Here is a 72089-nt window from a genome sequence, read left to right on the forward strand (position 1 = left end):
GAAAGGAGAGGCAAGTGGCTTTGGTTTTAATTGTGATTATAGAAGGCGAGGCTGGGCTGGAGAGTCCCACCTACAGGTCAGGTTGTGTGGGGTTTTTTGTTTTGTTTTAATTTTAATTAAACTTTTTACTAGGTAACACATTCACATATTTAAAATTCAAAAACATCAAAAGTTTATTCAGTAAAAGTCCCCCTACTCAGTTTTCTTTCTTTCTATTGTAGTATAGTCAGTTGTAATGTATCAGTTTCTGGTGTACAGCATAATGTTTCAGTCATACATATATACTCATGTATCTGTTTTCATATTCTTTTTCATCATAGGTTACTACAAGATATTGAATATAGTTCCCTGTGCTACACACAAGAATTTTGTTTTTTTATTTATTTTATATATAGTAGTTAATATTTGCAAATCTTCAACTCCCAATTTGTCCCTTTCCAGCCTTTTCCCCTCTAGTAAACATAAGTTTATTTACTATGTCTGTGAATCTGTTCTGTTTTGTAGATGAGTTCATTAATGTCTTTTTTTTTCTTTTCTTTCCTTTTTTTTTTTAAGATTCCATATATGAGTGATATCATATGGTATTTTTTCTTTCTCTTTCTGGCTTACTTCACTTAGAATGATGATCTGATCTCCAAATTCATCTGTGTTGCTGCAAATGGCATTATTTTATTCCTTTTTGTGGCTGAGTGGTATTCCTATGTATAAATATACCACAACTTCTCTATCCAGTCATCTGTCGATGGACATTTAGGCTGTTTCCATGTCTTGGCTATTGTAAGTAGTGCTGCTATGAACACTGGGGTGCATGTATCTTTTCGAATTAGCATTCTCTCTGTATATATGCCCAGGAGTGGGATTGCTGGATCACACTGTAAGTCTATTTTCAGTTTTTTGAGGAAAACTGTTTTCTGTTAATAGCTGCACCAAACAGGCTTGTGTGGTCTGAACTTCCTCACCAAAGGAGACAGTGATCAGGTTTTGTTATCAGCTGACCCAGATGTGGGGCCAAAGAGAGAAAAGAGGAAGAGTGGGACTCAAAAACTGTCAGTGGTCTAACATAAAAAATGGAGTCAGACACTTTATTCCATCACCAAAGTGTTTAAAGAAGGGAGGTGACTTGGTCTGGAAGATCAATTTGGCTGCAAGGATTTATTTCCCCGTAACAATATTACTCATCTTTCATACTTTCTTCAAAAAATGAAGGACGTTTTTACTTTCAGGACGACAAAAGGGATTCTGTTGACTTGTCAAAATGTTTTGTCAACTGGATTGTGGCTGTGTCCACACTCATTTAGTTCTTGCTCATATGAATTGATCAACAAGAGTTATGTGACCAATATACACCCCATTAAGGATACAGTTTGAAATAGAATTTTCCAACGTGCCAACTGTTGACTGAGATTACTGTGGATGCTTTTTTTAGTCTTTGATAATTTTTACATTTGTGTTTAATATCATTTCAAAATGACTGAAAATAATAGGTGCTGCTGAACAAGCAGTGCTGTAATTTTTACATCTTTAGTTAAAATGCATAGACCTTCTTTTTATCTCTTCTTCCTATCACTGCTCGTTTGTCCTTTATTAGCTTAAAACAGGCAAAGCTCATTGAATTCAGCAGAAGCAAGGACGCAAGATGGGAGTTTCCTATTTCTCTTTCGTTCAGCTATTACATGATCACTCGGTGTCTTTTTTCTATGCCAGGTTAGATTTTGCTCGTCTTAAAACAAAGCAAGCTGATACTTTCCCCACTGTATTTCTGCTTAAGCATTGAATTAACTCACTCCAAGCAATGCATCTATGCTCTGACTCAGCCCAAATGTTTGACTACAATCCTGTGGAGCATCTGCCCTGATTGCATTAATATTCATCTTAACTTTTACATTTATGTAGGGAACCCAGCTCAGTAGCTCACCTTGCCCTACCTCACCTTTCCTCCCGACTTCCTCTGTAAACGTTAATGTCACTTACCAAACTCTCAGTCAATCAGACGTGGAAAATCAGTCAACCTCTCACTCTTCTTTTTCTGTTGAAACCATTGCCAAATCTCATCAGTTAGATTTTGGGTTCTAATTTAATTTACATTTTTAATCAAAGTAATGCATGCACATGGTTAAAAATCAAATGACTTCAGCAGAATTTGTGACAAAAAGCAATAGCCCCTTGTTCCATCCACATCTTGCCCACCGTTTCTTTTTCATCTTTTTCCGTGTTAACATTCGTAGTGCCAACAATAACCTGACACCGTTGTTTTTTGATTTATCAACTTTAGATGTCGTCTGTTGAATTCCTTGATGGTAAGTGAGAGCTGATATCACTCAAACTCCCCTTCTTCCCTGTCTTTCCCCAATCCTGTTACAATACTAGCTTTAATTCCTTTGCTGGTTGATTCTAGAACCTCAGTCACCCTGCTGCGACCTCCACCTTTCCTTTCATCAGACGTGGACAGTATTTCTAACTGAGATACGGACATTAGTGCTCACAGTTTTCCATCAACTTTCCCCTCCTTGTACTTCTTCATCTCCACTGATACTGTGGAAGTCCATAATGTTGACGTTCTCTTCTCTTAAAACAGATAATTTTCTGTAATTCAACAACCAATTATAGATGAAAACAAATAAGCACCATTTGCATCATTATGACTTTCTAGATACTGTACACGTGCAGAGCAAAATTCTGCCTGTTCTCTAGCATCATTTCATGTCTTATTCCTGCAACTCTGGCCTAGTTTGCAGCACCTCTCGCCCATACTAGTGTCATGATCTGTAACTGGTCATGACCTCCAGTCTTTCTCTGTTCCAATTGAACTCATGGTGATTCAAGATTAATCTTCGTAAAACCTAGCGCCATTTACATCATAGTTATTTTCAAAATCCTTCAATGGCTTGGCTAAAGCATCTTGTCAAAATCGTTAGCTTAGCTTTCAGAATTTCTTTTATCAACTTTGTCTTTATGTTTATACTCCCACTTCTGCCTCCGTCCATTTTGTGCTCTACCTTTTTCCTGTAAAAGTCCTACCCCATCCCATCCTTGTACTTTTGCTTAGATTGTGTCTTTGTAGACTTTTTTTGTTTGTTTGTTTGTTTCCCTTTAATATCCATCATACTGGGCACTAATCATACTCAACTTAATTTAAAAAATGTGTTCAGTGTACTTTAATTCACTATACTTTGCAATTTTTTCCTGTCCTGATAGGAACATTACATTGCTAAGACTTTTTGTTTATCCTTTGTGTGTTTGATAGTTTTGGAACACAGGGAAAATTAGGAAGCATTTTTTGTGATTTGTAAATAACTTGGACTCCCACAGGAAAGAGGCACTATCAATACAGCTAAAAGGTAATAAGGATGATGGAAAATTTTGATCATTAAAATGTGATTAATTTAAGTATACCTTTCTCCTGCTGTAGAATTCTAGAAGGATATGTGGTAATTCAGAATGCATGTACTACAGTTTCCTCTTCCCTATTCTATGTCTTTATACATACATGGCTAGTAAATGGCTTCAAAAGCCAATGTTTGGGTATTTTCTTTTCCTTTCAACTTCTTGACATTTCAAATGAAGCCTGTCTGGGATTGCATTTTGTTCTTAGACATAAGCATAATGATTCTCTCTGCCCTCAGTAATATGCGCTCTACCTACGACAGTTTGTCTGTGACTAGATGTCACCCACATGAACCAGTTGGATCTCCATGACCCCAGCCCTTTTTATGTAGAAAAATGGGGTTCCGAACCATTTCTACCACGAACTTTCCTCTCTTTCTCTTGTATCAAGGCAGGCAACTTTGCAAACCGTTATGGATTCTTGGAAATTTATTTTCAGAAACAATTTTTTTTCCAGAGGATTTTATTCTTTTCCAAACACACACTCATCTTTAATTTCACCTTCTCAAGAACCTACTAGTATAAAATAATTGGGAATTATTTGTATCCACTGTATAGACGCAAAAACTGATCTCAAGAGACAATGACTAACTTACTAGTCTTTTCTAAGCTAAATAAGGGAACTAGAACCCAGAAGTCCTGGCCACTAGTGGTGCTTATCCCACAATGCTGGGGAGCTTCACTTTTTGTAGGTGCTCAGATTCACATCTGGCTCCCAAGTTTAATCTGATGATATAAGCCCTAGCATGCTAAAGAGAAAGGCATTCGGTTTAATATTTGTGTGTATTGTCTATTTGTCGTGGAGGAGACATGCTCCCTTCACCCTCCTCTACTTGGTTTCCGCCCCTTGCCACTCATGTGCCCAATAATGATCCCTGTGTTTGAGCTTTGCCTCTTGGGCCTCCCCAGTTCCTTGTTCTCTGGTCATAAACTGAGTTTTCTGGAAAGGAGTCAAGGCTGGGAATGGCCCCTGTTAGTCTGTGGTAGAGGGTGGGAGACAAAGCAGAGCATGGGGGTGAGCAGGGAGATGTGAGTGGTGGCTGGGGTGCTGCCATGTTATTCTTCTCATGAGTTTTTACATATTAATGATGCCTCTTCCTGGAGAAGAAGTGCTAACCTGTTAAAATCTCTGTTTTTAAATTCATAATCAAGAAAATTTATCCATCCCAGAGAGGGAGTTTTGAGTATACCAGTATAGACTGAAACTAAGGTTAGGACTTCTAAGAACTTAAAAAAACTCTAAGCGGTCCAATGCCTGGTTAGCTTGTTTGATTTTAATGAAGAAAAACAAAACAAAACAAAAACTGCTACAATAAAAGGAAGATATTCAGTTTCATTTTTGCCCCTTAAGGTCACTTGTGAATCATAAAATGGACTTTTTTTTTTAAACCGAGTCCCTCTTAGTCTGCACCTCAGAACTAATCCACTGATGTCCTCTCTCTAAAGGGCCACTGCATGGAGTTGAGAGTGAGATGTCCTTTTCAGTCATTCACACATGTCACTCGGGAGTGTATGTAGCCAGTGTTTAGTGCTAGCAGGTAAGTGACTAGTCTAGACCTGACAGTTAGCAAGGAAAAGTTATTGTTATTTTCTGTCATCCTTTCTGAACTTATACCTTTATACGAAAACAAATAGAGGAGCCAGCTATAAGCTCTAAAGTTCTTTAAAATGTTCATGGTAATTATTATTTTTTTGGGGGGGAGCATATTTTAGAGAACTTTCTATGTCTTCGTGTGTTTGAGACCTTATAGCCTCATCTGCAAACACCAGTACGTCCCTAAGTAAGAACGCTGTCTTGGAAAGAGAAAGTTGCCTGGTTTTATGGGGTAGCAGCCTACCTTCACTTTTTGACCAGCTTCCAGATATTTTCACAGTCCACATGTTTAAACCTTCCTTCTCTGTAAATAATCCTTGTCAATAGAGTGTATTTTTATAGGTAACTGAATCACTGCTGCTAACCTTGTGGTGTCAGTGAAGAAGTCAGCGCAGTCCCTCTAGGGCTGTAAGGAAGAGCTCAGAGTGTCTGGCAAGAGCCTGGCCACTTGGCTGAAGAAATCATTGAACACAGTTTATTGGATCGAGGCCCATTATCCAGGTCGAGTCCTGACACTTGTCAGGCGCCCTTCTTTACTCTGTGTGAACACAGGGAAGTCATGAGGTTGAATTCTGCAAGTGGCTGTTAGACATGAAGTTCACTATTGTTTAGTTCCGCCGAGGCTGTCTGACTAGTGGCTCAAAGGAGGCCAGTGGAATATTCTCCAAATTACCGGAGACAAATGTGTTGCTTATGTAATTAATTTAATTTGTATCAAAGTCCTAAAAGTCAAAAATGACTGAAATCGTGTATATGATGCTAAGCTATTTTGTCTTATTTTGCTGCTTAAACTGCTGTTTCATTACAGGCGAGTACTGATCATTTACAGCCTTGGACTCTGCCTAGCTAAGTGTGAGAAGGCTTCTTATACTTAGGTGACCGCGTGAAATATTTAGTTCTGACATGCATCCTTTTAAGACAAGGGAGCCTTGTAAGTTTATCTAAGATGATACAAACACCAGAGAGCAGAAGCAAGGCCCCTCCTCCCACTCCTGAGCCAAATAAGCACTGGGGCCAAGCAATTAGCGCAACACAAAGGCAACCATTACAGTATCAGAGCCAGGCTCCATTGTCTCATTGCACCCTGCGGGCTTGACAAGTTTTCTCATGGGCTGCGGCAACTGTGATTTGGAAAGTAAACAATTTATATGTCACATGACTCCATCAGTCCTTTAGACATCCACAAGCCAGCTACCATCTCTGGACCCCAACTTCAGCCACCAGGCTGGTGAAAACCCCTGAGCCTGATCACATCTGCAGAATGGAAATGAGAGAGAATGGGAATACATGTCTGTGTGTTTTTCAAAGTCCTCTGCTATCAAAGGGCTGAGACCTAAGGGACACGGGAGGGAGTGGAAGTGATGCCTGCTGTTGGAGGTGCCAGTGGGAGGAAAGTTTCCAGCCACAGGCTTTAGATTTAAATGAATCTGGGAGAGTTTGATCTGGGTCTTCTCAGCTTGGAGACAGCAGAAGGAAACTGAGAACAACCTCCTTGTGTTTTGGGGTCTCTCATCTCCTGGATAAGATGGTGAGGTGTAATTCTCCACCCTGGAGAAGTCCCAGAAAGCCACCCCACAGCAGTCCTGATGCCCTGTGAGTGGGTCACAGGCACTTCCCTGCGCCTCGAGGTACTTTTTCCTTAGGCTGCACGTCTGGGGCCCAGACATTTTTATTTTTCCTCTTATATCATGTACATGAATACATACAGAATGAAACAGACAGTGAAGTCAGATTTCTCTTCTTACTATGACTAAGGAAAATTCCTTTAAGTGAATGGATTCCTTAGGCAGAAGGACACATCCAAGTAATCAAAATAAAATTAGGGATCTCCTTTGTAGGATATCTTGCTCAACCACAGATTTACCACAATTATTTACATTGGAACAAACATGCCAGCTTAACTGTCTAATGTTTCTGGTTATCCAGTTTTATGTTTGGCTAAGGAAGATTAGAAGCAAAAAACCTTTGGAGCACGCTTTCTGGAGAAATCAGTTTCCCTCTGGAATGCTGACATCAGGAATGTATGGGAGCTATGGCGTCATCTGATCCATGGCAGAAGACTCATTTATAGTGACCGATATAATGATGGACAGTCATTCCCTAGAATGATGCTGGCCATTGAATAAGGTGCCGGGCAGTATTTTAGGCCACTGCACAGTGCAAGAGGAGATGGGACTATTGGTGATATTTCCCGCATCTGCCTAAGCACAGAAGTAAGAGATTTTAGAGGTTTGGTGTTGAAGCTGGGTCATCTGTGGCGGGGTCATGTTGTATTGTGGCAACGTTATCAATTTCATTTGACATCATATCCAAAATAATAATCCCAATAATTTAGAAACTGATTGCATTTTAAGTGACTTCCTACAATATCCATTCATTAATTAATATTCATATCCAACTTTTCAGCCACTGTATATTTCATATTTCTCCATCTTTTCTTCCTTCCATGACAAACTTAGAACAAAAGGCTACAATTGATTTAAAAGAAAAGATGCTTCAAAATTGCTTTATCCTTATTAATTAAAATCAATACATACACTAACTTATTCCATCCAGTGGGATTTATTCTGGTTAATTCCTTACAGGAGGAATTAGGTGATGACAAGGCTTTTTTGCAAGTGCCTCGTTTGTGCTGTATCTCAGTTGAGTGAGACATAAGGCACTGACCCAGGCTGTAGAGCAAAACAGTTAATTCCACAGACTCTGGAGTCAGAAAGACCTCTGTCAAATGTTGATTCCACTCTTCACTGGCTTGGGGACTTCTGTGATCATCTCTAAGCCTTAAATTTCTCATCTATAAAATGGGGATATTATTTCTTAGAGTTGCTGTTGTGAGGATTAAGAGAAATGTGAAGTCCTTAGCAGAGTACCCAGCCCACTGTAAGTTCTCAGAAACAGCCACCATTTGTAGTCCTAGCGTCATCCTTGTCTAGCTTCTGTCCGAGGATTGCAAACATTTTCCTCAGTGGCCACAGATAGAACCACCTTTTGCCCAGAGCCCTTCACTTTTCCCTGCTAGGGTCTGCAGGATGGTGGCATCTGTGGCATGACTGGCCCACTTCATCACCAGTCCTTAAAAGGTTCTTCGAACTCTCTTAGCCAGAGAGATGAGGAAACTGGTTAAGCTGGGTTGTTTCCTCCCAGCAAGTTGGCTGATCTCCTTCAAGACCACAGGTGAAGCAAAGAGGGACAGAGGCTGGAGGACAATCCAGAGACCCCATTTCTAGCACCTTTCCTGCTTCTTCTTTTCTGGACATTGTGCTCTTCCTCTCAAATCCTGGTTTCCAGAGGGCCTTGGCACAGCCCTCAACAGACAGTAACATCTGCTGGGTCACAGCATGCCCAGGCCAGGTTACATTGCAATTGCAGCCTCCAACCTCCCATTGGAGTTCTCTGACCAGCTGACAACCTCCCTGGGGACAGAGAACCAAGCAGCCGTGGTCACACCCTGTTCTGTGGAAAGGGGGTTCAGGGGCTCAGCAGGTGTGGGAAAGCTGTGTACGCTGTCACTCTCTGGAACATTCAGAATGTGCTTTAGCATTTCAAAGACCTGTCCTAAAGAGACATGGTTAAGTTTTGTTTAGTCAGGTACTTCATCAAACGTATTTGACCAAGGAGCCACCAACTCTTTCCCAGAACATGTGAACAGAACATCTTACTGTTGGGGAGACTCTGAAATAGTGGATTGGTCTGCTCTTGTGAGAAGCACTGTTCACCAGTCTCCTTTCCGGCCTGGAAGAGATGCCTTGGTGAGCCAAAAAAATGGACACTTTAAATGAAATAAACTATTAGTCAGATTTTCTCTTCTAAATTAGATGGATTCTTTTTGGGAGAAGCATGTGCACATCTATCACCGATGGAACACCACCTTCAAGCTGGGCTCATTTTGTCGCTCTAGCCTCCATTTCTGCCAAGATTCATCTTACTGCTGGGATCAGGAAAAGACCCCACACAGCCATGAGCAGTTTCCACACATGCTGATGAATGTTTACATTTGTTCCAGGCAGTCAGGAACACCGTAATTAAACATAAATAGAAATAATTCTGATCACAGTTCTAAGTACAATTTGCATTTAAAAATTAGAAAGTAAAGGGTAATGATATAGCTTAAACCAAAACAAAACCAAAACCCGAACCAAAAAACAAAAACAAACAATAAAAACAGCCCTGTCTCCCAAATAGATAGGCTGGGTGTTTCTTTTTGAAAGAAATCTGATCAGATGAAAATGACCATCTCTCCAATGGTGCTCCTTGGCACATTGGACTCAGTGAACTGTCGTGAAACGATATTACTGAAGAAACAGAGAGAATTAAGTTGCTTCATGGATATTTAGTTTCAGTCTTCTGAGGCTTTACAAATAAGATGATTACCTGTAATGCTGCAATTTTAGCTTCATAAATGTTATAATTGAACAACTGTAATCTATTTTCTTTCCTTATGTACCATCTTTGCATCAGATCTCTCTTCTACATTAGAAAATCTTCTGAAAATTTTCAAAATTTTTTTTTTTAGTTTTATTGAGTATTTCTGAAAATCAGGATCAGATGCTTTAGTACAATGAAATGTTTATCTTTTTGTGTCAAAACATTTTTATTTTTATTTTTATGGCAATGATGTTAATCGATTGGTTTACAAGATTCAGGATAAATTTTGTCAAATTATTTTTTAAAACTCATGCAAGTGTTAAAGAACTAACTGATTAGTTTATTAGCAGCCAGGGAGTAGGACCATAACTTCAGAACTCATTTATAAGGTATTTCAAAGTCAAGCAGTGTGAACCAGTGCTGAGCGGAACTCAGGTACAATTCTTAGGTAAGATGCCATTTCACTGGCCCTCACTAAGCCGCTTGGGATCTTGGCGTCGGTTCCTTGATCTGTAAATCAGAAGCTCACGATTCCTTTGAGCACACTTGCTTTATGGTAATGGGGAAGCGATTAGTCAAGGAGTTAAATGAAGTTTGGATTTAGAGAAGAAAATGCCAGGTTATTGGATTAAGCAATAGTTTTTTCTTCCTTTCTGGGAGGTGAACAATGAGGAATATTGTTAGAATTTAATCTTAAAGAGTAAAAATTGGTGATCATGATAATGAAACTGGACCTGGGTTTGGGAAATTTTTTGGAGAACAATAGGAATGGAGAATTTTTAAAGCTCTGATTGATGTAAATCCAGAACATTCATAGTGGTTGTCAGTTCTCCTGTGGATTTGGCCTTAGCAGGTGCTGGGATCACCTCAGCCCTGACCAGTGGTCAGAGCATTGTGTCCAAGAGAACTCCTGGCATTGTTTGTCAACACTCGTGGTTCTTCTAACATCCGTGTTGTATGGACACTAAAATCACTGCTCTAAATTGCTTCACTCATGAAAAGGAGCCTTGGATAATGTCCTCCCTCCCACATAATGAGAAAACAGCCACAAGTATAATAAATGCTTAATTTAATAGTATTTACAGATGTGGCTATTATGGGAAGGATGTGTTATGTACTTAGAAAGCAATCATAAGAGTAATAATGGAAATAATAACCCCTCAGATCTTTGGGCTGAAGGATCAATGATAACAAAATGTGGATTTCGGAAAATAGTTTTGGGAAATAAAAACAAACAAAGAGTAAAATGATTCTGTGAAAGAACACTGTTTGAAATAATATGCTCATTTCATGTCTATAGTTCTATTTGAAAAATATGAGGCTTTCTGAAGCAGAGTGACAGCAGATAATACAGTAGAATGATTTGGCTGAGCTACATATTTGGGTGTGAAAGTGAATTTCTTTGAAGTCCTAAATACGCTCTGGATTTTTAGTAAAAGTTGAGATTTCCTAGAAGTTCTGCCACAACTAGACTTTTAAAGCCATCCAAAACAAAATCTGTAATTTATTTTCCTATTACCTTTTTATGAGGTCTTACAGCCACCGGAACTTCTTTTGTGCTTTGAGATTTACAGGATAGGTCCTGTAAAAGGGCACTTGTATGACCCTCCAGGCCAGCGCTGTATATCTTGCCCTTCCATTTCTGGGCCACCAAAATTAATGAGGGCATCTTTAGGTGACAGCCTCCTTATATTGTTCTAATGACCAGAGTCCAAGAGGTTAAATAATTTTACCCCCACTGTTCTCAAATTTAGACACCATAATCAAATGAACTGACAGAGAAGATAGTGTTGACAAAGCACACAGTCCCCTGTGCCAGATTTCAAATGGAAACTGAAATATTGATAGAATTCCAGTTGGGATATTATCAAGAGGGTGGTACCTTGGCTTTGAATTTTATTCGTGTTTGCAATATTATTCAAAAATCGAAGGCCCCGCATCACTGCTGTCACTCAGAGTGCCCTTGTTGTTTGACTGAGGGGGAGTTCAGCTTCAGGGCACTCTGCTATTCAGCAGAACGTGGTGCCAGGAAGGGCAGTGCTACGCCTGCCTGGGAGAAATATCCCCTTTTATAAATAGCCTGATGTCACCAGTGCCTTTTAGACTCCTTAAAGCATTTTTAGCTAAAAATACACAGCCATTCACAACAGAAATTTTGCTCTCTCCCCATCTTTTATTTTTTTACCTCCTAATTTGCTACATAATGGAAACAGCATTTCATGCCCAGCATTCTTTTCTTTTAATATCCTACATCATAGAGCTTCTTTTTGTCCCCCTTAAGGACTCCTTTAAACTACAGTAACAATATTTAGACTTCAACATAAAATATTACCCTTTTATTCCAGGATAATAATGATTCTACCATAAAAAAAAATAATAAGTAAATAAGAAAAGAGAAAAGAAAAGAAAAAACCCCCAAACAAGCCACACCATCCAGTTTTGGCCAAGCTGCCAAATCCTATTACAGATTCAATCCTATTAAAACGTTCCCAGGTTTAAGCCTGCTTTGGAGTTTTTCATAGGAGTGCATGACCCCTACCCAAACCCCTACATGTGTGGTCAGGGACCTCAGGATAATCGTAAACTGCCTGGACTCCCATTAATCTCGCACAGTCAGATATTAGTGCTTGTAAATCAGCACCTAAACAAGGACAATAGTTAAAGCCATCAATAGTCTTTTAATGAGGCAGATCAAAAACAAATGAAAGCAGCAGGACACTCGGATTTGCCAAGGAGGGGAAGGGGAAGGCCCTAAGCTTTGTCTGATTTCTTACAGAAAAAAAGTAGATGGATTTAGTCCAGGTCGTGTCTTCTAACCATTGCATCTACTGTGTGAAAAAAAAAAAAAAAAAAGAAACAAGATTATTTCCAGGAATTTCCTTGATTTTCTTTGTTTGGGACATAGCAGCTGTCACTTTCTTCCTTTTCTCTCCCTTTCCCTTTAAAGTTCCACACAAACGTATATCGACATATGTGCATTAATGGACACATATTTAAAAGAGGAGGCCATTGCAAATAATAACTGTATGTAGAGCCATTAGGCAATGATCAGTTACACTTTGTCAAGGATTGTAATTACTTATCTGCATCCTTGCAGGCATTTTATGTGCTTTTGAAATTCCCACAGATGGTTTTTTGTCCATTAGAAAAGAAGGAAAATATCTTGTTTTGTAATTCCTTGTTTTAAAGAAGGAGAAAAATAAAGCAAGATAGGATTTATTATCTAGCACGCATGTGCAGCAGCATTAGAATGGTTGCCAAGCAACCTAAAGGAACCATATCATAGTAAAGAGGGGGGCAAATGAATGAACAGATGCATGGGATTAGATATAGGAAGGAGAGAGAAGAGGCTGCCCTGAAAAGAGCTCACCTTGCCACATGACTTTTTGATGAGATTTGCTCTTATTCAGATAGATTTACCTTAAATATCTCCTTTGATTTGGGGCGGGATTTTTATTTTTGCTACGTGTTGTGTTTAGTTTAACATTTGCCTGAAAGGCTCAAAAAGAAGATGTGTAAAATGCTTATAAAATTTTTGTTCTTTCTTTGGTGCCAGTAGCATTCTTTCAAGACCACATTTTGAGAAACAGAAAGGTATAGAAACAAGCCTTCTCACATATTTCCTCTCACATCACCCAAGACAAACACACACATTCAAAGAAGGAATTTCTTTGGTGGTGTTATCAAAACATATGTTCACTTCACATTGACAGCTTACTTACTAAGCCACGTTCATTGCCATCTTTTAAAAACCTCACTGTATGTGTACATATAGATATACAATTATATATATATGTCTTATATGCACACACACATACAAACACATGCATAATACAGGGAGTTTATAGATCAAAAATAAAACACCATCTCTTCTTGCCGCCAGATTACATATGTCTAGATGAATACCATACCTATTTTTTTCTGAGGGTGTACCTAAAACAGTTTAAATAGTTGGCTTAAAGACACATACTCTTACAGAACATTAAATTTAAGTTGAAAAATTTATAATTCCATGCATTTAAGAGCATGTATCCCCAGATAATCAAATCATGTAGGAGAGGCAGACCCCAAATTCAAGAATGCAGCTTGCCCTCAGTACATCCTGGCAGCTCAGTCCAGTATCACCCAAGAAATGGGAAAACTATTTTAAGCTCCATGGAATTCTTTAAGAAATGAGACAGATCATAAATTAGCAAATGTTTCAAAAGTGACGACCAAGTAGAGAATATTCGAGTAGGAAACGCCCACCATGACAGTTTCCAAAAATGCAAGATATGAATGACTGGATGCTCAGAACCAGCCATGGAAGGAGGACAGAGGGTTTAAGGGGCTCAGCAGACGTGTGGCGGCAGACTCCCCTCCACCTGAGAGGACATCTGTCACTTCCTACCTCACAGCAGCTATTCTGTGAGGAGTGCTGGCTTTGTGGCACAATGTCGACTAGGCTAGATGGACTCTGAGGGGGTGGGTCATTTTTCCCTTTGAACTATGTGCTGAAATTGTAGCTCTGTAGTTTTCCCCAGAAGTGGCATGTGTAGTTGCATTTTAATTGTAGATTGACATGAGGCTATTGGAGAATTATATTGTGTCTGCTAATATATATTCTACCTCTCTTGCCCTAATGAGATCACCTTACACTCGCTGGCACTGATGCAAATGTTTAGAGCTGAGTACTCAAAAGAGGCTGGAGGACAAATGGTACATAATTCATTACCCGGGGAAACACGATTTCAATGCAACATAATGCAAGGTGCTCTCAAGTATTTCTGAGGCAGGAAGAGTGAACCACAGTCATGGTGAAGTGACTGTTTACATCAACCTGATTCCACTTGTTCTTTACTAGAGCTAACAAGCCCTCTGCTGTATTATTGCATCCACTTCTATTGACTGGACTCCACAGCAAAGTCCTTGCTGCCAGAGGAACAAACCCTTTGTTGCATAATCTACAAAGTAATGGAAACCAGAAACCGGTGTGAGTGAAAAAGAAAGAACCCAGAAATTCTAAAGGACATTTCTCTGAGCTATTTTATAAGGAGAATTTGCATTTAAAATAAACTCTATTCTCCACTCCTACTTCTCCAACCCCATTCACTCTTGTCCATAACCAAAAGATGGCAGCCTTTTGCCCATCATTCATTAATGACACCTGTAAGGGAGCTGTTCTGCATTCTCACTTTCGTGTCTATTTTGAGTTCCTCTTGGCGCTAAATATGGTTGATAGCACTGTGGCATTTATTAACAACAGCAACAACAAAGACGCAATTTCAAAAAAAGCTCAGCAGATTAGTTATACAAATGATGGCGGGAAGCATCAGAATTTCTCTTTTCAGAGGAAATGCAGACCAGTCTAACTGCAGTGACATTGCAGAGCAACCAAGCTCAGCAAGTAGTATCAGAACTCAAACACCTTGTCCCTCCAGCCATTAGGTTTTCCCAGCTATGGGCCAGAGAAAGGAGTGGGGAATCTGGGGCCTGCAGACTGAATGTAAGGCAGGGGAAATGAAAAAGGGCACTAACGAACGTATCTGACAAGGGTTTCACCAGCCCAGCGATGCTCCCCAGCTCTTCTTCAAAGCTCACCCTAGAAAAGAGGGCAAGGTTGGCTATGTACCTGAGAAGGGTTGTCAATCCCCTTTACTCCTGATATTTGATACAGAGTAGATTTTTATCCATGAGGGTTTAAGGACACTCCTTCCCAAGAAGCCTTTCAAAGCCCACTCCAGACAATTGTCTCGATCATTTGATTCCCAACAAGACCAATTTGAAAGTCTCCATGGGGCAGGAGGATATAGCTCAGTGGTGGAGTGCGTGCTCAGCATGCAAAAGGTCCTGGGCTCAATCCCCAGTACCTCTATCCAAAAAAATAATGATAAATGAATTGCCTCCCCCCTCCAAAAAATAAACATCTCCTTATTTTGAAAAATGAGAATGCACAGCTTTGCCACAGTTGCTTGCAAAGGGAATTTGGTCCTGTTTTTCTGACTGTTCTTTATAAATAGGATCGACATTTGAAAGCAGTAAGCCTCATCAGGTCCCTGCTCACTCTCTGTAGTATGCTCAGCGAGGTGATTATTTTCCTCTCCTATTGTTGATTAGCAATATGAGATACAGTAATAGGCCTCATTCCCTCCTAAGTACCAAGATTCCCAATTTTCTTGAAACAAAGGCAAAAATCCCTTTATTCTAAAACAGAGGTCCATTTTCAAATCTGATTAAAATGACCCAGGAAAATGTAGGCAAAAACAATGTTAAGAAGCTTCTAGTGTTTGTTTAAAAGAAATCAATTATTTGGGGGTTACTTTTGCTTTTGGACACAGAATTTGCACATGTGAGAGAATGGTTTTCAGTGCCTTGGTGTCACAAACAGAAGTTACTCTCCACCCATCTTTTTCTAGAACTTTGGAAATTGGTGTGTGATGGGAGAAATGTGAATCCATTCTAATATAGTGGATGCCACAAAAGATGATGTAGTTCATCGCAGGCAATGGGTACTATGTGAGAAACAGTTTGACACTCAGAAAATTTGGAGAACTTTTAAAGATAAGAGTGAGCACTAATTCAGATAAGCTGTAGTTTGTATAAGAGAATAATGCAGGATAAGGATGGTAGGGAGGTGGGAAACAGGTTAGATCTGACCTCAAAAGCCATATAAGGAATAAGAAGTCTAGGTATGAGTTAGGCAGAGGAGAGCCACCAATAGTTATTGAGGACAGAGTCAGTGGATTCACAGTTCTCATTTAGAAAGGTTAAATGGCAGCTTAATGGAGCATAAACGGGGGAGAGGATGGACAACCGGGCTAGTTAGAGGATAGTATAACAGTCTGGAGCCAAGTAACCAAGAAAAAACCAGGGTGGATGTAGTGAGGATGTAAAAAGAAATACAAAGTCAAGAAAAATTGGAAAGAGAAAAAAAGAATTGCTAGAATTTGGTATGGACTGTTCAGAGTGAAACTCACTTTGGGGTCCCAACAGTAGGTGACAGAATGGAGGATCTGCATCAAGAAAAATGGAGAAGCCAGAAGGAAGCTCAGGTTTGTTGTAAGAGGGAGGAGGTCCATTCTGATTTTCAGAAGTGGATTTTTTTAATTTATGACAAAAATTCCTAGAAATTTTGTCTACTAGGCAACTAGAAATGTGGCAGGGGAGCTCAGAAGGTTTCATTAGGAAATGCAGATTTGGGAATTATCCAAACAGAGGTGCTGTTTGAAGGAGATGGATTACTTAGGGCATCTTGATGCAAAGATAGAAAAGACCTTGTGAACTGCTGATAATCAGTTTCTTTTAAATGATGAAATCATCTTGACTTTTCTCTTTCTTTCATCCCCTATGTCTAATCAGTCACTGAATTATCACCTTCCTTTTCAATGTGGTTGACACTTTCATTCCCTTTTCTCAGAACATCGAAATAGTTTTTTAAGTGAGCCTCACTTCCCATCTTTTCTGATCAAATTCCGGTTGTATAAAGTTATCAGATTTCATTCCTGATTCCTCTCCACAAAGTCTCTAGATGCACGCCATATCCTACAAGATAAAGTGCAACTCTTTAAATAATTCCCTTCACAGTGGGTAAAAGGTGAAGGACATGACTACTGGACATGCCAGACTGGGAGATTTTGGGCATTTGAAGCAGTTTGGTAACTTGAGACACATGAGAGATGAAGGGGGAAGGTTCAGAAAGTTCTATGGAGTTAATGTGTGTGATAAAGAGTATATATAGGCAAAGGCAGCTTTAGGACACCCCAACTGGGTTACAGACATTTGATTCTAGGTAGTAAGTAATTGTTGAGTAAAAGTTAGCAAGAGGCAAAGAAAAGATTTTGTATTTGAAATTTCCCCTGATTAAAAAAAGTGAAGATTACAAAAAAGGCACGACATAAGAGAACCCTCAAAATAAGGATAAATTCCAAGAGTCATGTAATTAAGGGTTGTGCACAGTCCAAAACTCTAGCTAAGGTATTTAGCTATGAGCTCCAAGCTATAAGCTTCCTGAGGGTTGAGGCATAAAAGAAAAAAAGGATGAAAAGTAAAACATCTTTTCCTTAAAAATTATAAGAATGAGTTTTTATTTAAAAATGAATTACAGTTATCCCTCAGTATCAACAGCAGATTGGTTCCAGGACCCCTGCAGATATCCAAATCCATGGATGTACAAGCCTCATAAAATGGTGTAGAATTTGCATATAAACTACGTGCATCATCTTGTATACTTTAAATCTTCTCTAGATTACTTATAATGCCTGTGACAAAGTGAATGCTACGTAAATAATTGTAACTACAACGTAAATGCTAGGTAAATAGGCTCTGGTGCATGGCAAATTCAAGTTTTGCTTTTTGGAAATTTCTGAAATTAAAAAAAAAAATATTTTCAATCCCCAGTTAGTTGAATCTGCAGATGCAGAACCCACAGATGCAGAAGGCTGACTGTGCAGCCCAGATGCCAAAAGAAATTGATCACAGATATGTACTGTACGTGATGTCTTTCACATATAGGTGCACAGTAAATTTTTGTTGAACTTACGATGGATTGACACTTAGCGTTTGGGCCATCTGGTCTTGCGTCTTGTATTTTTAGCTCTGTCATTATTTTATAAGTAACAATATCTGCTTATAAGTTACTCTGAGTTCTTCTCCTCATCCTCTTCCTCTTCCTTCTAAAAAAAATATAGTTGACACAACTACACAAATAAATGAATATTTCCACCTTGGCTGATATATTTTGGTCAGTATTCACTTATTTATTCCACTAAATTTAACATTTAGCATTATGTACTGGTGTTAACAAATATTGAAAAAATGGTGATTTTTAAGTTTGTTTTTATGCCAATCCCTATTGATTTACATGTAGCATTTACTATAACAGTTGTGTGTGCCAGGGGAAGCAATGCAGAAGGTATGGGTGAGACATTTTTATTTTATCAAGATGTGAAAAATAGTACCTCATTGTTAAAATTATAAATATAATGGACTGCTTCAACTATGTATTTAATGAGCTAAGATTTGTCAAAAGCTGTTTCTATATATGGCAATTTTATAATTCTTATTCTCAAAAATAATAAAATATGCACACATGGGAGTTTATAGGCATGGTTACATTAAGTGTGCACATTTCTTCCTAATCTAGTTTATGTTTTCTGTCTGTAAAAGAATTTTTGACTATTTGTTTTTGATCCTATTATATTTTTGACCAATCTCATAGTCAACTAGTTTCTAGGGGGTTGGCACAGGAAAAGAAAATTACAGACCAATATCCTTTATGAACATAGATACAAAAGTCTCAAAAATAATAACAACTTGAATACAACAACATTAAAAAGATTATACATCATGATCAAGTGGCATTTATTCCATGGATACAAGGATGGTTCAGCATTTGCAAATTAATCAACACAATGTGTCACATTAACAAAATGAAGAATAAAAATCATTATCATCCTAATAAAGACAGAAAAAGCATTTGACAAAGTTCAACATCCACTTATGATAAAAACTCTCAACAAAGTGGGTATAGAGGGAATGTACTTCAACTAATAAATGCTATATGGAATGAACCCATAGCTAACATCATACTCAACCATGACAAGCTGAAAGCTTTTCTTCCAAGACAAGGATGCCCACTCTCACCACTTTTATTCAACAGAGTACTGGGAATCCTAGTCACAGCAATTGAACAAGAAAAAGAATAAAAGTCATCCAAGTCAGAAAGGAAGAAGTAAGACTTACTATTTGCAGACAACATAGTACTATATATTAAAAGACCCAAGGGATGCCACCAAAAAAACTGCTAGAACTAATTTAAAAATTTGGTAAAATTGTAGGATACAAAATCAACATACAGGAATGTGTTGCATTTCTATACACTAATAAGAAACTATCAGAAAGAGAAATTTAAAAAAAAAATCTATTTGCATCAAAAAAAAAAAAAGTACCTAGAACTAAATTCAACCAATGTGGTGAAAAACCTGTACATGGAAACTAAGACCCTGTTGAAAGAAATTGAAGGAGACATGAATAAAAGATAGTCTGTGTTCATGAACTGAAAGAATTAATATTGTTAAAATATCCATGCTACACAAAGCAATCCACAGACTGAATGCAGTCCCCATGAGAATTCCAATGGCGTATTTCACAGAACTAGAACAAATAATTCTAAAATTTGTACAGAACAATAACAGATCCCAAATAAACACAACAATCTTGAGAAAGAAGAACAAAGCTGGAGGTATCACATTCCCTATCTTAAGCTATACTATAAAGCTATAGTAATCAAGACAATATGGTACTGGCACAAGAACAGACACCCAGCTCAATGGAACAGAATGGAGAGGCCAGAAATAAAACTACACACATACAGACAATTAATTTATGATGAAGGAGCAAAGAACATACAGTAGAGAAAAGATAGTCTCTAAATGGTATTGGGAAAACTGTGCAGCCTCATGCAAAAGAATAAAACTTAACCACTATCTTATACGATACACACAAATTAACTCAAAATAAATTTAGACTTTTAAATGCAAAATCTGAAGAATCCTAGAAGAAAACATAGGTGGCAATTTCGTTGACAGTGGTCTTAGGGATGATTTTGTGGACCGACTCCAAAAGCAAGGGAAACAAAAACAAAAATAAACAAATGAAACTGCATCAAACCAAAAAGCTTCTGCACAGCAAAGGAAACTATCACCAAAACAAAAAGGCAACATACTGAGTAGGAGAAGATATTTGCAAATCATGTATGTGATCAGGGGTTAATATCCAAAATATATAAAAATTTCATATAACTCAACAAAAAACAAAGAAATCCAAACAACTTGATTTAAAAAGTGGGCAGAGGATCTGAATAGACATTTTTCCAAAAAAGGAATACAGATGGGCAACAGATGTATGCAAAGATTTTCAACATCACTAATTACTACAGAAAGGCAAATCAAAACCACAATGAGATATGACCTCACACCTGTCAGAATGGTTATTATTAAAAAGATAAGAAATAAATGTTGGAGAGGATGTAAAGGAAAGGGGACATTTGTACAATCTTGGTGAGAGTATAAATTGGTGCAGCCACTATAGAAAACAGTATGTAGATTCCTTAAAAAATTAAAACTAGAATGCCCCAGCTATTCCACTTCTGAGTCTTTATCCAAAGAACATGAAAACACTAATTAGAAAAAATATTCATTGCAGCATTATTTACAATAGTCAACATATGGAAAACCTAAATGTCCATCAATGGTTGAATGAATAAAGAAGATGTGGTATATATACATACAATGGAATTCTGCAGTGTCAAATAATAATAATATAACAATGAAACCTGTCATTTTTGTCAACATGGATGGACTTTGAAGATATTATACTAAGTGAAATAAGTCAGACAGAGAAAGACAAATACCATATGATTTTATTCATATGTGGAACATGTAAAAACAAAACAAATAACAAACAAAATAAAACAAAAACAAACTCATAGGTACAGAGAACAGATAGTGGTTACCAGAGGGGAAGGGAATGGGGTGGTGGGCAAAGGGTGAAAAGGGTCAACTGTATGGTGATGGATGGTAACTACATTTGTGGTGGTGCTCACTCTAGTGTATACAGATGACTAGTTATAATGCTGTACACCTGAAACTTACATAAACATTTGAAAAAGAGTAAACTCGATAAAATCCCAAGTAGTATATTTACAGGAAGCTGAACTATATTTTTACCTGGAATGTGAACCAAAAAGCTTTTATAATTTCAAAATTGCATTGAAATTGTTAACAGTATAGGATAGAGCTTTTTTTTTTTTTTTTTTAACTGTGAAGGAATAGAGAATGTGGTTTTTAGTCCCATTTTTATTTTTCAGGAAAAAAGGTCATATTGCCATCTTCTAGGACACTGTGAACCTCAATGACCTGCTTCTTCTATTGTATTGATAACTAGGGAATATAATTTTAAAATTTATCTTTTGTGTATATTCTTATCCAGTAATTCTCAGGGTTTTCAATCTATGTGAAAATTATTAGTAATTGACATATTTGTCTCCATGGGTGACATTCTTGTGCGGAACATTCTTACAGAACTGGTCTTCGAATCATTTCTAATTAACCAAAAGATGAATAAAATCTTATTTTACACCCTTTTGGACAATCTACAGTAAAATTAGGGCAAATGTTATTTGGAGGAGTCTGCTTACTGGTCACATAACCAACATTTTAGTTAAATTTCTGTCGACTGAACTGTAAAAAATTAAAGATCTAAGATAAAATGTGCTCCCATGCTTCAAATCTGACCAATTCCATTATGTGCACTATTGAAGTATGAAACCTTTCTCCTTGATCAGAACTCTGGTAAGGATCTATACTTTTTTTCCTTCTTTTTTACACGAGTACTCTCGCTATGAATAAAAAGAGTAGGAAGGCCAAATAAAAGACTGAAACAAGCAGCCATAAAGTCACTTTTTACATTTTTTAAGTAGGTCACAGTAAGGTGTATTATTCTTACTGCAAAAGTCAGGTTAAGCCTCTCAATTAGGAAAAGATGCATTTATAGAGTTCCTCCACTTTTATTGATTTTTGATGTCATTTAAAAAATGATGAATAACTATATTGTAGGAAACTGGACCCAAGGAGCATTTCTTTCTTAGCTTTAGTTACTGCCAAAGAGCATCGTTCTGGCTTTCACAGGTCTCAGGAATATTACCTTCTAGAGCAGCTGGGATGATAGACCCGTGAGATAGGGTCGTCGTCTTTGACATTTATGAATATCTGAGTGTCCTTGTCCTGGGGCTCTGTCGTGCACCTGAACATCGCCCATGCTTCAGACAAAAGCAAGGTCTCTCATTTGGAACGAGGATAATCTGCTTAAAAATCTAAATCTCTTATAAATGGCTGACGTGTGCAAGAATATCATCGTACATAGCTCTTTGTAAGGTAATTTTAAAAGAAAATGATACACATTTTGCTCAGCCAAGCAATCTGAAAGTTCAAAAGGTAAGAAGCACTTCTCAGCATGAAACTGTCAAACACATTTGAAAAGAAAGTTAATTACAATTGGCATTTCCAGGCCTTCTGCTGGCCATGGCTATCTTACTGAAAGGTGACATTAGTGACATCCATTGTATAGGGACTGAGAAATGAAGAGTATTTAAAAACAAAAACAAAAACGAAAATACCCAAAGCTCTGCATAAGCCAAACATAGGGTGAACAACCCCAGCCTAGAGCATTTGATATTTTTTGTAGACATTTTACGGATTTGTGCGGCAGAAGTGACTGAGATTAAGCACCAAGTAGACACAGAGAAAATAATGGTGTTCGAGCAGAGAGATTGTCTGGATCCTTTCCATGGAAAAGAGATTGGAGAGGGCTGATGGTCAGGCAAAGACAGATTTTCCCATTTTGTTCAACTTTGAGATTCCCTTAGTGGGCTTAGACTTCTCTTTGATGACATCCTAGTAACTTTTAGCTATTTCTTTCCTCAAAAAAAAAGGAAGAAAAGAAAAGAAGAGAAAATGAGAGAGCGGGATTAAGAAAGAAAGGAAGGAAGGAGACAGATCTAATCATTCAGGTGAGCTGGATTTCGTCTGACTCCCAAAGAGCTCAGAAAAGAAAACTTTGCTGAACTTCCATGTATTTCCAAGCTGGGACATGACGTGCCAGGTGGGTTCTCAGAGACAGCACCACGAGACCCTTGGCGAAACCAACAGACCTCAGTTGTTATTTATCACTGTGTTGCCCACTAAATATTCATCTCAAACTGGAGCTGTGTCTATGCCGGTGATTGGTTAGGGTGTTGGAAAGTGCTAGGAAGTGCTAATGGAAAAAGATGGACCTTCTCCCAGGAACATCAATTTTATTTACAGTCTTGGGAGAAAATATTTAATATTAAGATAAGTATACATGTTATGGGGGATAGAATTTAGGCATTCACATATGTTTCAGATAAAATGGAGTATTTCAAAGAATTGTTTTGATTGTGCTCTGCTTTGACTAGTTCCCACATCCTGGGAGTACACATCTGGTTCCCTCAGCTACTGGGATAGCTTTGTGAAAACTGTGAGAGTCACTGAACCCTAAGATAGCAGTTATTAGTTAGAAATCACTGTTAAAAAATTGTTGCAATGTAAAATTTAACAATGGGTCTGGTTTATCCCTTAACAAAACCCACATTATAGTTTTCATGCACACATTTAACCCTTGGTAACTTTGAGAAGCAAAGGGTTACACACTGGGAGACTTCCATCCATCCGAAAGTTCTAAGCAGATCAACTCTAAAGACAGAAGAGGTCACTCTGAGCCAGCTAGATGGCCAAAAAAACAGTGCAACAATCTGGAGAGCCAGAGGGGTATGAGTAAGACACACAACTATTAGTGCATTTATGATAAGTAACATTTTTAGTAAGTTGTTCACCAATTGATACAAAACAGTATTTTTCTCAGTATTCCAATAGGACCTAAATTGATATGATCTTCTTCATCTGGGTAAAAACCAAATGATATGATGACCTTTCATGTCAACACGTGGAATATTTCATGTTATAGCATTATAGTGTGTTTTCTTTTTTAGCTAACCCAAGACAAATGCATGTGAGATACCGAATTACCACAGGATTCTAACCATGCAAAGGTCATAAACTACCAATACCCTTTGATGAAACAGCCAGCATAAGGAAGATGATCGGAAGTGACAAATGAAATATTCCTTAATTTTCAATTGTAATTTGTAGTCTGGTTAGCATTATTTATCAGGTACTCATATTTGAATTTCCGTACGCAATTGCAAAAAAAGCTTGTGTGATAACTCCAAAGATGTCATGTTCACATATTTTCAAACAGCTTTTGCGAGTTTGCCATGTATGTATACCCAATTTTTATGCACAGTCTTAAGATTTCTGCTGTGACTAACTACATAACTGTGGGGTTTTCTAATGATAGACTGTTTTGCTCAAATATAAATTCTCCAGAATAACAATGATAAAATCTGTGAGCCAAGTGATTTTTGAAAAGTATTTTCAGAGTTTAAATAGTCACATAAATACATTCTGGAAAATGACCAAAAACATTACACACTGACAAAAATCAAATGACAAAAGTCATAGATATTTTACAAATAATCACATAAAAGCATTATTATAATTACCAACCTTAAAGAGAATTCATTTATTCAAATTTACTATTTTGGATCCTACACATTTTTCTACAGAATAGGTTAAAAACTCACCATTGGTCTGAGGGAAGGGTATTGACTGTAGTGGGAATAGAAACTTTAAAACTGAACTATATTTGTTGTCATGCCAAACCAGATACTAACAAATATTCTGAGGCAGAATATCAACAAAGCTGATTTGGGTTGTTTCAATGGGGCAGCAATGTGACAGTTAAAGAAGAAAGTAGCAAATGAGGTGTTGAAAAATTTAGCATTAGAACCCACTGGATTTGGGAACTGACTTACAGAGGTTTAGTGGTTTTATTTGTGCTTCAGGAAGTAATAAACATATTAATTCAGTCAATAAGTGTTTATTGAACACCAACTATGGGCCAGTCAGTGTTCTAGGCCCTGGGGACATGGCAAAGTTACGGCAGGGGATGGGCAGAAACAGACAAAATCCCTTGCTCACACGGAGTATACATTATAGTGGGGACACAGTCAATAACAACAGAACAGAACAAAACAAAATAGAACATCCATTCAGTGCTAGATGCGTTGGTGTGGAGCAGTTATTTTGGTCTTCAGGAGAGTTATAAACCAGAAAGCTCCATCAACAGCCAACAGGAACTTAAATTCCAGTTCCTGATAACAGGAAGTAACATCCCACTACCAACTAGAAACATATTTTAATCTTATTTTAAACATTACCTCTTCTCAAATAGGAAAAAGGAGAAAACGTCACATTCCAGTAACAATTAGAAACAGACTGAACTAACACCCTCTCTAATTAATGTCTAAAGCATTTGCGATGTTTAATAGAAATTACAACTTCCATTCTATGCATCAGGTATTAGGCAAAACTTTGATATACCTCTAATTCTTATATCTGATATTTAATACATTCAGTTGGATTTTTCTTTCAGTTTGGAGGCTTTTATGAAATGCCTTAAAAAATGAAAATAAAACTTTCCTCCCTGTGAAGGCTGGGAAACATCATTATTATCATTCTTGGTAGCATGTAAAGCTGTAGTGATTCTTATTGCAGTCGAGTAGCAGTTACTGGTGAGGGTACAGTTGATCGGTTTTAGACTCGTGAGCTGCTGCATTCAGCCAACAACTCGCTCATCATGCCTCTAACAGATTTTTCTGCTATTCGGACCACTGGGAACCTTATGAACCAGTTAGTTCTGCCCTCCTTCTTATGACAAAGTGCCAATACTGTCAACATCCACAAAACCAAGCACCAGAATAGAATCATTTGCTACTGCAGTAAGCTTACTTCTAGAGTATAATATAGGGAAAATAAAATTTCCCTAAAAAAAATGATTTTTCATTGTCCTCAGGCTTTAAAAGCTCTGAGATGTTCTGGAAAAAATTTCCAGCCAAAAGGTAAGGATATTCTTGATCTTCATATACTAATTAATTCTTTTTCTCTCTCCCTTTTCCTCCTGTCTCATTGAGAGGTAAGAGCAGAAGATTATTTCTCCCTTATATAGACAATCTCACAATTTTATAACTGGAAAAGGCCAACTCTTTACAAGTAAGGAAAATGGGATCCATTTGGTTAAAAATCTCCAAACTAGGGAATAGTTGAATTGATCTTTAGTTCCAAGTTCCCAACTTGTAATCCAGTGATTTTATTAATGCACCCCCATTGCCCCTGCCAGTATTATTTTATCCTTTTACTCATATGTTTAGAAATCATAATTTGACCTTATTGGTTAAATAAACACAGTATCACTTCCATTAAACATAGAATTTTTTTCCATTTTGTTCATGATTCTATCCCCAGTACCTAAAACAGTGCCTGGCATATAGTAAGTGCTTCAGAAATATGTGTAGAAGGGTTTAATGATGGTCAAATGGTGCACTGATGAGTGATGTTACAGTTAAGCTAGTCCCTGCTTTGCCAAAGCTAAGCCAGAGAGAAGTGTAAGTTCTACCGGGAAAAAAGCTAACTTGCTACAAATAAATTCAAGAGATAATAAGTAGTGTAGTTAATATTGGTTATTCAGAATTCAAGCAAGCTCGATAAAATGTTCAAAAGGCACTGTGAAAAATGATCAAAACAAGAAAACAGTGATTAAAACGAGACTAAGATTCATAGCCACAGCCAAGAGGTATTCTACATGTTTATTCTTAGAAAGGTTGTAACACATATATACTCTTCCCTTGCCCACGCAGTATTTTTATAAGGTAAGTACTGAAGATACATTTTTATTTTGAGAACAGTGTAATCTAGGGAAGTCAAACCACTTGCTTGAAATTAAAGAAGTCAGAAGAATGACTGGCAGAAAAGGAAAGGCGTGGTCTCACTCTAAGGCCAATCCTGCTTGCATTTAGACCATGCTGCTTCTGGCTTGGTTTAATCAAAATAATAAAATCAGTCAATAGGCCACTAGCTGGGCTTTAAACACAATTTTAGGCAGAATAAAGAAAGTATATAATCATCTCTGGTTTGGACAGTCTTCACAAATGAGAAAAAAAATGCCACGCTTTCGTTTCGTTGATGCTTGAAACATGACTGTTTAAGGTCATACCTTTGTCGCTGAGTCATAGAAGGAATGTCATTGGAGACAACGACCGACTGTGCAAAACCCACAGAAAAGGCCCGTGGTGCACCGGAGTCGGAGCTGGAGACACGGCCATGAGCTCCGCCCGGGGGTGGCAGAGTGGCACAAAGCCGACGGCTAGCTTTTGCCATTAGATTCCCATACACGGTCTCTAGAAAACAACCTGAGCTTCGATGGCACTTCTGAAACCCAGCATTACTTTTTTTTCCCACGGGATTTATTTATTCTCCTCGTCGTGAATCACGAAAACACACTTTTGCTTGAACACAGGCATGAAATATAATTCACTTTCTTTGTTGATGTCCAGAAATGTCCTTCAAAGCACTTTGGACACAATTGTCAAACAAGCATGATTTACTCCATTTGTGATGTTTTTGCTCAAAAGTTGGCATTTTCTTTGTGTTTTCCTTAGAAAGGACTACTAGATTTCTTTACCCCTCTTCTGCAACCCTCGCGCCCTCCTCACTCCCACACCCCCACACAAAGACACTCCTTAATTGTATTACTGTTAGGCTGACCTCCCACCCCAACTAAAATGAGGACAAGGCTAGTTTTGTGTTTCGTGAGATAACAATTTATGAGCAATTAAAAATGAAGGGACACAAAGCATTCATCACGGTCTCAGCTAGACAGGCAGCTGAGGTCAAAGGCTCCAGCAATGAAGTGTGCACAATATATTTTTATTTCTGTTTTCACTAAGAAGGAAACGGGTTAGCTAAAAATTATGGCATGCAGCCTCCAGTTCAAAATAGGTGCACTTAATCTTTGAAGACAGTCCATGCTTGGCCAGATAGGTTATGACGGCACATGCAGAGACATACACAAACACACACACACACACAACATGAGTACCAAACAATATGACGAGGGAAAATGAAACATTTTCTAATCCAATTCACATACAGTTTCTAAAAGAAACGTGTGAAATAAATATTCATTATGATTTTATGGCCAAATACACAATATTTTCTCCTCTTTCCTCTATTATGGAAAACAAAATAGAAGATTTTAAGGTATAATTCCTCTTGGCACATTTCTTAATCTGTTCGGAAGAACATGAGAGTCTTATAATTTTATTTTCCGGGAGCATCAGTGGTGTATTACATGAAAGTTGAGATTAATGTCTTGCATGCTGATCTTCAGTCAGAGTTACATATCAAAGCACTGCAGAAAACGCCTTTCGATGTAATGCCTTTGGTTTTTTAAAAGTTGTTTGTTCCTGAGACGCTACAGTATCCAAATCTGACACTCATCTTCTGATTCAAGGTCTTGGCTTGGCGTGAATGAAAGTCCCTGTAGATTGACAGCTAGAGATGCTGTGAATTGATGTCACTGTTGTTTTATATTGTGCCCAATTTTGAGTAGTTAAAAAAGGCTAATATCAAGCCCATCATCAGTTTTTATTCTGTGAGTAGATTTGCTCCCGTAACCAATGTGTTGCAACATCAGAATAAGCAAGAACCAAATGGTAATGGTTGTTATTATTAGGTGCTACCAAGGTGATGCCAGGTACACGTGTAAAATTCTTCTGATGAGATGAGGAGAAAGTTTACTATCACAAACTGAGAGGGACTTTCACTTTCCTCAGTCATTTTCAACTAGAAAAGCAGAGTAAATTTGGAAACGGAATTCAATTTGCACCTAAACAACGTCACTTTGCTAGAAGATAAAGATTAAAAGCTGTCAGTAGATAACTCAAATTAGCACAAACTTTCTCTCATTAGAAAATTTCAAGGTCCTTCATCAGTTCTGAAATCACTAGTCTATGTGTCTGTCTCGATTAGCTGTAGCCTCTTTGAAGGCATATTCATATACCTTACTCATCACACACATACACACGCTGCTATATAATTTTGAAATATAACACATAATCCTTGCAGCTTGGAAAAATTCAGGAAACCACAGGTAAAAAAAAAACACTTCTTACAATCATATCATCCTTGATTATTACTGATAAAATTTTGCTGTAAGACCTTCTAATATTTTCTTCTGTTTATCTTATTTTTAAGTAACCCTATTGCACTATTTTTTTTTCTCTTTTATTCTGTCACTATTGTGAATCACTTTGATTTTCCTATGTTAAAACAACCTTAAATTCTTGGGATAAACTGTACTTTGTCATGAGACACTATTCTTTACATGAGACACTATTCTTTGCATCATTGCTGGATTTTACCTACCCATATTTTGTTAAGGATTTTTGTGTCTATGTCCATTAGAAATATTGATCTGTAATTTAATTTTTCTTTTAATATCTTTGTAGTATTTTGGGATCAGGTTTTGCTGGCCACATAAAATGAGTGTGAAAATATCCCCTCTTCCTATAGTTTTTGGAGTAATTTATATTGGAATTTTTTTTTTTTTAAATGTAGGATAGAATTTACCATTGAAACCATCTGGCCTTGTAGCTTTCTCAGTGAAGGATTCTGATTATGAATTCAAGTTCTTTAATTGCTTTAGCACTGTTCAGATTTTCTATTTTCTGTTGTGCCAGCTTTGGTAAGTTATGTTTTTCAGGAATTTATTCACTTCATCTAAGTTTTTGAATCTATTGACATAGTTATTCATAATATCTCCTTATTATCGTTTTCATGTCTATAAAATTTGTTATAATGTCTCTGCTTTCATTTGTCACATAGGTAACTTGTGTCTCTCCTTTTCTTGATGAATACTACTACAGGTTTATAAATTTTACCAATCATTTAAAAAAAACTTTGACATTATTGCTTTTATCTATTATTTGTCCAATTTTAAATTTTATTATTTCCTTCTTGTTTATTATTTGCTTACTGTAAGTTACTGTAACTTACTTTGTGTAAGTTAACAAGAATCTTCTTAGATTCTTAAAGTGGAATCTTAGATAATTAAGTTTACATTTTCTTTCTTCAAGAAACAGTTCAGCTGTATCTCACAAGTTTTGATATATTTTTTCAAAACATATTCATTTAAAAATATTTTCAATTTTCCTTGTGATCTCTTCTTTTACTCATGAGTTATTTAAAAGTGTGTTGCTGCATTTCCAAGTATTTGGAGAGCATGTTATGTATGATTTTGATCCTTTTTTATTAATGAGACTTATTTTATGGCCCAGAATTTGATGTATTCTGGTGAAAGTCCATGTAGATTTTAGAAGAATGTATATCCTGTTGTTGTGGGGAGAGTGTTCCAAGATGTCATTTGGGCCAAGTTGGTTGATAATTGCTTGAATCTTTTATATTCTTTCTGATTTTTTTCTTTACTTTCCCTGTCAGTTGCTGAGAAAGGGCTATTAATATATTTAGCTATAATTGTGAAATTGATTTCTCCTTTAATTTTGTCAATTTTGTTTCGTATACTCAAACTCTCAGGTATTAGATACATAAGCATTTAGGATTATTATGTCTTTCTGAGGAACAGACTCTTTTTTCATTACAGATCACCCCTCTTAACTCCAAAACTCTTTGTTCAAAGTCTACTTTGCTTGACATTAGTACAGCCACACTAGCTTTCTTGTACATAAATATTGGCATGTCTTTTTTCACCTTTTTACTCTCAACTAGTCAGTTTCTTTACATTTAACATGCATATAAACCACTACAAGTCTTATAATCAGCATCCAGTTGTGCTCAGCTTTTTAATCCAGTCCAACAATCCTTGCCTGGTCATTGAAGTGTTTAGCTCACTTACATTTGCTGTGATTATTGGCATAGTTGGATTTAAGTGCAGCATATTAGCATTTGTTTCCTATTTGTAGTATCAGGTCCTGTTTCCCTCCTTTCTTGTCTTCTTTTTCTTGAATCAAATATTTTTTACTCTTCCATTTTATCAATTTTTTCATGTATTTATTTGTAATTTTTTACTGGTTCCTCTAGAGATTATAACATACATCTTTATATTACCATAATCTACCCAAATATTATACAACTTTAGAAAAATATGAAACTTTACAACATTGTAATTCCATTTACTCCCACTCTGAACTTTTGCTGTCATCATTTTATTTTACTTTATTATTTTTGCTATAAAACATCAAAAGTCTATCAACAAACACACACATAAACCAGGATAACTATTTTTGTATCCGTTTCCCAGCTGAATGTAGATTATTTCAAATTTTTGACTGTTATGAATAAAGTTGCTATAACAATATGTACATGTTTTTATTGTGGACATATGTTTTCAATTATTTAAAATAAATACCTAGGTGTGGAACTGTTGCATCATATAAGTGTTCATGTAACTTTTTAAAAACCTACCAAGGAGTTTTCCAAAGCACTTGTACCATTCTGAGTTCTTACCATCAATGTATAAAAGTTCCAGTTGCTCTAAATCTTTGCCAAGGCTTATTGTTTTAAATATTTTTAATGTTACCTGTTTGAATGAAGTGGAATCACATTGTGATTTTAAATTATATATACTTTTGGTAAAGTATGTGTTCAACTCTTTTGACTATATTTTATTAGGTGGTATTATTAAGTGATAAATATTCTTTGTATATTTCAGATGCAAGTTAGAATATCTGTGTTTTGTTTTCAATCTAGGGGAACAATTTAGTTTTTCACAATTAGCTATTATGTTAGCTAATACATTTTTTAAATGTCTTAGTAACTTAAAGATGGTCTCTTCTTTTCCTTGTCTGTTAAGCTTCTTTTTTTTAATGCATGGATATTGCATTGCGTCAATTTTTTTCCTACACCTATTGAGATAGATATACAGTTTTCCTTTTTTACTCTGTTGATATAGTCAATTACTACATCATTTGATTTCAAATCTGCATTTCTGAGTTAAACTCCTATTAATATGCTGTATTATATTTTGATAATCACTAGATTCCATTTGATTTGTCTATATCCATTTTTTTATCTATGTCCATGTGGATTATTAATCTTCAGTGTTCTTTTTATGCAGTGTCTTTGGTTTTGATATTTGGGTAAAACTGGCCTCATTAAGTGAATTTGGAAGTGTTGCTGCTTCTTCAATTGACTAAAAAAGTTTACGTAGAATTGATGTTATTTCTTCCTTAAGTGTTTGATAAGTGTTTGGTAAATGTTGATAAGTAAAGTCTTCTAGGCCTCGGATTTCCTTTGTGGGAAAGATTTGTTATCTTTGGTTGAATTTTCTTAACGGATATTGAATGATTCAGATTATTTCTGTCCCCAGAATCAGATGACTTTCTTTTGGTGTCAGAGAAGGGTCACATCCCCAGCAGTAGATGGCTTTTGTCTTGTATAAAAGGAAGGCCTCTGGCTCATATGTGCCCAGTGGCAGCCAATCCCTACCTTATGTCATGAAGGGCCCAGGGTGTGGATGGGTTACTCCAGAGATTTCTGCTCCATTCTCAAACCTAGGCAGGCCCTGTATAATTGCAACACTGAGGGGACCTCTCCTGTTTTTCTCGTGGGTGTCCTAAGGAAGTCTGTGGAAAAGAGCTGCCCCCATGGGTGTGAATGTCCCTTCTATCTGGGGCTCCCAGGTATCCTAAACTGTCACTTAGTATACACTTGGTCGTTAAGATTTCACTAAAATTTCATCTATTCTTTCTAACTTTTAAGGAGACTTTCTCTTCCTCCCACATTCTGTTAAAATTGGGACAGATTTTGTGTCCCTTCCCTTCTTGGGTGAACTTGTCAACCTTTGGAATTCAGTTCACCTATTTGCACTGTGACCTCAGTTCTTTGATGGGCTAAAACAATGGATTTTGAAGGTTATTCATCTTTGCGTCCTATTTATGATGGAAGCAACATTTTCTCATGGCTTTTTCCCTCCTTAGCAGAAGAAAACTTCAGTCCTTTTGTGGGATGCTTTATTCACTTAGCTATATGCCATGAATACTTTCTCAGGTCAGTAAATATTTCTCTAAAACATGATTCTTAATACTGAGTGGTAGTCTTATAGTTGTGTTTTATCTCTTCTGTGTCCCCAGCTTTTAATTCAAATTCTTGGGTATATAGCACACACTTAATACATCTTTGTAGAACTGAACTAGATTTTTAAGTACAGCTGATAATTACATCTAATTAAAAAAAAAAACTCAGCCAAACACATATAATAGACAAGGCTGACAAAGACAGTTCTGTTTTGTTGCTAAATATGTAGATAGATGAATCACATGCTCTTGTGCCTTAGCTTGGGTTCCCCCAAGAGCAGGACTTAAGGCAGCTGGCTTTTGTGGTCCTATTTCATTATGGAGCACAATCCCATGGGGGAAATAATGCAGAGAAGGAGGAAGACCAGTGGTATGAAGCACTGTAAACTAACTAAACTTAGAGGGTTCATGTTATTCTCAAATTTGTAAAGCAATGTATGTGTGTTTCTTTCCTGTAAAATATTTATTGATATGAACAGAAAGAAACTTTCTAGCCTGAAAATCTCCTAGAACTAGAAGGGATTTTTTTAACTCATCCTCCTTCCTCACACCACTGCCAATTTTCTGGATGAGCAGATTGAAAGCTGGAAGGTTAAAGGCCTCGCTCAAAGTCATACAGCTAATTTAAAAGGAGGATGAGTCTGTGTGGGACATAACGTACAAGCAATGAGGGTCCTTTATTTGTCTACTCATTCATACTCTCTACAAACATGAATTGATCACCAGTTTTATGCCAGACACTGTGTCCAGTGCTGTACTGTGCCCTGTAACATTTCTGATACTGAAGGCATACTTGCATCCTCAGTAATACTGGCTTGCTCTATTGCTGCTCCAGGTTCAGACATGAGAAAAGCCAGACCTATAAGCATAACTTTTAGGTGCTCACATCACTCTGTTCCTATGTTCTGACACCATCCAACAGGTAGGTTACCATGATGAGTACAACATAACTATCTAATGGTACTCTGGATGCAAGGCCAACTGAATAATATCCAAGGTAGAAAGACATATTGAAAATACTTAGAAGCATCTGTTCTACTTTAATTAAGAGAAACTTGCTCTTTAATGGTCTTAGCTTTTTAAATTATAATCAAATTTGTTATTTAGAGAAGAGATTTCTTCAGGTAAAACCTCCACCAAAACCCACACCAATATAGTAGGTTGGAATATTATATAAGAACAGTGCCTACAGGATGTGGGAAAGAACAATGATGAGCAGCCCAGTTTACTGGTCACATCAGACTTGGCATTTGTTAGTTCCCAACCTGGGCTGCACGTTAGAACATTCTAGAAGCTTTTAAAAAATAAAGGTGCCAGGGTTCCTCACCCAGAGATTCTGATTTAATTGGTTTGGAGTGAAGTTTGAGCATCAGAATTTTTTAAAAGTAAGTAGAATGTGTAGTCATATTAGTACGTATAGGTTGAAGGTAACATTAGAATAGAAAGAAGAAGATGAAATCTGTTTATGCTCTGGTAGAAAGACTTGACTTTGACCAAAGGGGAGTACCATATAGATTTAGGCTTTAATTAAGATTAAGCTGATGATGGGGCACAGAGTGGAAGGTGGGGTGCATGTGGGCGTGTGTGTAGGTATAGACTAAAGGCAGAAAACCACTTACCAGGCTGACACAATAGGGCAACTGAAGTGATAAAGGTCCAAAATGAGGTTAAAATTGGGAAACAAATGCAAAAGAAAATATTTCCTTTTTGATAGGAATAGAAAGAAAATAAAAAGAGTATGTTCCTACTCTCTTCTACAAACTTCTGATCTTCCTCTAAACTCAACTGAATGTTGTCTTTCAAGTTGTTTTATATATTTTTTCAATGCAAAACGGGTACTTTAATTATTCATAAGAAGTGACTATTACTCTCCCCAAAATAACCTCTATAAGAATAAATTTTGCACATATTCTAATGAATAGTTGAAATTTTTCAAAATATATGCTAACATATCTAAATCTTAATGAAATCAACACATATATTCGCATATCAAAGCTTCTTTTGGAATAGATTACAGAATCCATACCTGCATAATTAAAGATCCCTGAAGGGACTTCATATCAGGATAAGATCCTGAAAAAAAATTAAATAAATGAAAATGTGCATTTCTGGTGTGTAGTTTCTACATACCAGGCTTAGGCAGCCCAGAGACAAAAGATTATCTCCCCAAATTAGAAAGTTTACTACAGCTTGTGAAACTTAGGTCCAATTTCTCATCTTAAAATAAATAAAAAGAAACCAAACTAGTCCCTGACTCTCGCCTACTGGCTGTATTTCATCTCCTCCAGTGTGTCGTGTCCCTCCCTCTCTTCTTCCACAGAGTACTGACCTGAGCAGATGCAGGGATGGCATCTCTTGGGAGCCTCCCCTGACCACGTAACCCACCCCCTGAGCTTTTGCTACTGGGTGCATCTTTCCATGGTGTCACTACCACTGTCTGCAATCCCACTACTATTGTGCAGCCTATTGATCAGTGCCTGTCTCTCAGACTAGACGTAAGCTCTGTGATGGTGGCAATGAGTCTGCTTTGCTTACTTCTGTATTTTTAGCACCCAGAGAAGTGATGGACACAGAGCAGATGCACTAGGCTCTGACATTTAAGAAAATAGAAGCCGTCCCAGTTTCTGTTTTACAACAAAGATAATTTAACATGGAAGGACATCATGGCACACAACAGAGTGTAGCTGAGAGTCAGTAGCCAGTAACTAGCACCCATATAGAAGTGTCTAATACGTAGGAATTATTGAATATATATTTGTAGAATAAATGAATGAGTTAGGCTAAGCCAAATTAAAGAATAAACTCAAAGGAAGAAGGTAATAAAAAATAGAATGTACTTGGTGCGTCTCATGAGATAACATAAAAATTGAGATGGGGGATCTGAAATCTGAGTTCTAACTCTAGGGCTATACCCATTCCTCTGTGTGTTCTTGAGGAAGTTACTTAACATCTGTGTCTTAGATGCCTCATTTATACAATGTGGTAAAACAAGGTATTTTCCAATGTTCTTCCAGCTTTGAAGCCGCATTCCCTTTGAGTTGACTCCCTGTGCTCCCTGCAGGGATATGCTGGGATGTGGCAAGTATCTGCAACACCTGGAAGAAAAAGGTGCAATATTAGGAAATGTGGATGAGAGTGATACAAACCTGAAAACACCACTTTACCCTGACCTCAGAGAACATGTTAATGTTTTCTCTTCTGTATTTGCCCTGACAATTTATACATTCCCATATTATTACACAACTTACCACTTTGTATTGGAAAGATCTATTTAATTACCTTTTTGTTTCCTTTTTGTTAGCTCTTGAAGTCTTCAAGATTTTTTAATCTCAAATTCCTGGTAGCATCTGGTACATGATAGGTGCTTAATGGAAGACTTGAGTTTAATGAAGAGCATTAGCTAGGGAGGGGATTCACTGCAGGATTAGGTCAATTTTCAGGCTTCTCAGTGAATCTTCTTAGGTTATGTTTTCTATATGTTCCTGCCAGTAATAATAGTTTTGGCCTTTACAACAAACCATTAACAGTCTCTTCTTTGAAATCGAGGAGCACCATACATGGAAGAAGAGAGAATACAGGAGGAGAAAATCATGAATGAATTACTCAATCCATTCATCAAAGGGTCTTTATATCTCAGACCACGCCCAAAACAGAATTTATGAAATAGGCAAGAGAAACTGCAAGACATGATACCTAAGAGACTTACAGTCTAGTTGGGAAGGTCACTCTGAACAGCACAGAACAAAAATCTAAGAAAGGCAGTAAGTCAAAAAACTTCATTTTCTCTATCTTCAAAATGTGTTTGGACTCTAACGACCAGTCACCACCTCCACCGGCTGGTTGAAGCTGCCATCATCTCTCAGCTTCCTCACTGGCCTGCCTGCAATTACCCTTGGCTCATTTCAGTCTGTTCTCAGCTCAGCGGCAGAGTGACCCTGTTGAAGTCCATATCAGATCAGGACACTTCTCTGCTCAGATCCACCAAAGCCTCCCATCTGTAAGAGCAAAAGCAACCATCTTTACAACCGACTTTCAGCCACTTCCGAAGGCCTGTTCCTCCGACCTCCTGGGCTATTGCCCTTTCTCCCCCTTACTATTGAGAGCCAAGAGTCTTGCTCAGAGAAATACAACTTCTCTTCCAAAAGTTGGAAATTTTGGAGGTGGTAGACAAATAATCTAAGATTCAGAAATGGAATTTGAGATGTGTGTGTATGTCTGTGTGTGTGTGCATGCGTGTGTATTTCTGCCTCTGAATATCTAAGGGCAACTGTGTGAGTGGCATCAGAGTCAGACGTATATAAGTGGCAGTCCTACTTTACTACCTGCTAGATGTGTGACTCGTTCTCCAATATCTCTGAGCCTCGGTTTCTCTTTCTAGATAATGGGTATGATCACACCTCCTCTTGGGTCTTTCTGCATCTTAAATGATATCATGACAATTACAAGGATTTAGCTCAGCATTTGCCCTAGAGCAGATGCCCAATTACCAGCTCCTTTCAGTTCTGTTTGTGTCGGGATTGGGCATTTAAGGTACAAAGGAGGGGGACAGGGGTAAGAGCTCAGTGTAGGCTCATTAAAATGGTAGTGCTGATCCAAAGGAGGGCCAGGCCTGAGAGAGGTGGGCTGGATAGGAATGGGTTAAAGGAGTGCACAGGCTGCCCAGCTGGACCAGTCTCAATCAAGGGCCTGCATAAAAAGCCGTCAGGAACAGAAGTGGGGGCTGGCCATGCAGAGAGTGCCTTCGGAGGCCAGCAGCTGAGAAGTTGCTCATCTCTTGGTTCAGCCTGTTGTCAAACCCTGGAGTGAGGGGCCGGGGGTGGGGGAGGCTGGATGGTCTTTGTTAAAACCCTGAGAGTGAGCGAGCAGTGTTTTATATCGAGCCTGACAAATAAAAGGCCAACCTGAACCATCTGGTTCTGCAACATATGGGAAACACAGATTTCTATTGTAAATGACCGAAATATTAGTCTATTGAATCTTAAGGCATTTGACTATCAGGAAGAATTTGAATAATGGAATAAGAGGCTCTTAGAATGGTCACTCTGATGAGGGGAGGGCTAGAAAAAAAGGTTTAGCTGTTGCCAACAAAGTGATTATTGATTTTGGTACAGTGCATCTCATTGCAGGGCTCCCAATTGTTTAGAAATATTAACTCACTGATCCTCAGAGTAGCGCTGGGTGGGAGGGAGTACTGCTCCAGCGGAAGGAAAAATGAACGTGCGTGCGTCAGCCGAGAAGTCAGAAGACGGCTATACTCCAGTAGGATGGATCAGAAGTGAGTGTGGGACTCAGTGCCGTCTCTTCTTCCTATTTTTACAGTATGTCTTTGACTCATTGTGAAACAAAGATTAAACACAATAACCAGAGCCTATTTTTAATTGCACCCAAACAAGAGAGAGCCCTTGAAAGGCCTGCTGGTACGTAGGCAATTAGTTTAAAAATATATCAAATCATTTAACAATCATTCAAGGATTTTTTTGTTTAAATTTCTTCCCCCCGTGGCTTGTGAGGTCAAGTTCTTCAACCCTTGGTAACAGAATGGGACAACATGAATGCAAAATTCCACTATAATAGCAGTCTGAGAGGAAAATAGCATAGGTTGATCATTTCCATTTTAAACATGAAGCTTTGTACAAAAGTTTGTAGTTGAAGAGCAGAACGCAAGAGTAACTGATGACAAGCCCCGTGGATATACTATGCCTTGACTTTAGCAAAACATTTGGAAATTCTTAAAACGTATCCTTCAGTCCAGCCCAAATTGACTTGGATGGGCTTGCAAGTGGCATGACGCTTTATCAAGTTGATTTTTAAGTGTTGGGGGCAAATTCTAACATACCCAAAAGCGAGGTGGCACACAAAAGGCCAAAACGGGTATTCAGCGTCGCTTAATTGTGTTGCTAATTTGTAAAGAGTGCTAAGTGACATCTGCAAAGACAGAAGGGTGACAAGTGCCAATACTAACCAAGTGTTTAAATAAAGCGGCCTGGAGTAATCAGAAATATTAGCAAGAAGTTAATGGGCAACAGCTTGAAAAAGTACAAGTACATTTGTGAGGGGACGCTGACGCCGCAGACGCCCAACCTGGGGAGAATCTGTGGTGACGGGGGGCAGTAGAGGAGATAATAATAATGTCTAGTATTCGTACAGCATCTGTCTTTGGGGATTTCAAAGCGCTTTGGGCGTGTATTCTCTCATTCAGCACTGCTCCCTTTTGTCTGGAATAGCCCAAATAGTGGCCATGGGGGATGTGGCCGGCATGCCGGCTGGAGACTTTATCTTGTGTTTAATGACATTGAGGCAAAATGTCTGGGGCAAAGGGCATTTCAGGGAACTGAGAGGCACTGCAGTTCCATCCTGGGAAATTTCAGAACCTGGACTGTGACCGTTCTCAGCTTAGTTCTTTGCACGTAATTTTGTTGGGGCATGAAGAGGTGAGGGGAGTCTAGGAACAAGTATTATTTTTATGAAACTGAGGCTCACAGAGATGGAAAGGCCTTCAAAGTCGACCCTGCGTATTGGTAAAGAGGAGTTAATCTCCCTCTAGAGTCAATTCTGGGCTTTCTGTTTGGATGTTCACATAATGATGTCCTTTAACACTGAGGTGGCGATCAAAGAGGGTTGTGGAATGCAGGCAATGGAACAGAGGAGGCAGTGTATGCCGTCAGCTCTGGCAGACCATCCTGGAAAGTGGCCATGTAATTTGAATTCCTCATTACCAGGGAGAAGGAGGTAAGTTGGAGTCAGAGAAGGGCCAAAGGGATGGACTTGTGACTAAGTGAGCTGGAAGGTGGGGGGGGGGGGGGCATGCTAGTCTAGAGGTGGAGGAGGGACTGCTAAGAATGATGCATGCACAAATTTGAGAGTAATGGGTGGAATGAAGAACTCTTTCCGACAAAAGAAATCTTTTGGATGGTAGAGCTACTCTAAGTCCACATCATATTTTCTATTAAAAATAGCAGGTTAAGTAAGTTCTATCCTTGCTTTTTGAATGATGAAACACATCTTGCAGTCTATGATCATGATGCCACCAACCGTCACCTTGCAAAGTTTTGCATGTGTTAGTCCTTACTGCACAGCATCTAACAATAAGATTACACTCTACACAATCCTCGTGGGGAAATACAGTTCCTAGGTTTATAGCCGATGCTCTTCATAGAAAGGCTGAGAACAACTTCACAAAAGCCCATAAACATTCTCTGGCCAGCACAGAGTCCAACCTTAGCCACCTAGTTTTGTATTTTCCCCAAAGCCCCCAGGTGAAGGGTAACTGCCATGGAAAAAAGTCGAAACTATGGTGATGCTGTAAAAAGTTGAGCAGTTTTGCTCTAAAAGCAAACGAAGCTCTTGAGACATGCATTCAAGCGGAACTGGTGAAAAAAATTTCAGAAACAAACACCATCATGATTCCTTCAGGAAATGGTAGCTGCAGCCGGTGTAAGGCACTTCCTATATGATTCTGCAGGGGTCTCGCACACATCCACCCTCTTTGTACTCATAGTAAAAACACTGTTTGGAGTAGGGGAAACAGTCAAACAGCCACATCTTACAGAGAACACACAGAGACAATTAATGAAACGTGATCAGTCGTGACACTTTTCATATTGCAGGTGGAAATGTGCACAGGATCTCATTACTAATAACCTCTTGAGCACACTGACAAATTCTGAACACAGTGCTAACTGTTCGAGTGCACACATATTTCTTTCTTTTCCAGATTTTTGTTTTAAACACATACAAAAATGCCCCCGAACAATAAGCAGAGCTACTCACATGACAAATCCCACTAATAATGTATTATAATGGTTCTCTTATGATGCAGTGTTTCATCACTGACCTTGCAGATTTTATCCAAAGTATGCCTGACCTCGCAGGGTCATGCCAGGAAGCCTCTGCTCAATTTTGAAACATCAACAGGACCGCTCAGACATGAAATCACTGTGTCCAAAGGAGGAAAGCCAATTTCTAGCTGCTTTAAAAGAAGCCCCTTCTGTGGAGTGATTTTTCTTTCTTTTTTTTTTTTCTTTTGGTATTAGAGTCATGATTTGATCAAAAGACGAAATTAAATAAATGAGCAAGTAATGATATGTAACTATTTCTTTCCATTTCTTCAACTCTCCTACTCAATCCTGTACAAATGAGTTGGCCGTCTTTCTAGCCTATAAATTAGTTTATAGGCTTCCAAACTAATTAGGGAGTAGCACATTATAGGACTTGCAGAATTTGGCAGCTATTGCTGAAAAAAAAAAAAAGAGTTCAAAAGTATCTGTTATGAAAACGACTGGAAGTTTTCAAGGAACTGCAGTCATAACCCGTCAGCTCGGCCCTGAGCAACCCCACCTCCCTTCGTGTACCTTTCTTCCTTCCCACGCCAGTTGATAGAGGAAGCCGCACAGCTTTCTCTGTCAAAACAATGCTCCCTGCACTTGGTCTAATTTACAGAATCAGTGCATCAATGCCTTTATTATTTCCACTAGAGAGCATCTTTAATATTTTTGAAAGTTCTGAGGTTAAAACATTATTATTGTTGTCTCTCAATATTCCATTGTAATCCTGGAATTTTTTCCCTAAAGAACTGCTGCTGCCTTAATATAAGTTCGGAAAGAAAAGCTTTCCCCTGAATAAAATCTTCCCAGGAACAGTTCCTAGACTGAGGAGAGCCCACACTTACTGGTTTACAATTTTGAAGTGAGCTTTAATCAGAAATTGATAAATATAGCCAAACAGAAATAAATAGTAGATAAAGTGTTGTGATTATCATATGAAGAAAGTAAGGTCTCAGAATGTTGAGTGATTTCCTCCAAGTTTCCGTAACATGTTTACATGCAATCAAAGCGGTAGGGAAGATAGCTTTTTCCTTCTACCTTGTTGTCCACGCACAAATAAGGACATCGAAGCCTTTTACTGTGCAAGGCAGGGACCCTGGACCTGGCTGTAAATGTGCGAATGATCATGAACAAATTCGTTTTAGTTCTTGTAGCACAGGATTATTGATTATTGAATAACCAAAAATGCCATAGTGGGATGTGTCATGCAGTCTTGACATACGGCCCCAGGATGGAGCTGAGTTGAGGCCACAATGCATGTACACTCATGCAGATGCATAGAACACTATTTTCTCTAGTACATCTTTTCACCCTCCTGGGTACCTACCAAAATTATAAAAATGAACACAACAATGGGTGTAGGAAACAAGTCAATCATGATACATTCGGTATTTAGTCCCGTAGCAAAAATATTCCATAGCTAACACAAAAAAAACAAAACAAGACAAAACATCTAGGCATCAAATTTAGCACATAAACATGCTTGACAAAAATTTGCTGATGGGTAGAGCTTTAGTCAAGTTGAAGGGTGTTCTCATATATATTTGGGAAACATTGCTATACATTCTTTCTTCCTCCTCTGATTGTAGCAGCCCATAATTGAATCATTTGACTGTCATAATTGGGGGTGAACTTTGCAGGCCCTGGAACAGATCTTCACTGATCTCCCAGCCTAGGTGGGAGTTAAGTCTTGTTTTCATTCCAACAACATGTCTATATTTAGACAAAGGTGATATTGTATCAGCAGCAGAGTACAATTCTCTTTCTGCTCTTTTGACCCCCTCATGTCATCCTAGCTTCCCTTTCTTTCACATTTTGATGTCTTAAAATAGCTATGCACACTTTTACCTCTACTGACTTTTGCATCTTTATTTTTTTCAAAACCCTACAATTTTGCTTTCACTCCTACCACCCCCCAACATAGCCAAGTCCTCAGCCTGTAGGTCTCTCCTAAATTCCATCACATCACACCCTGTCTAAGTGTCCTTCACATCCCCTTGTTGCTTCTCTTCCTTTAGAATCCCCTCCCTCCCCAAAGCCAGTATTTCCACTCAAACTTTCTTCCTTTCTCACTACTCCCTGGGTGCTGAGGACCAGCCTTTTTGTTGGTTGAGATCTTCGTTCAGAATTCCGGATCCATATGCTTAACAGGTTGCTGAGCATCACCACTGAGTTATCCAACTCACCCTGTTCCCTTCTCTCCCCTTCCGCTCTATAACCGCTCTCTCCACCTTGCCTTTTATTCTCCTTCTGATTAATAATTCTGTCATCCAGTTGGTTATCAAGGAAAGAAGTGCATGAATTCTCTTGTTTCCTCTCTCTCCCTCACTTTTCCTATTCCAAATGGTTAAGTTATGGCAATACACCTTGTAAACTTCGCTCAAATCTCTCTCTCCCCCTTGTTGGTGACACACTACACATCTGCATTATCTCTTTATAAACTATTGCCATGGTTTCCCTTCTGGGCTCCCTTCTGCCAGAACTGCCCCCTTCTAATCAGACTTTACTCTGTTGCCAGTTTTTAAAATACAAAGTTGATCATGTTAATTTCCCCTTTAGAATTTGGCCGTGGCTTTCCATTGCCTATAGGGTAAATTCTTATATTATTTATATAGCTTAGGAGATCCCCCATGATCCAGCCACTAGCTAGCTCTCTAGTTTCGCCTACTCATATGCTTTTGTACACATTTTGGGCTCCAATCATTGTAAAACATCTGCAATTGATTCCCTTTATTTCTTTTCTTTTCTCTCCTTAGGTGGTGTCACTCAGCCTTATCCCTTTAAATACTCTCTACATTGATAATTCTCAAAGTTACCTCTCCTGTCTGGACCTTGTTCTTGACTTCTGGACTCATCTATTCATTTATTAGATGTCTAATACACATCTTAGGCTTAACATATTCTAAATAAACTCCTGATTTTCTTCTTAAAAGCCATTCCTCTCGTGGTCTTGTTCATACCAAGACATGGAAACTCCTGTTTTGGTAAGTCAAACCAAAATCCTTCGAGTCATCCCTGATGCCTCTTCTTCTCTCATATCCCATATCAGAGTCATAAGTAAGTTCTGCCAACACTACCCTCAAAATATATCTAAAAGCTGAGTTACAAATGTGGTCCAAGTCACCATCATATTTGCTGGTTTGCTGTAACTTCCTAACTGGTCTTCCTGACACATCCTTGTCCTCTTTCAGCCTATTCTCATCAAAGCAGTCATTGTCAGCCTGTTAAAGCCTATATCAGATCATTTTGCTCTTCTGCTCAGAAACTTCCAATGGCTTCCCATCACTCTGTGAAAGTCGGGGCTATCTTCAGTGGCTTTCGCTCCTCAGTGGATTGTTCATTTTCTTAATTCTCATTGAGAAGCTTATATACATTGATCTCTGTATTAATTAGAATCCTCTGCTACTTTCTGTATCTTAAAATTTTTCAGGAACCAACTAATTTATCAATAAACTGTGTAATATTTTTCCTTGCACACTATTACACAGAACAGCTATTACAATTAAACTTTGAATGTGCTTGCCTGCAGCCAAACTGTACAATATTGAGAGTAAAGGAGTGCATCTTACATTTCTTTTTATCCCTCACACCTTTGTCCATAGGATAAGATCCAGAATTGTTTGCTCACATTATTGATTATAGTAACATTACAAAATTAGTGGTGCTAAGCCACGAGATTCTAAATATACATACTTTACTGGCAGAAGCGTTAATTTTGGTGGTCCAAGAGTCCTAGACCTTGTTAATCTATGAAGGAGAAATAGCTTGATGTGCATCTTATTAACAATAGCCACAGAGCTGACCTCAAGAAACCAAGTGTTAAATCTGTCTCTCTTGTCAATATTGGTGTCAGAGCCCCTGAAAATATTTCTGATCTGTAACCATCTAAATTACATATCTCCTTGAGATTAGATGGATACCCTAATGAGACTAGCCCTTGGAGAGTTTACTTTTGGTTCTTAACCTTTTGGATGTCATAGACTGCTGGAGGTTTTGATGAAACTGGTGACTCTTCTCCCCAAATGATCATACATATTATTATTTAATATTTTAATAATTAAGGGGCTCAAGTTATCAAAAACTCATCTGCAGATTTTCTAGGACTCCATAGGTTCTAGGTTAAGGATCACAGCTAACGGATCAGAATTATATTTTTCCCCTTACCATCCTAAATGTTTGCATGATTTTAGGTAAAGAATATGCAAGCATACCTTGTTTTATTTGATTCACTTTATTGCCCTTTGCAGATATTGCATTTTTTAAAAATTGGAAGTTCATGGGAACCCTATGTCAGACAAGTCTATCAGCTCAATTTCCCAACGGCATTTGCTTGACTTTGTATCTCTGTGTCACATTTTAGTAATTTTCACAATATTTCAAACACTTTCATTATTATTATGCTTGTTATAGTGATCTGTGATCAGTGATCTCTGATGTTCCAATTGTAATTGTTTTGGGCACCATGAACTACGTCCATATAAGACCGTGAACATAATCTATAAATGTTGTGTATTTTCTAAGTGTTCCACTGACTAGTTGTTCCCTTGTCTTTCTTCCTCTCCTCTGGCCTATTTCCTGAGACACAGTGATATTAACATTAGGCCAATTAATCACCCTTCAGTAGCCTCTGAGTGCTCAAGTGAAATGAAGAGTTGCATGTCCCTCATTTTAAATCAAAAGCTAGGAATGATTAAGCTTAGTGAGGAAGGCATGTTGAAAGCCAAAATAGGTCAAAATCTAGGGCTCTGAGCCAAATTGTGAATGCAAAGAAAAAGTTTTTGAAGGAAATTAAAACATGTGAATGATAAGAAAGCAAATTAGCCTTGTTGCTGGTATGGAGAAAGTTTTAGTCTGGATAGAAGATCAAACCAGCCACAACATTCCCCTAAACCAAAGCCTAACCCGGAGCAAGGCCCTAACTCTCTTCAATTCACTGAAAGCTGAAAGAGGTGAGAAAGCTACAGAAGAAAAGTTTGAAGCTAGAAGAGGTTGATTTATAAGGTTTAAGGAAAGCAAGCACTAATGTAGAAGTTGCAGCAAGTTATTCAGAAGATCTAGGTGAGATAAACCATGAAGGTGGCTACACTAAACAACAGATTTTCAGTGTAGATGAGACAGTCTTTTATTGGAAGAAGACTCCATCTGGGACTTTCATAGCTAGAGAGGAGAAGTCAATGTCTGGCTCCAAAACTTCCAAGGACAGGCTGACTCTCTTGTTAGGGGCTAATAATACAGCTGGTGAGTTGAAATTAAAGCCAATGGTAATTTTTTTATTTTGAAAATACTGAGGCCCTGAAGAATCATGCTAAATCAACTCTGCCTGTGCTATATAAATGGAACAACAAAGCCTGGATGACAGCACATGTTTACAATGTGGTTTACTGAATATTTTAAGCCCATTGTTGAAATCTGCTCAGGGGAAAAAAAAAAAAGAATCCTTTCAAGAGTCCCAAGAACTCTGTTGGAGATGTACAACAAGATTAATGTTTTCATACTTGTTAACAAAACATCCATTCTGCAGCCCATGGATCAAGGAGTCATTTGGACTTTCAAGTCTTATTACTAAAGAAATACATTTTGTAAGGCTATGGCTGCCATAGATGGTGATTCATCTGATGGACATGGACAGAGTGAATTGGAAACCTTCTGGAAAGAGTAATCATTCTAGATGCCATTAGAACACATGTTTCTTAGGAAGAGGTCAAACTACTGACTTTAACAAGAGTTTTGAAGGCATATATTCCAACTTTCATGAATGACTTTGCAGGGTTTAAACTTCAGTGGAAGAAGTAACTTCAGATGTGGTGGAAATGCAAGAGAACTAGACCTAGAGTGGAGCCTGAAGATGTGACTGCATTGCTGCAATCTCATGACTAAACTTGAATGGATGAGGAGTTGCCTCCTATGGTGAGCAAAGAGAGTGGTTTCTTGAGATGTTATCTACTCCTGGTGAAGATACCATGAAGATTGTTGAAATGGCAGCAAAGCATTTATGATATTAGGTAAACTTAATGATAAGCAGGTACAGGGTTTGAGAGGATTGACTTCAATTTTGAAAGAAGATGTACTGTGGGTAAAATGGTATCAAATAGCATTGCATGCTGCAGAGAAACCTTTTATTTTTTCACATTGTTTCTTTTTTTTATTGATGTATAGTCTGCTTACACTGTTGTGTCAATTTCTGGTGTACAGCACAATTCTTCAGTCATACATGAATATACATTTTCATATTTTTTCATCATAAGCTACTACAAGATATTGAATATATTTCCCCATGCTATACAGTATAAACTTATTTATCTATTTTATATATACTAGTCAGTATCTGCAAATCTCAGACTCCCAGTTTATCTCTTCCCACCCCCACCCCCCCACCCGGCAACCACAAGTCTGTATTCTATGTCTGTGAGTCTGTTTCTGTTTTATATATAAGTTCATTTGTCTTTCTTTTTAGATTCTACATATGAGTCATCGCATATGGTATTTTTCTTTCTCTTTCTGGCTTACTTCACTTAGAATGACATTCTCCAGGACCATCCACATTGCTGCAAATGGCATTATCTTATCATTTTTTATGGCCAAGTAGTATTCCATTGTATAAATATACTAAAATTTCTTTATCCAGTCATCTATCAATGGACATTTAGGTTGTTTCCATGTCTTAGCTATTGTAAATAGTGCTGCTATGAACATTGGGGTGCAGGTGTCTTTTTGAATTAGGGTTCCCTCTGGATATATGCCCAGGAGTGGGATTGCTGGGTCATATGGTAAGTCCATTTTTAGTCTTTTGGGGAGTCTCCATACTGTATTTCATAATGGCTGCACCAACTGCATTCCCACCAACAGTGTAGGAGGGTTCCCTTTTCTCCACAGCCTCTCCAGCATTTATCATTTGTGGACTTTTGAGTGATGGCCATTCTGACTGATGTGAGGTGATACTTCATTGTAGTTTTGTTTTGCATTCAGAAACACCTTTTAAAAGGAAAGGGTCAATGGATGCAGCAAACTTCATTGCTGTATCATTTTAAGAAATGACCACAGCCACCCTAGCCTTCAGCAACCAGCACCCTGATCAGTTAGCAGCCATTGACATCAAGGCAAGATTGTCCACCAGTGAAAATATAATGACTTGCTGAAAGCTCAGATGATGGTTAACATTTTTGGCAATAAGTTATTTTTAAATTAACTTATGTAAATTTTTAAACTTAATCAACTATAATATAGTGTAAATATAAATTTTATATGTTCTGGGAAACCAAAAAGTTGCCGGACTTGCTCTATTGAAATATTCACGTTATCATGGTAATCTGAAATGGAACCCAAACTATCCCTGAGTTTTGCTTGTGCCGTATCGGCACTTCAATTTTCATCATTTACAAAAAAGAGGAAAAGCTCCCGGTGCCAGTTTAGCACACAGAGGGTGGGCTGACTAAATCCCTTGGGCACGATGCAAATTGAAAGTATAATTTTATCTAAGAGTGGAGTCAATAACAGAGAAGTGTGAAACTTTACATAGCAGTAACTCACCTTCCTAAATAGTCATGGGAAATTGAGCCCAGTTCACCGAGATGCAGTGGAATACCACCAAGAGGGAGAGTTAACTCATCTCAGTAAATGCTTCATTTGATAGTAAATAACTCTAGTTTTCTGAGCCAGCCAGTGCCTGTTCTACTTTTCTTAATCTGTAAAACCGCTTTTAGCATCCATCTCTCTTTATCCTATGATTAATTAAGCAATCATCTCTTTTTAAAGATTTATTTCCTTTTTTTGTAAAAACTGATGGCATGTTTTTAATGAAAGTGTAAAATCTGATCAATGTCTTCCAATTCCACGGAAAAAGAACACAACACTGTGCAGAGCCACGATTTATTTTTTATTTTTTTATATATGCATTTCTCCCAACAGAAAAATTTTTTTTAAGTAAATAAGGTAATAAAGATCTTAAAGCAGGAAAAAAGCAGCAAAGTTTTAAAAGCAGTTCCCCTGGATGCCCTGGTGTTCTAGAGGGCTCTGTGATGGTGATGTGGCCCCAGGCAGGGCTATCAGATGAGCCTTATGGCTCTCTCTCTAACAGGTGGCTTCTCATTGTGTAGTTTTGCTAACTCTAACAAGACATGACATGCTCATCACAGCAAATACATACCCAGGCTGGTTCCAAAGTGTTTAGACCATGATGGTACCTGTATCACTTGTGAATCCTGTGGGTACAAACTCATTGCACTATAGTTACATTCCATCTCCTTCATCCCATTCCTCATTATTCCTAACCACCATTTTCTGAGCACCCAATAGGAGCCAGACACTCTGCTGTTTTTCTTTATCATTAGGTTATCAGTGCAACCTTGCAAAGCAGTTATTGATCTAATGTTACATTTGAGAGAACTGAGGCTCAGAGGAGTTAATTAACTTTCTTCTTAGGTCTTTACTAAATTGTGGCAAGTAGACTGGAGAGAAGTTAAGGAGAACTATGTAAAGGCAACCACAAATCGGGAAAGTGGAAGGTGAGAGGAAGACTGCGAGAGAATTTAAAAGTGTCCTATGATGTTTGGACAAATGCAATTACACTGAATGGGAATCTTACAAGTAGAAAAGAAGATAGATCTGTGTGTTAGCCTTGTTTGAAAAATGGCCTTGTTTAAAAATGGCTAGGGTAGAATACAACACTACAGGAGGAAACTAGAGCTAACGGCTTCTCCTCTTTTTCACGTTAAGTACAAAAGGGTTGAGGTTCTCACCTCCCACGCGAGCTCCTCTTCCCACTTATTTGGAGGAAGAGTGAGTTCTGCACAGTGGGATTAATGAAGCGGGGCAACTGGTGGACGGGGCAGCCACTCCACCACTGTCCTGAGTCCTGCTCTTGCCCCGTCTTTAATTTCCTACTTCATAGAGTTGTGCTGCAGGTAACCAAACCCACATCCTTGGTAGCCTCCCGCTTCCTTTGAGCCTGCCCCTCTAGAAGGGGGAATCCTGCCCATCACCACGGTGACTCCTGCCACTGAGATGTCTGACCACTGAAGGCGATTTGCCACGTTCAGTGATGTTTTAGTGCCCCCAGAGATTGGCAACCTGAGCACCTTCCCAGAAGCCCACCCTATAAATCTATTTCTGCTTTTAGATAGTTGCTAACATAAATATTCATTTTACAACTGGTATTGTATATGTAGCTGATTCTGTTCTAGTCTCTAGGAACACAGAGTGAACAAAATAGACATTACTCCTTCACTCGTGAACTTTATACACACACACACACACACACATCTAAGTAGAAGAACAACGGGAAAAGGGAAACCAAGTACTCAGTCTATGTAGATCATGTGCCTTCTTGCCATCTACATTTCTAGGTAGTCACATCATAAAGGCTTTGCTTCCTTCAGTCATTGGATATATCTCTTAAAATTAGACATTGGAGCTTTTTGCATTGCAGCAACAAGAAAGAAGTTGTTGTGATGGTTTTTCTCCTCAAATCATCCTCCCTGGGATGGAGTGTACATAACCTACCTGCCCAGCAGAGACAATAAGATTGTATCTCTCCTCCCGATGTTGCTTGGATGAAACTCACTCTTGAGTCTCTAGGACTCTGGGGAGTTCAATGCGCTAATAGGCGATCCCAGCTGAACCTTGGCAGACCTTCCCACCAAACCTCAGGGGTTGCTGGATTTGCAATGCAACCCCAAAGGCATTCATGAATCAGCGGCAGTGGAAGTGCTTGCCCGTGGCATCTTGCCAAGACCCTATTAGAAGTCTCTCCGAAGAGCCTGACAACAGATATTAAAAAGGCTGCAAAAGGATGATTATGTTCTGTCACATGAAGAGTCTACACACGGACTCCACACTGTTTTCCTCTTTATAGATGAAAATGCCCCTAAGTATAAACTGTCTAGCCAGTACCATCTACTGTATATTGGCTGCAAATACAGTGAAGATGCTTTCAATCATCTCAACTCTTTTCTGGGATGTTGGTAAACTTAAATGATGGAAAGCCCATAACTCTGGTATACATTTGGTATCCTCACCATATTAAACCCTGGTGGAATGCATCATCTTTAATTAGGCAGTATGACTAGCTACCAAGAAGACATACTTTCTGGGGCTGGCACTTGCTCTTAGAATCAGCCCTACTCTATCTGGGTTCAGGAGTCTGAATGTGAAAACGTAACACACTGATGGAGTACTGCTTGAAACAAATAGAAAGAAAAAAGAAGGAGAGAGAGGAAGAAAATTGTTCCTTATAAAAACTGATGGGGAGTTTCAACATATGCCTAAGAGGGAAAAAGATAGTTGGAAGAGACAAGAAATTATGCTGGAGTGGTACTTGAATTAGACAGAAACGCTTTGGAAAAAGCACTTTTTCCAATCTTAAACCCTTCTTTATACTAGACCATATCTAATTATAAATGAATAGATTTTTTAAATTTGAAAGTTGTCTAAATAGCATTTTCCTTTGCTACACAGTATATAAGGAAAATAACCCCTTTCTGAGATAATGCACCTGCTACAAAGATGTTACAAAGTGAAACAGATACAAACTTTGGGAAGAATGCCCCAAATATGATTTATCTCACCTGTATTGTCAGGCTGATTTTAGGCACAAAATAATTCCTGCTCCTTGTGGTCAATTTCATATCTGTTTGATCAGAGTTACCAAACAAAGGGGGAGTAAGGGAAAGTTATTTGATACATAAGTAAGGCAGAAAGTTGATGAAGTTGAATATAGGAAGCATACACATTGAAAAGACTTAAGGAAGGAGAGCTTGACGTGTTTGAAAATGGCTCATAGTAAAGTGACAAAGACTAAAATTATAGGACAAAACAATCATTCATTCAATGGTTTACTCTTAAAAAGAACAAGCTTTTCTCTCCTCCCAGAGAATCACTCTTCTGACCCCTCATTTTTCACTTCCAATAGCCTTTGGTATATAATCTCCACTTAGCTGTTTCATGATGACTTTAAACTCTAAAATTAATCTGATTCATTCATTCACTCATTCACCTGACATTTATTAACAACTCACTATGGGCTGGGAAATGGGAAACAGAGGCTCTCATGTGTCTAATTGAACAACTGAGAGTCCTGTGTTTGGAGTCTGGAGGCCATTCCAGTCCCCCGTGTTCCACATCCCAGTCGCCTTTGGCCACCACCCAAGATGTACCCCCTCTGGTGACCATGTACTGCCATTCCCACACCACGTAGTGCTCTCTATGTCCTGACCCAGCCTCTCTTCACCCCTCTCCCTCTACTCCTTTTTGCTTTCCCTCCAGAGACTCTGTTCCATTGGCAGCAAACTACCCTGTATCATTACCTTTTCTGCTGAATACTTTGTTTTATTTGGCTGGAATTAAACCTTAGTTTTTCTCTAAGATACTGCCTGTCCAGGAGCTTGAATAAATAGACTCTTCTTTGGGGTCAGGCAGTTGGGTCTGCTTCCACCTGGGTCCCAAGGCAGCTTCCGGGTCGTACAAAATCTGCTTTTCCCCTGACGTTCATGCTGTCTCACTCTGCACCTTCTTTTTCAATATCATCTAACCATGTCTGGTTGCTATTTCATATTCACTAGACACCCCACTCACAATCTTCCTTTATTTATTTCCATTGACTTGCCAACAACCTAAATGATTTCAGTATCCAAGTCCATGCCTTCTGATACCTAGAAACTAACACTTTATTTCCATTGCTCCTGTATCTTTAAAAAAAAGACATTATTTTAGAGCAGTTTTAGGTTCTCAGCAAAATTGAGAGGAAGGTACAGAGATTACCTTCTGCCCCACCTAAGCAATGCCTCCCCAGTTATCAACATTTGCCACCAGGGTGATAAATTTGTTGCAGCTGATGAACTTACATTGACACATTATTATCACTCAAAGTTCTCAGTTTACCTTAGGGCTCGCTCTTGGCATAGTATTCCAGTATCTTTTGGTCTTCTCTCTTCCGGAACTGTCCACCCCATGGCCATAGTTGGACCTTGTTACCACCCACTTTTATTCCTCATAAGAGAGCTTTAACTCCAACATCTCACTCTGACCGAATTCCCCATTCTTTCATCTCCTGCTACTGCTGCATGATTTCTTCAGCCTCATAGAAATCCCCCAGCCTTTATGTCCTCCACTTTCTTCCCATTGCTTCTCCAGGTATCCTGGCATCTTTGTCAATCATTTATTTCATCCTCGTTTGTAGAACTTTTAATATTTCACATCATCCTCCTTCCACTTATGTGTTAAGCAGAATTCCTCAACACTTCTGTCTCTTCTACCCAGTCCTCCAAGGCAGCTGGAGGGAATTCCCCCACCTTGCAGGCATCACATTACAGTCCCCTGGTTTTCAGCCTCAGCGTGGCCACGTATTCTGACAAGTGCTTGCTCATTCATGGTCAAGATCCTTAGTTAAACAAGAGTGTTTTCCCTCTCGGCCATTAAAAAGTGCACACTCACTCAGCCTCTGACTCCTGCCCTGCATAAGTGTATCTACTTTGAGACATTTCTCATTTCCTTCCTTCTTCTATACCTTCCATCTTCTGTACCTTCCACCACCCCTGGGGTTTGAATCCAGTGCTTTTTCTCTTTTTCTTGTACCTTCAATGATCCTTCACTAGAGGTTTCTTTCCAAAAAAGCTAAAAATATACACTAAATTCATGCATTCTAAAACAGTCAACACGTGTACAATACAGGGAGAAGTGCAAAAGGATACAGAGCTGTACCTGGGGAACAGGGAAGAACAAACCTGCCTGCATATTCGATCTACTCCCTTAGCGCTCACCCTGTGCTCTGTTTCCAGTGCTCAGTCATGCTGGTTCTGAGCTTTGGTAAAAGAATGTTGCCTAGAGCTTGAAATACACAGGGTAGCCCATTCTCAAGGCTCTGATCTTTAAGGGTATGACACTTTGCCACTCATATAGAGATAAAGAGTTGCAGAACAGAAGATAACATTTGTCTTGCTGGAGGTTTACAGGAACATCGTGACTTCACCAAGGTGGACAGCTGCAAGAACAAAGGATTCTGACATCAAGAAGTTTGCAGCAACTAACCACACTCCCTCACCTTTCAGTATAAAAGGAGCCTGAATTCTGACTTGGGAAAGATGGTTCTCCAGGACATTATTAGTCTGCCATCTTCTCCATCTGACGACTTTATAAATAAAGTTATTCCTTGCCCCAACATACCTCATCTCCTGATTCACTGGCCTGACATGGGGCGACCAGAATGAGTTTGGACTCAGTAACACATTTAGAATGAACTCACCTTCATAAGAATAATTACACAGAACCAAGTCTGGAAGGAAATAGACCTAAAGTTTGCTGTAGTAATCTCTTAGTCATGGGATTTTGGATTACTTTGATTTTCTTGTTTACCCGTTTTCATAGCCTCCAAACTTTCTGCAGTAACATATATTACATTAATATTTACAGAAATAATTTTTTTCCTGAAAATACACTCTCAACTTATAATCATACCTTTGATCCTGTGTCCCATCCCAATTTTATTTTATTTATGAAATATTTATCCAGCCAAGGAGATGTCTCGACTTATTCCATTTCTTCAGTTTTCCTTCCTCCTTAACCCACTGCCATTGCAATTTCACTTTCCCGTTTTCAACGAGAGTCTCTGGTATTTTTCAGGATGATCTTCAATTTCACCCAATCAAAGAACTATCAATTCTTGTCACGCTCAACCTCAGTGCCACCTTTGCTTCTGTTGCTATCTCCCTTCACCTAAACACTCTCCTCCCTTAATTTTCATCAAAGCCTTTGGTTCCATCTCCATCATGCTATCCTCTTTCTCCTCCTGCTCCTCAAATGCTAGGACTTCTGCTGCTTTTCTCTCTCTTTCTTGCCCTCCCTGGGCTGTACCATTCACACAACTGCATTTAACCAACACACATCTGCTGGCCATTTCAAAACCTCTACTTCTTGCTCTAGTCTAAAGTGTTTCCGAGTTTAGGGGACATAAATGTACTTCCTGTACAGCAGTCAGAGAAATAATAACCCTTTAAAAGAACACTTTGAATAGATTTTACAATACAATGTATTTTATGCTTCAAATAGAAGTTGGACTTGTACATATCGGATAGTTCTCATTATAGCCAACTGGGAATAATGTTCTCAGATACAATCACATAACAAAAACTCAAAGAAGATGTGTATTTTCACATTTGATTTTATTGGTGCTCATGTGGTAGATTTTACATTTCCATAAACCTGTAAAGTAAAACTGTAAGTAAAAGCAGAAGAAATAAAATACAGCACAACAAAAATTCTCCAAAATAAAAGCAAACATTGGCAGTATCATTTGGAAATAGAGTTGTTATGACAAATGCTGTGAAGACCTGATTATTTCATTGGTCCCATAATCTCACAGTAAGGGATAATGAGACATTCTAAATTATCTACTGAAATGTAATAAATGGTAATAGAAAAAATAGCTTTTGTTGGTGGTGTTGCTCTCAAGGATGTCAAAGATCATTAGAAAGTGCAAATAATAATGTGCAGACACTCACTTGGCAAGTAGTTAAAATAACGCAAAGAACTGTAGGGACACCTGGGCATATCAATGGGACAATTGGAGAATGACCGAAGACAGCAAATTCCCACCTTGTGTAATTCATCTTTCCGTTGCTAGTTCTTTGAGATGGGTGTAGCCTTCCTTTTCAGTGGCCTGTGACATTCACAGGGTCCTAGATTCTGAGTCCTTAGACCTGGTTCAAAACTGGGCTTTGCCATTTAGACTTTGTGTGAATTCTGGTCTGTCATTTTTTCTCTCTGAGCTTCATTTTGTCCATCTGCAAAGGAGGTGACAACGCAACGGGGTTGCTGTGGGACAGTGCACGTGGCAGCTGTAACACTGTCTGGCACAATACCCTCAAGGTCAATTAAATTTCTTGAACTAATAATTGAATCTTCAGACTGAAAAAATTCTTCATGGAAAGTAAATAGAGACAAAAACTGGATTTTATTATTTATTCTTCCACGCACTAACTGGCTGATCCCGGGCAAGTCGCTTAAGCTCTCTAAGTTCCCTCAGCCTTAAAATGAAACTTATAAATGAGATGAATTTTTCACTCTGATTCTCAAATTCTGAAACTATCTAGGAGGTGAAGTACTTCCTAAAACTTTAGCCTGGCCCTTTTATTTATTCTACTTCTTCCTATATAACTAATTTAAAAAATGTTTTGGAAAACATTTGGAAGTCAACATTAAGCTTAACAGACTATTTTGAAATCTTAAAATGAAAACTTAAAGATAGTATGATTTTTCTTTTGCTTTCTACAAATTTCTTTTGGAAGTAAGTGTGTAAGTAATGAATAAAACATCTAACTGCATATGTGTGCAGATGCAAATAAAATTAGGCATTTCATAGCTGGTTGGAGCAAGAATTCCTTTTCTAAATCTCTCTTCACTTATGCTGCTGCTCAGAAAAGGCAGGCAGAGAGAGGCATTTCACATCCATGGCTAGTCATAAAGTGACTATACTTTCTGGGGGTGGGAAGCCAGAAATGATGTCTTTAAAATGGGAAAACTTTACATCCAGGCATTTGAGAGCTGAGACAATCTGGGGCAATCTCTGCAGATTTAACACAAGTTTTCAGAGCCATCTTTGAGGAGGCCAAGAATTGCCAGGAGAATCCGGAATGTTTCTACCTGCAAAGAACATTCTTCCTATCCAGAATGAATCACCCACTGTCACCTTGGGAGAGAGCCCAAAACAACCAGGGCAAGATGGGAAGTTTCCCTGGTCTCGCTACCCAGAATGAGACAAGATGATGGAATTAATGAAAGTAAAAACATAGTATCTTTCGCTGCATCTGATCAATTATAAGTAATCTATATAGTCTGTGGGAAACTGGATTTGTGTCAGCGACATCTACTCATTTCTGGTGATCCTTAGTACAAATTGAGAGTTAAATTCAAAATATTTAAAAATCACATTTAAAAATATTTTAAAGTAATTCAAAAACAATAAAAGTCCCAACATTTCTATGGTTGTACATTTTTAAAACCTGGACCATAAGATGTTGAAAATAGCTAGTAAGATGAAATAAGCATCTACATATGTTTCAAAGATTCTCTGTAAGAAATGTGTTTACTAAAACCTTTTTCATAAAGAGACAGACCTAAAAGAGATAATCAGCAAAGGGGAGGGGGAGACCCAAAATCTAGCATCTCGTTTTTTGTAGTTTGTAAGTTCTCTGTTAATATAGTTGCACCGCAAATTTACTAAAGCTAGTGCCCACCGTAGCCTGTGTGTCTCATTTTAAAACAATCATTTATGGGTGTGAGAGGATGCCTAGGAAAGCAGAAGGGTTCGGTGTCAATCAAAGCTAATCACTGGTACAGGCAGAGGGCTTTTGTTGGCCTCCATGCTCTAAGCCGTGCTTCCACATCTGTGTTTGAAGAGATTAGAGAGGTGCTTCATACAAGAACTGTATTAGTTAAAGCTGATCAACAGTATTTGGAATAAATCATGAAAAAGTTGAGTGCCAGAAGGGAAGGCATGGCAAGTGGGAGACTGAAACTGAGGAGGGCGAAACCCACCCCACTCCGGTCCCCTGCCCTGCACACCGCACACTGTGTGTTTCGGTTTTGCTCGCGGGAGAGCGTCCCCGGGTGCGACGCTCTACCCACTTCCTAGCAAACACACAGCAGCTCAGCCAAGGAGCCCGACGCCAATGCTTTCAGTGGCGTGCTTGCCACACTTGGGCGAAGGGCTCCGGTTTTATTGGAGGTGCTTCATGGAAAACAGATTAGCCCAAGTGGGTAAGTGGGATTTGAGGACCCAGGATGGCAAAGAATGAAAAGTGAAAAAGATCCCAGCAAAAACGAACACCCAAGCCCCCCTCCCCGTTTATAGCTGTGTTCTCTCTGCATGAAGGCCATACACTGGCAAATAAATTATGAGTGACAAGTATTTGAACCAATAAAGAGGGCACTATATTTTATATGCAGTAAATTTAATTCCAGATTGTGTTTCACCTCAGCAGGGTGACATGTTTATTGCCAGTGAAAGATGAAAGCTGAGGGAGTTAGAGGCAAGCGTCAGCAGTTCTAGTGGGCACCCGCAAAATGAAGATTTGACAGACCAGTGGCTGAGCCCTTGAAATGAAATGCCAGATCAAATTTTACCCCAAAGGGGTCAGATGTACTGTCGTGCCCCCAGACTCGCAATACCAACTGAATAAATGAGCCCGGTTCAGCAGAGAACAGGAGGCCGGGGCGTGCTCTGCGCATTCCTGCTCAGAGGCTCATCAGCTGGTCCAAGTGCAGGGAGCCGGGAGGACCCGAGTGAGGCGTGTCTGAGGGAGGACGTGCCAGTGGGATGTGAAGTGCTGCCGCCTCTCTGGGGCTCTAAGTGTCGTTTTAAAAATCTATTAAACAGATCGAAAAGTAGAAGTGAGTCTAAATTGATCTGCCCGTCTCTCAATTTCATCCTACAAGCGCTCAGCTCAGGTGTTCAATTTATTGAACCATAACCCCTTTATAAACAATCAACATCAACACGCCATAAATACGCTCAGCAAGGGCAATATTTACATGCACGACTCATTGTTTTAAAAGATTTATTTAGGGGAGAACTGACTGGCAATTACCTTGGACTTCCTTTGGCAGACGGTGGCGCAGTGGCATGTGGGCAGGGCTCTGGTTATTGCAAAATTAAGCACATTGAAAGGGGTGAGCTCTGCTTTCCTCTGTGAAATAGGCACCATGCCCTAATTGCAAAGGTGGGGAGGAATTTTTGTTATAATTTACACATGACTTTGCTCATCGTCTCAGAGAGAAGGAATAAAGAAAGAGGGATGAGGGAGGGCGGGGGAGAGAGCAAGAGAAAGGAAGGAAGGAAGGAAGGAAGGAAGAAAGGAAGGAAGGAAGAAGGAGAAAGGAAACGTTGGTCTCAGGAAAGTGTGTCAGCAGAGATTTTATGCAATGATTCTTATAATGATGTTGATAACTCATGTAAACTTGATAGCCAGTCTTTCCTCTCTGCACTTAGGAAATAGGTTTTGTTATCCAATATATAGATTGGACTAGCCCCACACTTTCGAACTCATTTGTGTAGACATTGTGTCATCAAGTCTTGAATTAATCAGAATTGTTAACATTTTAGTCAGTTCCTTTCACTGACCCTGCCCTGAAGGACTAACAGTAGAACTTACCATGTATGTAGCTTCACAGAAATGTATTTTAAGAATGTTTCTCAGAGTTCAGTGTCATCAAGATGAAGATGATGTAATGTTTCCCGAGCCTGTGAGTTCAGGGTTGCTTTCTCGCTTACATTGTGCAACTTTTCTCAACTTTCTACATCTTTTCCATCTATTCATTGGCGTTATAGTGAACGTATACTCTCATGCCTGAGTGCAGGACAAAGGATCTGAGTCATGTTAGCACCACCTAATTGATCTTTGGAACTTTGTAGGACTCACTTGTTTCCTGGAAGAATGAACTCACATTTGGTGAACAGAGCTCTAGAACAGAAGGAACAGAACCCGGCATCCTCCTGTGACACCTGAAGATACAAGAACACTTGCGATACAAGTAAGTACACCTGCCAAAAATAGTCATCGTCTCTCTATCACTCACACTCTCCTTAAGGATGTTGTGAGGGTGACTGTTGGTTGGGATGTGTAAATGTTTTGTAGGACCTTTAGGTAAGAGTCGCTGTATGAAAGATGTCGTCTTGCAAAGATGAAAGGGACCTAGCTGTCACCACTGCTGCTTCCTGAGCACCACTTTACTCTGGTCGTTCCTTCCCTTTGCTACGTTCTCCCATGGGCCATGGAATTCAAGCGTTTTTAAGCTCATATCCTCCGTGTAGCTCCCAGTGTTCCAGGCATCTCTTTTTCATCACATCAACTACATACCCTTCTCCCAGGTGCCATATACCTGGACCTTCCCTATCTCTCTGGTCCCTGCTGTTCCCTCCATTTTTCTCACCAGCTTCCTTTGTCTGCTCTTTTCAGACTTCTCATGTGAGCTGCACTTGGAACAGAGTCTCATTTGTCTGGCATATGCCCTTCCTCTTGGCCAAAATGCTCCCAAATACTCCACAGGCTTTCAAAGCCATATAGCTTGAGTTCCTGCCAAATTAATCCATTCAGTTTATTTCCCTTTTTGCAGATCATCATCATTGGTCTTACTTACAATTCCAATATGAGTTCTTGGGATAAAAGAATCAAGTAATGGCATAGGAGGGTTGGTAGTTTCCAGACAACTGAAAATATTAATAATGTTAGAAGAGACATAATATTTAACTTGACAATGATCAAATTCATTCTAATCCCTTAATGTGCGAGACTTCCAACACATTTTACGGTTAGAACGAACACATTGCACATCATGTACACATGATAAACCTTTTATTCTTATCCTTCTGTGTCTGCATATTATTCTGTTAGTCCTGACATCCTGTTGTCAAGTAGTTTTAATGTCTTCCCTCAAGTTCCTCTTAGATTCATTTCTACGTTCTAATTCCACAGTCAACCCCAACAATCAAGCATTTTCCCCTCAAACCCAGGGCACCCCAGAGACTTCCTAGCCAGGGCACTGAAGCCTTTCTCTGTTTCTTGTCTGTTTCGTGGCTTCCTAGAAGCTGTTTCCTTTGGGTCTCTCTTATAAAATTAAATCCAAACACTTCATAATTCTATTTAAAGCTCTCCATTCTCTGATCCTTCCAAACGCATGAGCCTGACAGTGTGTGTGTGGTATTATTGGATGCTCAGTTTCCCCCTAGATCTTCACCTTGCTGGGTTTTTTGAAGATAGAAATAGGCACTGACGGTTCTGACCACCCTGTCTAGCACATGATAGTTGTTCAATAAATGGTGCCTCGCTATTTATTATGACAAGTGGTCCCTCTGCCCAGCTAATCTGCACCTCTTTCCTGGAAAATGACTTCATTTCCCCCCTGCTTTTCTTACACTTTTCACTCCCCTCACATGCTTTCTCCCATTCTCCTTCAGCCCTACCACCTGGCTCAAAGGTCACTCCTGCCAGGACCCTCTCTCACCAAGTGCTTTCAGAGTCTGTGTGCCAGGAAGAGAGAATTTTAACAGACACCAGAGTGGCTGTGCAGGCTGTGCGGGCTGTGCTTAGCATTGTTCTATTAAGCTCCTATCATTTAGGATCATAGTATGACTGAAAAAAACCCACTTTTGTTGAAATAACAACTTCTGCTGGATTATGCTAAGTCATTTACGTTGTAACCATCTAGCATATTTAAGTTCTAGCCATCCCTCGAGGTCGAACTTAAATGCCTCCTCCCTCCCCCAGGTTAGTTACTCTGATGACCTCTAGGCCTTCCATGAAGGGGTTCTCGGTTTTTTTAAGGTTGAATTTCCTATTTGGCAAGAATGATGTATTATCAGACTGTGGGTGAACCCTTACATACCATATCTGTTTGATATGAGCTCCTGGTGGAAAGAAAGAGGTAATCCAATCTGACAACTGTTTCCTGAGGACCCTGGAAAAGGTCACTGATCCTGGTGCCACAGACAGTAGCCCTGGAGTTGCGTCCCGCCTCCAGCTCGCCAGCGCTTACGTGTCAGAGTGGCGGGGCAGCTGGGAGGAAAGGATGAAAAGTATGAAGCAAAGAAGAGGAAGACATTTCAGAAGTGCTAACCGGCAGTCCAGGCTTGCTGGACCACCAGTGGAAATTGGAGGAAAAATTTTGAACAGATATAATTATTAGGATCTATTTTAAATTTTTGAATGGGTGAGATTAATTTTTAGTATTTAGGTATGTAGCATACTGTCCCCAGATAGTATACAGTGAGTGAATTTCTTTGAATGAGTAGAAAAATAAGTGACATGCTGGTCCATTCTTTCCATATAAGTGGATTTTTTTTTTTTAACTTCTAGTGATCTCTGAAGAGTTGGAAACACCTGCATTACACAGGACGTGTTCATCTCGTAAGGTGAGGGCCACCTGTACAATAATCTGTAGAACTTCTCTTGAAGTTGACTCTAAATGAGTTAAAGTTGCATTGAGTTCAAATGGACAGTGGCTGTGTTGAGATCTAGGAAATAAACAAGAGGAAAAGCTGCAACCACAGTGTAAAAATGGGCATTTTTAAGCAACGTTGAATAAAAATATTGCCTGGGATAGCAAAGTTCAGTTGTGCTTACGCCGTTGACACTTCTTTAGCTGTTCCTCCACATACTCTTCCCCCAGAAGGTGTTAATTGATGTTGGCATTGAATCTTTTGAAGCAGTGGGAATTCATACTTTAAAATGTCCAATTAGTGGCAAAAATAAGTGATGGAATGGGTCACTGAAGATTTTTAAAGGCCGAGAAGCACTGCCATTTGAGGGCATCTAAAACACTGCCCCAAGTCAGCCTCTGAGAGCTTTCCTTCGAATTTTGCTTTATCTCTTTGTACAGAGGCTGGGACAGCAGCATACAGCCCCCAAAAGGAGAATCCTCACAGTTTTGTTCAGAAAGCCAAGTGTTATAGTGAACGATAAATAACCTTTCTGTAACAAGCAGCCCTTTTTTTCCCGCTGGAACAAACTGTTCAACTCTATTTGAATAAAAAGCCCACACATATATCAAATTAAACAAAATAGCATTGTTCCAAATACAGATCAGGCAGTCTTCCCAGACTCGTGTCAGTAAAATTTCATAGCACTCCACACCATGGTATAGTAGCTCTCTTTCTCCCCTTCTTTCTGTGTGAGTGCAGAATCACTGTTCCTAGACAAAGGAATGCAGACACAGGCCACGTCCCCCATGCCGTTGAATAAATCAAGGTCCAACTAGGGACTCTAATGGCAAGAACAAAGAATTCACCCCTGAAAATACAGGTGGAGACGGTACTACATGTCTATATTAGGAGCAACCGATCAACAAGAAGTTATTTTGCTTATTGCCAGGACAAATATTTTCCCATTTGATGAGGCATAACTCTGGATTGATGTTAATGGACCAGGAAGCTAATTGTGTGGCATGTGTGCTGAGATGGGATGGAGGCAGTAGGGGTGTAGGGGTGTAGGGCCGCCTTGCACTAACTCATAAGAGCCAATTGTTTCATTTTCAGGATTTTGCAAGTTTTTTGTTACACACAGTCACTATTAAAAACTGACATAAAAGTATATAAACTTAAAATTTAATGTTATGTTAAAAACAAAGATAATACCCAAACTCATGACTTCTTATTTGATGACATTTTATTATGATCTGTGCTTCTGAGGTTAATTATATATATTCTGTCCCTGTGGTGGAAATAGTAAGGAATGGTGTGATACTTTGTGTTTGTTCTCTATAACGCATTGGTAGCTCACACTACAAATCAGAGTTACTGCTTTTTTGTTTTTGTTTTACAGAGAGCAGATTGTTATCCATCAATCTATCTATTGGGTGGAAGTTCTTAGAGAACAGACCTAACTTCCCATGCAACCTTACTGCTGAGCTGAAGAGGATTTGAGCAGGGACTGCCCTCAGTGCTTCAAGGTCAAGAGACACGTCTGTGCAGGGCTTCCGGTGCACGAGGGCGGGGTCTGCATGTCATTCTGCCTTCCATTTGAGCTTACTAAGGCATTAAAGTAACATCCTCCAATCTGACGTCTCCCATTGCTTTTTGAACACTAGTGCTCAATCTAGGAAGATACTTATTACTAGTAAATTGGTTTATTAAGAAAAGTTTATATTCATTCTCACCAAGTATAACATTTTGCCATCTTCCCAGATGTGGTGTAAGTTTAGCCTGAATTGGCAGTAACTGAGCATCCAAGCAGCAGGACAGCAGACTGTCAGACACCATATTTCTTCTCACCTTTTCCAAGCTTCTTGTTCATATTAACTGAGGAAGTGGACTAGGAAAATGCGAGCAAGGTTGGGAGATGTGGAAGCAGAATGGATATGTGGCAAATAAATTAGGTATCTTTCTGTATTGGGACTTTTGTGTCAGAGGTACTGCTCTAGGCTTAAAACTAAAAGTGACAATTTCTTATGGTATTTGTAGCAGATTTGAACTCACTAAGGGTGCTGTAATTGTTTTCCCCTTAATTCAACCTCTATGGTGCATTAAGCCAATTAAATTATAATAATTTACAGTTTATTTAAATAATTATAATCAAAGTGTTTCATATGATGTCCAGGGTTATATACACAGAGTGTTATACAATATATACAGATACACACATACACACACACACACACACACACATATATATATATATACACATATGTAGTATACCACACACACACATAGGGTGTATATATTCAAATAAAAATACATGTTTGATATATATTTGAATATATATTCAAATAAAAATGTGCTTTCACCTGGAATATTTGGTCAGAACCCCTTGGATAATATGTATATCAGGACCAAGGCAGCATTTTTCTTTAGAGTGAACATATTTTGTAAACCAAGCAAGTACATATACAAACAAATTAGCCTCTCTAATAGATACCATGATACTATTTCATGATTTTATGCTACAAGGGGCCAGTGACTATTATAACGTATCTCAACCAAATGCCCGCTTTTATCAGCAAGTAAATTCCGCTAAGAACGTCATGTGACCTTGCTATTTGGTTCCATGCACAGAGTAATCTCTCTCAATGTGTAAATTGCACAACTGTCAGATATAGTATACCTTCAGGATCAAATCCCTCATGTCACAATATTAAACAATTATTTTTGGCCACGCCATTGAATTTCCACCGCCTGAGGTGTCCCTTGTGTTCCAAATCAAGTCAAATTAAGAATGTATACACTGAAGAAACAGATAAGCAGAAGCAGAAAAAAACCAATAGGAAGATTATCCTTGTAATGTTTCATTAAGCAACTTCCATTAGGAAAGAAAAAAAAATCGTTAATGTTAACCCATGTTTGAACTTAAAACACAAAATTCAAACTGATCCACACAGTGTGTTTTTACATGTAACCTATGCGTTTAATAGTCACTCTTTGATACATGACAAGTATCATCTTGAGTTTTATGTGAACTGATTCACAGAAGTCATTCAGCAAATTAATGTAGTTTTGGAAAATTAACAGCAAAGTAGGCATGCCGCCAAATGTCTAATGACAAATTGAAGGGTTTGGAGATGTGTCTGTCTATTTGCAGTATTGGAACTGTTTTCAAAACAAAAACACACTGAAAATGGTGCTGGCATGACAGGAGATGCAGTCATTATGCAATTTTAATTGACAAATAATTCCATTTTTATGTGAATAAATTCACCTAGCCAATAACTGCATTATCATCTATCATGTACTGGTGTCCCTTCCCATCTCGCGCACCCTCTAATTTTGATGAATTTGATCAAATGTATCTGGCAGCATAGTTGTGCCTGGCAAGTCAAGGAAAGACCACAGGGTGTTGGGGGAGGGGAGAGGGCAGGTGGGAGGATGGTGATTTGTCACAGGGATGGAGGCTGTCTTTAGCATTACCTGTTGTGCAGATATTATTATCCTCCAATTATCTTCCAGTTTGAATATTCAGATTGGGATGTGCCCCATTTTTTCAACAAGGTACTCAGCCATATCCCCAATTTAACTCAGGTATACAAGGAGTATACATGTAGGAGTAAAGATTGGGAAAATTAGAAACCTTTATCGATCTACATATAATTAATCTTCAGATGTTGGCGTTAAGCTCCAGCCTAGCAGCCTCAGCATATAGCCCGCTTTTACATAAGGAGCAGCTAAAATGCAAAATGATCACGAATGTGAATGTACTTTAGCTAAGGGCAGGTATTCCAATGGCGGCATTAAATATAAATACAATAGAGTATTGACATAATGTAGTAAGGTTCCCTCGCTATTAAAAGGCTTTGTTCTAAAGCGTATCTGTGTACACAATGAGATGATGAACACAGTGCATCACATAGCTAAATTTAATATATGCAGGGGTATGATGTTTGCAATGCATGCATTTCAGCAGGTCCCATTAGTGCGCCTTTCCCCTCCAGTGAAAACAGAATGAACCACAGCCCCTTCTGGTTTGCATAAAGCAAACAAAATTAGATTTGCTTTGCTGAATTGAAACCCGCTTGGGATTGTGAGCCTCTCTCGGGGACAAATTACTTCAAACAATCCCTTTGTACCATAACAAAATCAAAAAATTCAGGCCAATCAACATGGCTCAAAACCCTTAACACAAGAATTAATAATACAACCTAGTCTATTTTTATTGCTTCTGCGCTGCAGCTCCTTGTTTTAATGTAATTACACTTATTTGCCGTCCACATGTTAAGTAAGCTTGCATATGTTAACTAATGCGACATAAAACAACTTTCCTAATTTTACCATTGCTACAAGCATTGTTCCCCCCGGAATAGGATCTGAACATTGGACAAGTTGAACACTAATGTTATTAAATTAAATCTATTTTTAGACCCTTGATAAATGGATATAGGCAAAATGTCAAACGTTTCTTCAGATAGGTGCAAAAGCTGATTGACAATCAGATTAGTCTATTAAGAATATTGGTTTATGGAGTGTTATTGACTTGATATCTCTTGGCTTTGAAAGCCTGTTTCTCTGCAGAAGAGAAGGACACGTACATCTGTAAATGTGGAATCTCTTAAATCAGGTGTCTGGTCAATGACCACTTAAATTCAGCAGCTTGAGTCAGTATCAAGATGATATATATTCCTACTGCTTTAACACCTGAAAATCGGCAGAGGCTATATGCCACTAAAAAATTTCATCTGAACCACAAGTTTACTGGCTTTTCAGATTTGAAATTTAGAATCTAGGACAACTTTTTGCCCACTGCTTTTTAAAATGTATAGGTTGGATAGAATATTTGAATTCACAAAATCTTGGTCTTTTGAGATCAAAAGCTCTTTTCCTCATTGCCTAGTCCATCACAAACGTAACCTCATCCTTGCGAAGGAAGAGTATGTCAAACATTTTTATATCCGGGAAGGTTTTATCTAATTGTTAAGAGGTAGTTAATTCTATACAACTTGGGTAAGTGTCAACTGACACTGACCAAATATCTGAATGAAAAGTTGGAAAAGATCTGTCTTTAAGTGTGGATTTATCTGTGTAACTATTGGATCACTTAGACATAAGTACCCTATCAATTCGGTTCAACGACTTGTCAATTTTGTCCAAAAGATCATTTAGTCTCGTTGTCTGCTATTGAACAGATAAATATGATTGACATACATCTCCTCCTTCTCACCAGCTGTGCAGATTCAATCTGAGTTTCTGATACAACACACACACACAATTATACAATCAAATGATTTATTAAAGGTCTCCGTATGTTAAATCTTTCAAATTAGACATTTCCTTTTAAATATGGCAGACAATTGATCAAAACAGTTCATCTCGTCCAAAGGTCTCAAATTGGGTCTCTAAGTGTGCTTTACTTAGCAAGGACAGTCTCTGAAAGAGGGAAAATTAGAATGCTTTTATATCTGGCACAACTGCTGCTGTTTCCTATCGTTCTTCTTCTAATTAGCCCATGTCTGACCCCTGAGAGCACTTAATTTGAGAACCCCTGATCAAGAGAGCCTAATTAGTCACTTATATTGATACAGCTTAACGTGATATACAAAGTACCTGAGATAAGGGTATAAAAGTAGAATCAAGACACTGGGGTTTCTCCATACAGACAAAACCAAGCCCTAAAAGCTACACAAGAGAGAGTGTGTGTGTGTGTGTGTGTGTGTGTGTGTGTGTGTGTGTAATTTCATTTAATCCCACTTTAGAATCTCTTACGGGACAGGTAGAGGTGGGGAAAGTGGATGTCCTCCTAGGAGAAAACCCAAGGTCTGTGGATCACACTGACGTACTGTTTTCAAAGCTCATTCTCCACTTCTTCAAGTCAAAATGTTAACAGCACTATTCTTTCAAAGAACAAGAGATGATGTCACTATTATCGTTTTATTCATAAGACATAGGAACGCAAACCACCTCAGTTTTCTGCTATTTTTGCTTTCTATTATTTAGGTATTATATTAAGTCCTTGGATCAATTCCCAACCTATTGTGATTCTAATTTGATTTGTATACCCTGCTCTATCTCAGAGGTACTTTAAAATCTTAGGTAAAAGAAAATGAATTAGTTGTATGTACGTGCCAGAGCAGCGAGCACAGGGATATAGGATCAGTGAACTGAGTTCAGTTCCGGAAAGAACAATTAAGTGATCTCACACCTACCCTTTCCCCTCCTTGCCCCCTCACCTCCCAATCACCCTTCTGTTCTCCAGCTTCCCCTCTGCGCTCCTTTTCTCTCTAGGACCAGTGCAAAGTGTCAGTTTAGCCGTCTAGCTCCTTTGTCTGTAACTCATAAGACTTGGGCTAAAAGCATTAGCTTCTCAGATCTTTGCTCTTACTATCTCTAAATTAATACCTGCCTTTAATGGATTTTCTTAAATTGTAAGATTATCTCCTTTGAGTCTTACATTGCATATTACGTACGTCACTATCATTTCCTTGTTCATCCTCTTCCGTCCCCCCTTAGACTCTCTCTCCTTGTCTCTCTGTTAATGAGTTAGATGAAGACTGTTAGCCCAGCAATCGTAAAGGCCTACTTGTTCAGATTAAATCCTGTAGGCCTCAGCTCATTGTGTTTTCTGATTCTAAGGAAAAGGAAACTGATGTTGATGTAGTGTATCTGGGAGAAAGCTAATGGATTCGCTTGAAGAATTCAAACCACCACTTGAACTTTGGATTTCGCCCTGACATTCATGCCACGTATAGAGTACTGTCATGGGTCATGTGAACGTGATGGAGCAGGTGGGGAGATCTTGGGCTTGAAGGCCACGTCAGGCTCGATTTTAGGGTATTTTCACTGCTTCGTATTAGGGCAAGTTACTTGACTTAGTGGCTTACATGTACAATGGGAATAGTAGTGTTTACCTTGAAGGATTGTTATAGGAATTAAGTGGGATAATTTCAGGAACACAATAGGCACTCAATACATTGCAGAAATTATATACAGTTGACCCTTGAATAACGTGAGGGTAAGAGGTGCTGTCCCTCTGCACAGTCAAAAATGCACATATAGCTTATAGTTGGCACTCTGTACATGTGATCCCTCCATATCTATGGTCTGGCACCTGCAGATTCAGCCAACCTCGAGTTGTGTAGCACTGTAGTATTTAGTATTGGACACCAGCAGTTCAGACCTGTAGTGTTCAAGGGTCAAGTGTATTTGATTGTCATGCAAAGCCCATATATAGCACCTGACAAATAGTACATGATCAATAATTTAGCTCCAGTCACCCATATCCACCTTTAACCAAAATATCAAAAAAAAAAAAAAAAATCTCAGTTCAAAAAACTTTTCACACTCTAAATAGCATCTCATATTGGAAAATTATTTTTATCTCATCAGGCAAATATGAGCCAATAATTTTACTACCAGTAATTTGCTAAGAGAAATGAGAACAATGTCCGTACCACAATTGTTGATAAGAGATTTATCCATAATTATCCAAATCTGGAAATAACTTTAAATGTTCATTAACATATGAATGGATAAACAAATTTGGTATATTCATATAATGGAATACTACTCAGCAAGAAAAAGGAATACATCTGGATAAATGTCAACAATTATGCTTAGCAAAAGATACCAGACAAAATAGAGAAGATATTATATAATTCTGCTTATATGAAATTCTAGAACAGGCAACTCGAATCTATAGAGATGAAAAGTGTATCGGTAGTTGTTTGGGGTTGGGGTAGGAGAGGGGGAATTGACTGTAAAGAGACAGGAGGGAATTTTGGGGGGTGATGGAAATGTTTAAATCTTCATCGGGGTGGTGATTACAGGCATGCATACCTTTGTGAAGTTCATTCAACTTCATACTTGAAATGGGGGCCTCTTACTGCATGCAAATTATACGTCAGTAAAGCTGATTGCTTTATGCAGCTGAAGTCTAAGTGCATGCAGCATCGGACTGTTTGGCTGCTCCTGTAATACTATCTGTTGGGAAACTAACTGCATGTGGAATCACAAATGGCAGAAGGCATTTCTCTTTGGAAAAATCGTGATTTGAAATTTTTACTGCTACAATCATGATTTGGGGTTTTTATATTTGTTTAGAAATTTGCTTCTACATGTAGGCTCTTGTCCTGGCCTTACAATTTATCTCCTTTCGGCAAGTCAGTTAACTCTGCGGGGTCTTTGTTTTCTCCACTGTGGAATGAAAGGCCTGGACGACACTCAAATTTAATAAAAATGTATTTAAGCACCTATTCTGAGCCAGGCACTGTGCTAGGTGGCTTCACATACGTTCCCTCTTTCAACTGCTGCCCTTACATGTCCCTCCACATTAAAATAATAAAGTTTAGAATTCTGGACTTTTTTATTTTCAAAGAAAATGTTAATTTGTACCTTGTATTATATTACCTACAAATTCTGCCAGGCAAAAGAGAACTTCTAAACTTTATTATGAAGTGAAAATCTAATTCAACATGCCTAGGGGAACATTTACTTTCTTTTGAATTCATCTCTGATAGTTTGAGTGGATAAATGTTTACATTTTCAAGCCAGATACTGATAAGTTTCAATTTTACAAGCCATAGACTTCTCCCGCTGAAGGAATTTGACTTTCAATGTGTTCAACTCCAGGATCCAGGAGAGGTGACGCTTACTCAGCAAGCCCGGGGCACGGGGGAGCTTCTGCCAGAGTGTCTGAGTGCTGCAGCAGAGAAGGATGGCAACCACAGGATTAAAAAATGCAGTCGTCCTCCCAAGGGTTTCTTCTAGGGAGAGGGAGTTAGAGCAGAACCCCTGAGAAGAAAACTATTTAAAAGAAAAAAAAAGCTCTGTTGGAGACAGTGCATGTAATACAGTGATTGTAAAACAGAGAATTGACCCTCAGAGCATCCAAGGAGATGCGAGTAGGATTATAGCTTTTGTTACTTCTGGACACTAGATCCACTCAGGTTTTTCTTTTTGGATTTGTATCTGATGTTCCTGTCTCTTTCAGTTTATCTTTTTCTCCTCAGGGACCTCAGCCTTCCCTATTTTATCTAATTTTCCCTCTTGAGCTAACTTTCCCTCCCAGTTTGTTCTTTTTTAAAATGCATTTATTTATTTATTTATATTTTTAATTTTTTTTACTTATTTCTATTTTCAAATTTTTATTTATTTATTTTTAAAGTGGCAGTTTTATTTATTTATTTATTTATGGGGCATAATTAGGCTTATTTATTTATTTACTTATTTATTTATTTGTTTTAATGGTGGTACTGGGGATTGAACCCAGGACCTGGTACATGATAAGCATGCACTCTATCATTGAGCTATATCCACCTCCCTAAAAATTTATTTATAATATTCTCTATTAGAGCAATAGCATTTACTCATTGAGAAAATAAGAAAATATAGGTAAGCAGAAATAAAACCACATACTCACAATTATTAGCAACCCATCTATAAACTCACCACCCAGATTATCACCACCCACTATCAACACAGGTAAGTTTTTATTGTGAACATTTCTTGACTTTTTTTTTTCATATTTATATACAAGGAGAAACAAATGACAGTGGCGTTAACAGATATTTCAAGGAATAAAAGAGAACTGATATAAAGGCAAATTTCCAAAGAGTTTCCTTAGAGAGATTTGAAAAGGTATTACACCTGTAAAATAATAATGACTGTTGTAAACAAGCTGCAAACAGAGGACAAGACTTTTGGGAAATTTAAGATATAATTGACAAAAAAAATAATTTAACATAGGCTTGGAAGATAAAGTTGAAAAAGTATTTCAGAAAGTTGAATCAAAACATTATTTATGATGTTTTGACAGGATCATCCTGGTTGCTTTGTTGAGAATGACTGCAGGAGGATAAACAGAGACCAATCAGAAGACGAAGACAGTGATCTAAGCGAGAAATGATGGCGGCCAGACCAAGATGGTGGCAGTGGAGGTGGTGAGAAGTGGTTGATTCTGGACATACCTGAAGGGTAGATGTATTAGGATTTGCTGATGCACTGATTGTGTGTGGAATATGAAAGAATGAGGTGCATCAAAAGGACTCCTAAGTGTCTGGCCCGGGGAAGTGCAGGATGGAGTTGCCATTAACTGAGCTGTGGAAGTGGGTTGGTTTGTGGGTGGTCAGCGGTTTGGGTTGACTTCTTAAGTTTAAGAATCTTGTAAAAAAATAAAAATAAAAATAAAAACAGAGCCAGTTTTCCTTACCTTGACTTTTATCTCCTTTCCTTTTTGTTTTTAATTTTCTCTTTCTCCACTGCTCTTCTTTTCCACTTTCTCCTTCCTTGAACTTTAAACCAGCATTAGTGAAAAAATGACCCACAAGGCTTACAAAGATAGCTCTCAAAAGAGCTGTTCTGACAGCTGCCCAAGGGAGAGTGTGTCAGTGATCCTGAGTAAGGGGCATGAAAAACTGAACACTGCCCAATCATTCTAACTGTAAATTGTGCAGCAATTATAAAGAAAGCTGCAACTTT

This window comes from Camelus dromedarius, chromosome 6, assembly GCF_036321535.1.
Source record: "Camelus dromedarius isolate mCamDro1 chromosome 6, mCamDro1.pat, whole genome shotgun sequence".
In the NCBI taxonomy this organism is placed as follows: Eukaryota; Metazoa; Chordata; class Mammalia; order Artiodactyla; family Camelidae; genus Camelus; species Camelus dromedarius.